This window comes from Gossypium raimondii, chromosome 7 (genome assembly GCF_025698545.1).
Source record: "Gossypium raimondii isolate GPD5lz chromosome 7, ASM2569854v1, whole genome shotgun sequence".
Lineage (NCBI taxonomy): Eukaryota > Viridiplantae > Streptophyta > Magnoliopsida > Malvales > Malvaceae > Gossypium > Gossypium raimondii.
Window position 1 is genome coordinate 2,207,963 of NC_068571.1, and position 72,089 is coordinate 2,280,051.

The 72,089-nt window shown below is 33.3% G+C and overlaps 6 protein-coding genes across 7 annotated transcripts; 3 read left to right on the plus strand and 3 right to left on the minus strand.

The window, feature by feature from the left end:
* Positions 1–318: 318 nt before the first annotated feature.
* LOC105765548 (metalloendoproteinase 2-MMP) lies at positions 319–1,312 on the minus strand. The gene has a single exon (XM_012584722.2). It carries the CDS (start codon positions 1,240–1,242, stop codon positions 319–321), a length of 924 nt encoding a protein of 307 aa, XP_012440176.1. The 5' UTR covers positions 1,243–1,312.
* Positions 1,313–18,586: 17,274 nt separating this feature from the next.
* LOC105768391 (uncharacterized) lies at positions 18,587–21,615 on the plus strand. Its single transcript, XM_012588289.2, has one exon. The coding sequence runs from the start codon at positions 18,659–18,661 to the stop codon at positions 21,194–21,196; it is 2,538 nt and encodes an 845-aa protein (XP_012443743.1). The 5' UTR covers positions 18,587–18,658; the 3' UTR covers positions 21,197–21,615.
* Positions 21,616–23,214: 1,599 nt separating this feature from the next.
* LOC105768396 (uncharacterized) lies at positions 23,215–26,743 on the plus strand. 2 transcript variants are annotated; one of them, XM_052633190.1, is made up of 15 exons: positions 23,215–23,432; positions 23,518–23,615; positions 24,078–24,178; positions 24,276–24,354; positions 24,460–24,520; positions 24,602–24,646; positions 24,729–24,823; positions 24,903–24,993; positions 25,096–25,144; positions 25,217–25,336; positions 25,415–25,562; positions 25,631–25,723; positions 25,835–25,903; positions 26,153–26,195; positions 26,315–26,743. In XM_052633190.1, exons 1-15 carry the CDS (start codon positions 23,387–23,389, stop codon positions 26,413–26,415), a joined length of 1,239 nt encoding a protein of 412 aa, XP_052489150.1. In that variant the 5' UTR covers positions 23,215–23,386; the 3' UTR covers positions 26,416–26,743. The 2 variants fall into 2 exon arrangements, with proteins under 2 accessions (XP_052489150.1, XP_052489151.1); XM_052633191.1 differs by having other exon boundaries at positions 23,216–23,432; positions 25,220–25,336.
* An 879-nt stretch (positions 26,744–27,622) lies between these two features.
* Positions 27,623–33,242, minus strand: LOC105768375 (alpha-mannosidase 2). Its single transcript, XM_012588269.2, has 4 exons — positions 32,436–33,242; positions 31,416–31,565; positions 31,129–31,161; positions 27,623–30,778 (listed from the first exon to the last, which is right to left on the minus strand). Exons 1-4 carry the CDS (start codon positions 33,012–33,014, stop codon positions 28,037–28,039), a joined length of 3,504 nt encoding a protein of 1,167 aa, XP_012443723.1. The 5' UTR covers positions 33,015–33,242; the 3' UTR covers positions 27,623–28,036.
* A 14,019-nt stretch (positions 33,243–47,261) lies between these two features.
* Positions 47,262–51,859, plus strand: LOC105768365 (ABC transporter B family member 15). The gene is made up of 7 exons (XM_012588261.2): positions 47,262–47,664; positions 47,760–47,814; positions 47,898–48,076; positions 48,185–48,642; positions 48,776–49,316; positions 49,419–50,330; positions 50,418–51,859. Exons 1-7 carry the CDS (start codon positions 47,386–47,388, stop codon positions 51,792–51,794), a joined length of 3,801 nt encoding a protein of 1,266 aa, XP_012443715.1. The 5' UTR covers positions 47,262–47,385; the 3' UTR covers positions 51,795–51,859.
* A 2,629-nt stretch (positions 51,860–54,488) lies between these two features.
* LOC105768357 (ABC transporter B family member 15) lies at positions 54,489–60,278 on the minus strand. Its single transcript, XM_012588252.2, has 7 exons — positions 59,904–60,278; positions 59,710–59,764; positions 59,444–59,622; positions 58,909–59,366; positions 58,268–58,808; positions 56,258–57,172; positions 54,489–56,084 (listed from the first exon to the last, which is right to left on the minus strand). The coding sequence occupies exons 1-7, from the start codon at positions 60,144–60,146 to the stop codon at positions 54,693–54,695; spliced, it is 3,783 nt and encodes a 1,260-aa protein (XP_012443706.1). The 5' UTR covers positions 60,147–60,278; the 3' UTR covers positions 54,489–54,692.
* Between the last annotated feature and the right edge of the window lie 11,811 nt (positions 60,279–72,089).

Genomic DNA, 72,089 nt, shown 5'->3' on the forward strand with positions numbered 1-72,089 from the left:
CAAATTAAATTGAGGTGTACTTTAATATAAGAGAAATGCTTATATGAAACTAAGATATCTCTTTTCAATCATTTAATATATCTCAATTTTTCCTCTTAAATTTAAGCAATTTCCTCTTAAAAAAATCAATTCTAACTGAAAATGATGGAATTTAATTCGCAAATGAAGTGAGCAGCAAAGCATTTAACATGTAAAATAGTAATTTATTACCTTTATTTCATTAAATTTATAAATGATCCACAAATCAAATAAAGTTTTTAACAAAAAAATACGTAAAATGAAAATTAATTATAATGGTTTTAAGTGTAATAATGTTTTTCAAACGTTATATAAAGCCTTGATTCCTTGAATATCATCCTCATGCAGACCCTTGCTTTCTCCAAGCGTGAAAGTGGGATACATGATGGCTGCTTCAATGGAGCTGTGATCTAAACCAAGAAGATGTCCAATTTCATGCAATGCCAGAGTCTCCAAATGATACGCACTAGGGTCTGGAGTTACAGACCATGATTCATCTGCATCATAATGGAACCTCCCATCGGTTGGTGCAAAAGCATGAGCCAAGGTTCCATTAGGTCCGTCAAAAGGAGACCCATCTCCGTGATCACCACTTTCAAAGCTAACTTTTATATCAGCATTTACATAGTCTTCAGTCATTGAAAATCTGAAATGTGTGTTTTCGGACCATGTTTGAAAAGCTTTTGAAACTGGGTTAATGGCATCAACTCGAGCCCCCGGAAGAAATGCGTACGTCAAATTGTACTTTGAAGCCGGCCATCTCGGTTCTTGGGGGAAAAACGAATAGTGTGACACCGTATGAACTAATTTCGACCCTGAACGGCGGTGCCATTTTTGACCATACCGCATCCTCGAAGTTCCATTGAAGATATCTGCGACGGCGCATCGTGGTCTCATCATCTTCGATATAGTATTGGCGTCCAACCTTCCGGTTGCTTTCAGATTATAATTCAACTGATAAGTTCTAATGGCGGACTCCAACAGCTCATCGAAATCATCGTCACTGACATGGGTGTTGTTCTTATAACTCAAATACCCGAAGTTTTGGAGGTATTTTTTGAGTTTATGTAGGTCTTTAACGCGGTCTCCCTTATGGAATCCTTGAAGATGCTGAAGGAACTCAAATGGCGATGGATTTTTGTGTTCGAAATGTGAAAAAGCAGCCTGAAACATGAAGAAAAGGAGGAGGGTGAATGAGAAGAATTGAAGAGCTTTGGATCCCATGATGGTTATATATGATCAATCAATAGCTAATGAGAATGGTGGGTGAAATTACCTCATATCAGTTGCCTATTTATACCCATAACTATACCTTAAAAAGTCTCAAAACATCAACTTTGAGCTTAGTTTGTAATTTAGGGCTTTACCAGGTCTTGCACATAAAGACAACCTTAAACGTGTTCAGAAATGGCTAACCGGCCTGGAGTAGACTTGGTTCAGGATTCTAAATTTTGTGTTTATTTGTTTATAAATATAAAATATTTTTTATTTACTTCTTCCATAGCATCACGATTTTTAATTTTTATTTTTTGATATAATGCCTAGTACTACCCATAACCCCTCTCAACTCTTAAATAAGAGGATAATGCACTTTAGCACACTTGAACTCACGTCCTCTTGCACTAACAATAATATCAATATTAACTGAGTTAAAACTAAATCCACGAATATATAATATTTATATAAGTTGCCATACTGACCATTTATATATTATTAACCTTTAATAAAAAAATTATCGGTTGAAGAATTCTTAAAAACTATAAATAATGGCTAATGGTAGTTTAATTATGCACGCATATACATTTTAAATGTGGCAATTTAAAAGGGGAATTTGCCCCCTTTGAAAATTCAACTAAGTTTTATTTATTTCAATCCTTGGTAATCGGTGGAAGAGAGAGAGTATAAAGCTTTAATTTCAATGAGAAATTTTAGCTTAAGATAATGACATTCAAGGGCTTGGAACATAAGAGGGGCATGGTAGAAAAGAGAAAATAAGAGTTATCTAGATGCTGAAAAATCAGTCGGAGCCAAAGGTGTTGTTTCTCCCAGAAACCAAATTGGAGATGGTTGAGGCTCGGATGGTGTAAACTCTCTGGGTATGTCCAATTATTGTTCAACGTCCTTCAGTCGGTGCATTTGGGATCCAAATTTCTGTGAGGTCGAGAGCTGCATCAATAAGCCCAAGTATATCTGTCTCTTTGGTTGTTTCAAGCGACACAATTTTAAATGTGATGTCGTGAATGTGTATACTCCGATCCAGCCTAATGAAAAATTAGAGTTCTTCGACGAACTGAAGTACTTTCATTTATACTTGTATTGTAATTAATCATTTTATTAATAAAATTTATTGGATTAAAGTTCACTAACACATTGTAATTGATTTTTAAATATAAAATAATAATATTTCGATTCATTTGTCAGAATTGTGGTCCTAAAACCACTGTTTCCCACATTACTGAAAAACGAGCTGTTACAACTGTCTCCCCTTACTGTTCATTAGTATTTATGTATATTTTTTAGGAGGGTGGAGTTGTGCATTTATATGATATAATTACTCTTCATTAACAATATCTAAGTAGGCTCAATGCATGTCAATGCGTATTCTACTCTAGATTTAACACGTGTTTTTGCAGTTTCATGTGTGATCTCACATGTGATCTCGCAGGAAGGTGTAAGTGTCCCTCCTACGAACACTCGATATCATGCAAATTCAATATGCGAACCGCATAGAGTTCGACCCGGATCCATTCGGGTTGTGGGTCAATAATATTAAATATTATAACAACTTGTCTCCTGCTTAGTTCGAAGAAGAGTTATAAAGTGACTCTTCTTGAAACCTAGTTCTATAAGTCAAGAAATAATATAAAGAAAAACTTGTTGAGTACGTTTTACATTTTAATTTGCAACGTATACTTCACCACATGTGAAGAAAGAATACAAATGTGTGTAGCTGATTGTGTCCTCATTCTTGGATATATGAATCGTTAAATTGTGAAAAAAAAACCCTTTAGAAAGAGATTACCGAAGCCCTAAAAAATCTCACTATTCGATTCTAAGACTTTGAAGAAAAAAACATTGTTGAGAAGAGCAATTTCAAAGGTAATCTCCCTAAAATTTCCATCGTATTTTCCATTTTTCTTTCTAGTTTTGTTAGTGATCCATGACCAGAACCAGGGGAAGTGGTCGTGTGGTTCAAAATAATCCTTTGCGACACCATGAAGTGAGAAGTCCAGTAGAAGCTAAGGCTTACATTAGTTCTACGAAGGTGGAAGAACTGAATCGAGCCTTGGCTGTGCGAGGAATTCAAGTACCAAACTTTACTTATGATTTTTCAATCCCTGAGAGACCACATCATTTGAGCGACACCAACGACGATAGCTTTTTACTCTCTCTGCACGTGATAAAAGCAGGGTTTCATTTACCACATCACCCATGTTTCTGTCATATTATTGATGAATACGAAATAGCTCCCGAACAGTTATCTGGTTTTTCTTGGTGGATCTCGATGGCATACTTTATTGAATGCAGTCGAAGTGATGAAGTGGAATCTATTATTACGAACTGGTGTTCTTACCTTAGTCTAAACTACTGCAAGTATATACTAGTTAAATACAAGCTCAACAGTGGTTTTGACTTTCCAACCAAGTGGTCAATACTTAGCAAAGATATGTGTTCAAGAAAACGAGATATTATGACAAAAATAGGTTGGGGACAATATTATAGACTTCGCTAGGGTCGCGTGCTAGACTTGGAGGAAATACTGACTATGAGAAATGTTTTTCAGTATTGCCTCTTAAATTTGAGCCCTAATGGATGGAGGTAAGTTAATGCTGATGATGGAGCGGACATTGTTGGGCTACTACTTACACAGTTTGCATGACCACATGAAGCTACTAATGAATTGGGGCTCATACTGTTGGGAAACATTGATGAGCCTAGAAATTATTTTTACTGTTTTTGTAAATTAAAACCTCGTCAGTGGTCTTCCAAATCTTCAAGGAATATATAGAGTGGTGCAAACCTTCTTATGCTAACTGTTGGTGCTGATATTACACTTTTTGGTGGTGCAAGCACAACTCACAATATTGAAGAAAATGCTGAGGAATCCACCAGTTTATCTAGAGAAATCGACAAATACATGAATGTGCGATCTTATATGCAGAGTGTGCGAGGAGGTCTTTTTGGTACTATTGTTGAGGAGGGTAATATGAGCAATAAAACGAAGCAAAAGACTACTGCAGGTGCTACTAACATTGTATTAAGTGGCGAAGATGAAGGTAGCCTAGTGAGGGAGCTTCGTTGAAAGAAAGAAAAAGATCGCATTGAAATATCTAGTAACGTAGGTCTTATCACTACAGTTCTTGTTACAAGTCCATCTTCCCCAATCTCCCCTATCAACTCTCTGTAGACACCAAGATAGGCAACTGACAACGTCTTTGGAGTTGTTGTTGATCATGGTCTCCTTGGTGGTTTCGTGAAGTTCATTGTTTCTGGTGGTGAAAGAGGTACTTTATTTCCATGGCAAGAGCATCTCAATATGTAGAAGTTTCCCTTTAGTCCCAATGAGGTGAGGAAACAATAGAACAACTGTATGTCTGAAGAAGACAAGAAAGACATTTTCCCATCTGAGTCATCCAGCGACACAAGTAAACCTTCACTACAAGAGTTAGCACTCTCTCTACAAGTGCTTTTAACCGAGGTTGGTATAGTCAGCATGGGCCTCACTGAAGGCATTAGTAGAGTGGAGATTAAAAAGAGAGAAACTGAAAATATTCACCAATCTACCCTAGGAGCATTAAAGAGAGATTGTGAGCTTCATGCAAATATGGTTGAAGATAATAGGAAATTACTAGAGCAGAACAAGATGTTACAAGAGCATCTTCCCCTTACTGAAAAAGACGTTGAAAATTTACATTGGGAGATTTCAGGTGAGCAAGCTAACAAGAGTGTGTTGGATGTTGCCTTAAAAAGCATGGACGAACAACACAAAGCTATTATGGCTAACTTAGTTAAATTCCATGAGAAAGCTTTGGAGAAGTATAAAATGAATACTATGCAAAGCTTCCAAGATTATTTGTCTGATTTGAAATTTAAGTTCCTGTTATATGCTCAAGTGGTTGATGGTCCCTTTGATGCTCGTGGAGTCAACTTTGATACTATGAGTGAGCTCACTGGTGCTCAGCTAGATTTTGATGTTCAATTCCCATCTAGAGCAGCATGAGAAGCATTTGTGGAGAAGTGGAAAAGCAATTTGTACTTCGTTGAAGCTTCTAACGAGACTAGCGTGGCTCCCACAGTTGGTGTGAAGGTAATGTGAATGAAAGAGAATATGGATAAGAAGATGAAGCACCTATCAATCCTTAAGAAAGCAGCGTTAATTCATAGTTCATCTACTTTTTTTATATTTGGTATTTTGAAATTGAAATGAAAATATTCATGGTTGTTTTAAATCGTGAATAATGAATTTGAGTTATTAACCTAAATGAACTAAAGAGCAAAGTTTGTGAAATCCATTAACTCCAAGAAAATTGTCCTTAATTTTAAATTAATTAGAGTTAAGTTGTGACCTTAAATTAGCTAACCTTAACAATATCAGTTGCAATCTTAAATCGACGAGTTGTTCATAGTTGCGATATTAAATTAGCTAACTCAAATAAATTTGATCATGATCTTAAATCGAATGAACTTAGGTTGCAATCTTAAATCAGCGAAACTTAACAATATCAGTTATGATCTTAAATCAGCGAGCTGTTTGGAGTTAGGATTTCAGATCAACTAACTCAAATAAAATTTCGAATGAGCTTAGGTTACGATCTTAAATCATCGAACCTTAACAATATTAGCTATGATCTTAAATTAGTGAGTTATTCAGAGTTGCGATCTAAGATCAACAAACTCAAATAAAATTTGTTCACAATCTTAAATTGAATGAACTTAGGTTGCGATATTAAATCAGCTAACCTTAACAACATCAGCTGTGATATTAAATTAGCGAGTTGTTCGGAGTTGCGATCTGAGATCAACTAACTCAAATAAAATTTGTTCATGGTCTTAAATCGAATGAACTTAGGTTGCAATCTTAAATCAGTGAACCTTAACAATATCAGTTGCGATCTTAAATTAGCAAGCTGTTTGAAGTTGCGATCTTGGATCAACTAACTCAAATAAAATTTGTTCTTGATCTTAAACCGAATGAACTTAGGTTGCAATATTAAATTAACGAACCTTAACAATATCAGTTGCAATCTTAAACCAGCGAGCTATTAAGAGTTGCAATATGAGATCAGCTAACTCAAATAAAATTTGTTCATAAATTAAAGTAAATATCATTTATAAAATATCATTTCTTTATTGAAAGAAAAACAAATCATTCATACATAATACTTCTTTAAGTGGCGTGCATTCCATGTTCGCGGCAAAATAGGACCTTCCATCTGATAAGCCTAGATTATATAAGTTTATTTAGCACCTTTTTACTTGGAATTTATGCATATCTCGAGTATTTAGATAGCTAATTGTGTAATTTTAGTTCATATTAAGACATTTGGAATAATTTAAGTAAAATTTGTAATTTTCCATAATTAGGTGTTAATTTTACATAATTTCATTGAATTATGCTACATGGTAATTTCTTGTTTAAAATATTGTAGTATAGACCACTAAATTACTCAATGTTGAGAGCTAGTAAGGTGATAATACTCTAGAATAACGTATTTTTATGTATTAATTATGTATTTATTCTGAGTACGATCCTGCTAATTTGAGACGTTTGCTGGGCTGAGTAATCGGGGTGGGGTGCTTGGCTGTCATCTCTCTTCGCGTCAAAAGCTTCAGTATATTCCTAAAGCACAAAAAAAAAAGAAAAAAATAATTTGGAGACTAAAGGAGGAAACAAATAGGGTGTCTTGGTAGGTTTGGTAATTTACCTAATTTTCATTAAATAATTCAAGTCGATTCTAATTTTTGTGTGTATTAATTGGAAAACTTTTTCTATTTTACTTAAAGCAAGCTTAGGGTTTTCTTTATTTTTCATATGCATTTTTGACTAATTTTCTATAAAACTTTGGAAGTGGTATTTCTTTTATGGCAGAATCTAACTTTCACAGTAGATAAGAACCATATTTGAGGGCAAGCATGGGCTAAATAGGGGGATTTGATAACACTCTAGAATAACGTATTTTTATGTATTAATTATGTATTTATTCTGAGTACGATCCTGCTAATTTGAGTTATTTATGATCTTTTATCTCATAGGGACTAAATTTGAGGGAAAAGTGAAATTAAGGGCCAAAAGTGTGAATTTAGAGATAAAATGGGCCAATGAGCGACACAAGGAAAAGTTGGTGCCAAAAGTGTAAGCATGGAGGACACAACGGTTGAAATGCAAAAAAAAAAGATTTTATTCTATTAAACTCTATTTTAATTATATTAGGATAATTAATATTGAGATAATTATTAAGGATTATTTTTAGGATTTTATTTTATCTTTATTTATCTTCAATTAAATGTATTTATCTTTTAGGAATTTAAGTAGGATTAGAATATCTCCCCTAGCACTATAAATAGGGGGTGAAGTGACTCAAAAGGGGATCCCATATATTTTTCTGAAAACACTCTCTCCCCAAAAGTTTAGGCTTTTGTTCTTCTCATATTTCTTTTTAATAAAATCTTATTTATTTATTTATTTTCTTTTCTACCACAACCATGAGCCACTAAACCCATCTAGCCGAAGGTTGTCAAAAATCCCCAAAAGAGTTCATGAGGCTTAGAATTCGTACTTAGCCTCCTCGTTGAGTATTCATCGTTTCTCCGCACTACGGGGTTGACGCTTCCGTCTATGTCCCTTAAGAAGTAATCTTTTCAACGTATGCAAAGGCGGTCACTTTGTATGTTTTGGGAAGGTTGCACAATCGGTTCGTTAGCTTACTGCATCAGAGGTTGGCGAGCCCAAGAGACAAAATGGCGTGGAATTCGCCATTGAGAAGCGTTGATCTAGCATAAGACGATCCCACAGAAGCGATTGTTAGCTAGAGTCAGGTTCCACCACATCGTAAATCTAAATCCTTGGAGCTGGTGGTCGTAGGCATCCTCTTCCACTATAACTGGCTTATTCGGTTTGGGAAGGATCATCTAGAAGCCGAGGATTGAACCCAAGGCGGAACGAGACAACTGGAGGCTGGAATCTCCCATAAGAATTTCCTTTCTCTCAATTCTATTTTTAATTTCTCTAATTTTCGATTCAATATTCTTAAATTTGTTTTTATTTTATTTTTCGTTTTCAAATCCAAACATTTAATTCCGTTATTTTTTTATTTTATTTTTTTCAGGCACGCAAGTTTTCTTGGGCAAGATTCTGCCTAGGATTTCACGGAACAAGATATTTTGCAAGTCCAGTCCTTGAGGATTTGACCCTACTTCCCTTTTACTATTCTTTTTCATTATTTATTAGGGATATGATATTTTTGGTGCTTTCAACGACCGCATCATAAGGGAACAAATGCAAGTGAGTTAACTATCCAACAATATGGATGGCAAGCTGATGAATTGAGCTCATAAAAATGCTCTAACCTAGCTTGGAAGATGGTTGCTGAAAAGAATCAGTCTACTTTTTAATTGGGTTGTCCAACTGTCCAACAGGAGGAAGAGGAGCCCAAATTTGACAAAGACATGAAAAAGTAGCCCGAACCAACTTTGGAACAATTGGAGGAAAGTCCTTACATGTGTGAAAAAAATTACAAATTATCCCCAACTAAGTTCCTTGATTGCCTTTTCCAACCCCATGCTTTGAATTAAGGAAAAATCAGTCACAAATCAAACAACCAACAAACCCCTTATCCCACAAATCAAGGCCGACCATGCATGAGAGATTCTTAAGGGATGTGTATGTTATTTTTAGCAAACTCCCAAGCTCTCCCTCAAGTATAAATACCACATTCCATCCACCATTCAAATCATCCCTTGAACACTCAACATTGTCTCATCTTTCTCTCCTTTGTTCCACACCTAAAACCCTCCATCTTCCCATTTTATTTTAGCTAGCATTTCCTTAAGAGAAAAACTCTCTTGGCTGGCCACCTTGAGGAGCAGTTTGCGAAGGAGCAACCATGGAAATTGAGGGAAGCCACCACGAATAGTCTTCAGGTAATCACCGAATTTATCAAGAGTTTCTTCTTCCTTTATTTTTAATTTGTTCTTAGTTTTTAAACATGTTTGTATATTGTTTGATTGTTTTTCATTAATGATGATGACTTAAATTGTTTTAACTAGAACAATTGCAATTATTTGATTAAATTGATTCAATTCATGTTTATCTTGTTTTATACCTTAGTTGTTCATTCTTCCAATTAAAATCATTTATGTTATCCATGCATTAAAATATGTTTGAATGCATTAGAATTAGTTGCTTAATTTATATCCAACCCGAGAATAAATTAAAGGTTCGTAATGATTCCAAAAGAATACTATTACCTTGCATAGTTTTAGGTTTATGTGATTAAATTGTTTCAAACCGACCTAGTCCTTGTTATTTCACATAAATTCTAAGGAATCCTTAGTTAAATATTGACATAGAAATATGCATGTTTTCCTAAGTATAAGACTTTGAAAGAACTTATATGATATTCCAAGTTAATGAATGATCGAGTTGCCATGGAATATTTTCTGGAACATTGTTAAACATGATAAAGAATAAATTGAATCAAGTGTTGTAATTGTTTTAGCTTATTCAGTTATTGTTATTAAAACTTGTGAATTGTTTCTAAACCATTTCATTGCATTTTATTTAATTTCATTACATTTAGGTTAATTCATTTGCATATAGTTGATTAATTTAATTTTAACATTCATCACCTTAAAATATTGTGTTTTCTTAACCAACTTGTGAATATTAATTTTACAATTGTTAATTTAAACACAATTCTTGTGGAGACGATACTCCTTTTACTTACTTATTACTTGATAACGACTGTATATACTTGTACATTCTGTCGTGAATCATCATCTTTGCTATTATGTAGGTTCCATAGCTTATTTTTTCTACTACTTTTTAAGGTCCTTCCCAATTTGGAGCCATTTTTCCTTGTTGCGACGCTGAAAAACTAGCCTCAGTATTCCTCAAAACAAGATCACATACCTGAAATTACTTGTGCCTAACTTTAGAATTATAATAACGAGCAACTTGTTGAGCTCGTGTCGCGTTCCTGACTTTTGTTGCCTCTCTAATTTCATCAACGAGATTGAGGTTGAGTTGCATGACCTCTTGATTATAATCCTTATCAAAATGGATTGTTCTATGGGATTGCATACCTATTTTAGTAGGGATCACTGCCTCTACTCCATACCAAGTGAGAATGAAGTTTCTCTAGTTGCTATCTAAGGTGAGGTTCACACGGCCCAAATAATTCCTTGAAATTCCTCTAACCATGCACATTTAGCCTCGTCAACCTTTTTCTTCAAAGTTGTTAAAATCTTTTTGTTCATTGCCTCTGCTTGACCATTCGTTTGGGCTATGTTGATAGAAATTTGGGCCAGAGCAATTTATAGATCTTTGCAAAAATAAAATAAAATTTTCTTAAAATTAGGTTCCATTGTCTGCTATAATTAGGCGTGGGATGTCAAACCTACAAGAAGTGGACTTCCAAAGAAAGGATTCTATTTGCTTCTCCATAATTGTGGCTAAAACTTCAGCTTCTATTCATTTTGTCAAATAATCTACAGTGACCAATATAAACTTCTATGTTGTAGCTATCAGAAATGGACCCAAAATATCTATTCCCAAAGTTGCAAATGGCTAAGGGCTTGACATTATTTGCAAAGGCTTTGCTAGTGATCGTTGCACTTGAACATATCTTTGACAAGCATCGCAAGTACGAACCATATGGTAAGTGTCCTTCCGCACAGTTGGCCAATAGTAACCTTGCTTGAGAAATTTTTGTGCTAGCAGCCTTCCACCTAAGTGATCATTGCAAATTCCCTCATGAATTTCTCTCATCACAAACTCAGCTTCCAAGGGTGCAAGACATCACAACAATGGTTGGGAATACCCCTTTATAGAAAGTACACCCTCTAAAAGGGTATACTTAACAATTTTATAATAAAATAAATGGTTTTAATTGACTGAAGAACGAATAGTTTACAAATGGATTAGTATTTGAAATATAAACAACGATATCACACCTTGCAGCTTTATGTTGCAACTTGGTGAGCTCCTTTTTTACTAAGGTAGAGACGTAAGATACAACTTCAGCTTCTCGAAAGCAACCTAACATTCTTCAGTCCATTTAAAAGAAGTTCTTAAGGCTTTAAAGAAGGGTAAACATTTGTCTGCCATTCTAGAGATGAACCTATTAAGTGCAACCACCCTCCCTATTAGGCATTAGATATCCTTGATAGTCTTCAGGGGAAGCACATCCAAAATAGCCCGAATTTTTTCTAGGTTCGCCTCTATTCCCCTCTCTAAAACTAGAAAGCCTAAAAATTTGCCTGCTCTTACACCAAAAACACACTTCTCCGAATTCAACTTCATAATGTGAGCTCGCAAAACAGCGAAAGCGTCCGACAAATCTTGAACATACCCCCTTAGAGTAGAACTCTTCACCAACATATCATTAACATAAACTTCGACACAATGCCCGATTTGCTTTTAAAAATTTTGTTAACCAAAATCTGGTAAGTTGCACCTGTGTTCTTCAAACCATAGGGCATAACTCGATAACAGAAAAAACCTTCTCTGTGATAAAGGTTGTTTTATCCTGATCTTCTAGGACCATGGATATTTGGTTGTAATTAGAAAATATGTCCATAAAACTCATGAATCTATGCCCCGAGCACACATCCACCAATCTATCAATCGAGGGCAAAGGAAAATTGTCTTTAGGGCAAGCTTTATTAAGGTTGGTAAAATCAATACATATTCTCCACTTTCCATTGGCCTTCTTCACAATTACAACATTGAAAACCCAGTCACGGTACTCCACCTCCTCGATAAATCCTGCTAACAATAGTTTCCCTACTTCTTGCCTTATTGCCTCTACAACCTGCGAAGCAAACTTTCTTTTCTTCTACTTAACTAGTTTAACTTTAAGGAACACATTTAGCCTGTGAACAATTACTTGGGGATCCACCCCAAGCATGTCTGTAGTTGACCACGCAAAAAAATCAGAATTCACCCTTAAACATTGAAGCAAATCCTCTTTTTCCTCCTTTACCAATGCCAATGAAATTTTCACCACTCTATCCACATCATCATAGAACAACTGCAAGGTTTCTGTGACCTCTGTCGCTCCTAGCTTCTTAATTCTATCTTCACCCCTCATGTCCAAACTGTCCAAATCCAAAACTTAACCATCCATTCCTGTCTGTTGTGAGCACTATCGTTGTTGTACCTATTCGTGCGTATGTTTGATTGACAACATGTGACACTGTCTCGATGTTCGCTTATCAGAATGCATAAAGCCTATCCCTGTTCTAGTAGGAAATTTAATCTTCATATAAAAAGTTGTAATCATCATCTTGGCCATTCTGATGATGCCCAAAAATGGCATTGTAAGCCATTGGATGGCCGATCACAAATAACTGAACATACTCCGTCGTGGTGTGCTTAGCATCCCCCAAGGTCACAGGTAAAGTAATACATCCATTTACCTCAATAAGATGGTTCGCAAAACCATACAATGGGCTCCCATTTTTCAAAATTGCTCTTTCAATCTCAGTTTCTAGTAAGCCTTCCAAGTTAACACCTCCATAGCACTAACACTATCAACCAATATCCTCTTCACCTCAAAGCCTGCAATAACCACTAACACAATTGTCGGATCATTTCCTTCCTCATCACAAACTAATTTGTCATCTTCATCATTAAATTCTACTCTCCATTTCTCCTATTGACGCAACCTTTTTGGCAAGCTAACTGACATTACGCTTCTAAGGTGAGCTTTTCTCTTTGCGTTAGAGGTCGCCTAATATTCATCTGTACTAATTATCACATGTATGGTTCCTCTAACTTTCTGCTTACCCTTGGCTTTGACTCGCAAACTTTTCCCTAGTTGATTAGCATCCTGAGTGACAAAATCCTTCAACTTGCTGACCGGCTTCACATGTGTGCATTAAAACAACGAATTTATAAAAAAAAATTTAAAGCTCGATTTTACTGCAAGCGTATAGATCAATTGTAATATTTATAGTTCTAATAGAAGACGAAGTGTTCTAAGGGGTCGAACCCAAAGGATATGGAAATTGAATAATAACTAGCATACACGATAGAGTCTAAAAGACTACAAATACGATTTTATAGTACGACAAATCATAGTAAGAGAATATTGCAAATAAATTAAATATGATACTCTAAAGACTAAATTGCAAAGAGTAAAATTAAAGGACTATCCAATAAATAACTAATAGGGGTTGGTTGACTTTGATGTGGTTCACCGATCCTTAAACAAGGGACTTAAACCATGCAAATTACTAAGTGGCTCCATTTTATCTTCCGATCTCAATTTTACCGACTTAAACGAATTAGCTCCGATTTATCTTTTGATCTCATCAGTTAATCCGTGACATATGAACAGGTGCACGTAAAGATTACCTTCTAGTCTTATTTTCTTAGATATTCCCTTAGGGGCGTCACTTTTTAAGTTCTTAGGTACATTCGATTTAGCCCAATTTATTACAATTTAGTCCTTTGTCAAAAGATTTTAGTTTACCCACATCTCCATCAACCAACCTCTTTTAAGCTTTAGCTACTCATGCTCAAAGTAAAAGAAATAAACATGGAAATGGAAAACAAAGCAACCATGCAAATAAAACTTAATAAAATTATTAAAGTTGGGATTTTATACAAGAAAACTTAAAGAGCATGAAACTAAAGGCATTCAATAAGAAAATTTAAAGTGATAAACATGAAAGGAACAAACTTTAATAGATTTAAAGTAAAAGAAACTAAAATACATTAAACTAAAGTTTAAAGTGTTTTGAAATCAAGGATAGAGACTAAAAGTGTAAATAAAACTTAGCTACAGTAATAACTAACTTAACTAACAATAAGAACATCAAGAAAAATAAGCAAATGTAGAAAAATAAACTCTAAACTAAGGTAGAAGACGAGAAAATAAAAACCCTAGAAAAAGTGCAAAGAAAACTAAAAGAAACCTAGAGAAAACTAAACCTAAAACTAAGCTAATGTGTGTGTCTCTATACTTGTGTATTTTTTTGTTCGAATAAGCAAACCTTGAAAACCTCTGTGTTTTTACTGCATGCGAACCCTAAAGTCTTTATTGTTTGTTGACATGCAAAACCTCCCTTTTTACATAGATTTATGTGCCCGCGTGTTTTATATTTCATGCATGTTATTATGACAGTGATAACTTAGCACATTTTTTTATGCTAAAAATCCATGGTGTGTTGGAGGTTAGGTTGGGAGTTAATAAAGAGTCACTTCAGCGGCTAATGTGGCATGCCGGGTTTGGGTTGAACCAACTTGGCCGAGTATGGGGTGTTATATTTATTCTTATAAATTTTTATATAGAATAAAAAATTACAGAATATATTTGAATTTGACTTGAATTTATTTAGTTCTTGTATCATTATTTAAAAATTATTTTACACTAGTATTTCATATACTTTATAATTAAAGTTAATTAAAAATAATTTTGATATATAAATATTTGAATTAATTAAAAACATAATTGTTCAAATACGATTTAATATGGACTGAACGAATAGCTCAAACTTTGGAAAGACCTTATTAACATTAGATGTGTTCAAGTGTAAGGTAAAGCAGAGGCCCAATTTGAAAAAAAAATTGCAATTTCGAGTTCGTTTCGTCCAAATGGACCATTTAACTTTTTTAAAAATAATAAAAATTATTTTTATTTAAATTTAATTATAAAATAATGTTAATATAAACTTTTATATATTTTTTTATTATTTTAAATAGTAAAATGGACCAAGTCGGGGCAATCTAAGGTTAAAAATATAAGTCAAAGCTGTAAACCTGTAACAAGCCATACCTAACCCAATCATCGGGTCCGATTTACAAAGTGTCACATTTGTTGCCAAAGAAACTACGACCAATTCACAATTCAATTTATAACATAAAACATCTCAATATAAGTTAAACATGTATATAAAATGTTTTGTGTTCATTTTCGGGTCTTATATGAGCTTACGAAAGCTTTATTACTATCTCAAGGTCAAATTAGGACCAAATTGTAAGAATTTCAAAAGATCTAGTTGATGTTGTGACGTCGAGGTTCCTCATTGCTACACAACATACTGAGTAGGTCTCATCGTGACCTCGATTACACGTCGACACGACATGAATCTTGGCTTAATCCTCATCGCAACATTGTACAAGTTTGGAAGACCTATAATAATACTTTACATTTTAGTTATAACCAAAACAATAATATGTCAATTGCATTCAAGCTAAAATATGCCAAAATGATACTTCAGAACAACATTGAGCAACCAAGTTTTAAATTCAACCGTTTTCGATACGAAATCGACTTAAACCCTAGGTACATGCCATATACTAATCAAAAGAGAACTTTACAAACTTTGTTGATTTAGGGATCACTTGCTGAACGCTGGAACAACTCCTCAAACTATTTGGAATCTACTGTACCTGCGCATGGAGAAAAAAACCATACGCTGAGCAATTACGCTTAGTGGTAATTTCCATATTTCAAGTTACAAAATAAGCATGATCAATATAATAATTCAATTATTTACATATACATTTATGTACCAATATGATGTTTAATCTCATTTTTATTCATATTTTATTCAACTTAATCAATTCACGTTATCATTTATAGACACATATGCTCATTCATTTACTATGATTAACATTTCATATCACATTTCTATCATTTCCTAGCTTATAAGCTCTTTTAATACAATCGACCCCCAAAGCATGTTTCTTACCATTTCGTATTGTCTTTCACATGCTATCGAATATCACATTTCATTTCAATCAACCAAATAGCCAAATCATATTTATATAACCCTATTAACCTGACTTAAATTTCAAGACAGATGCACGAAATAGACAACCTACATCTCAATCTGGAATTGCAAAATTTGTCCGATGATGCACTATTTGTGCACGAAATAGACAACCTACTGAAGGAAAGATACTAGCACGAAATAGACAACCTACTGAAGGAAAGATACTAGCACAAATAGTGCATCATCGGACAAACTGAAGCAATTATACTGGCACACGAGGTGCACCATTGGACAAACCGAACCAATTATATTGGCATGCACAGTGCATCATCGGATAAACCAAAGTAATCATGTTGGCACGTAAGTGTATCATCAGATGTGCTGAAGCAATATACTAGCATGTAAGTGCATCATTAGATATACCAAACAATTATACTGACACATAAGTGCATCATCAACTAAACCGAAGTATAAAACTTTCCAGTTAATAGAGTAACCAATTTTTGAATCATTATATAGTTCAATTCACATCCCATCATTCTCAATTCAACATCAATTCATCATATAATATAACATAATTCAACTCAATTTCATACCAATTTCCTATATCAATAAGTCATACAACTTTCTATTCTATTAAATTTAGTTTATGTCTCAATATTCAATTTCAACTCAATAACCATTAACAACTCACCTCAACATTATATAATGCATAATCTCATAAGTATACAATAATTAGATTTATCTTGGGTAATAGAGATACAAACCGAAAGCTCGCGTCACTCGTCATCGGCTCTCGTCTTTCCTTTTCCTCTCGATGGCCCTGCATCATCTTTAACTACGAATAATAATTCAACAATAAGACAATATCGAATTCCACATCAAATCACATTCAAATTCAAAGTCATACATATTTTGCAATTTATTCAATTTAGTCCCTAAACCTAGGACAAGCAAAACTTTCGATCTAGACTTTCGGATTAAAATCTGATTTCACATATACTCATTAGGGACCCTATACTTTGTATTCTTACCTCAATTTCATAATTATTTTCATTTTATTCAATTTGGTCCCTAATTTATGAAACTAACAACTAAGCTTTACAATTTAGTCATTTTCTTAATCTAAGCTTAGTTTCTAACAATTTCATACCAATTTCATTCAATTCTCAATAGTAGCAACTTTAAAAACTTTAACAATTTTACAAATTGGTACATGGGCTAGCTAAATCAAGCTCCCATGACCTCAAATCTATAAAAAATTACAAGAAAATAACTTGATTGTACTTACCAATTTAATAGTCGAAAGCTTGAAAGTACAAATGGTGTTTTTCTTCTTCTTTTCTTTTTGGCCAGTTGGAGAAGATGAATCTTTCATCTCTCCTTCCACCAATTTCTATTTATACTATGATTTTACTTTAATTAAACTAGTTTAATTAAGTTAACCTTAATTATTTAAGCTTAATCACTAATTAAATTAAGTAAATGTCACCATCCATCACTGCCCACTAACATCCTTTTAGAAATGGTTTATTTTGGCCCTTTTGATAATTGCAATTCAAGTCCCCAAGTCTTATCTTAATTAAAAATCTATAGCGATTAAACTTTTACAATTTAGCCCCTGAACCTTAATTACTCACAATTTTGGATAAATCACTAAACAAATTTCCAATTCATTAATATACTACTTCGTAAATATCCTTACTCGATTTACGGAAATAAGCTCTTGAAACCATAATTTTCGACACCATTGAATTTCGAGTTGTTACATAAGCCTACCCAAAATGAGTTAGGCCTATCAAGCTGGCTAGAGTCCATGTCTAATGTGATACCTAAACTATGAATATGTATTTTTTATGGTACCTATATTTACATAAAATGTCAAATAAGGTACTTGTACTTTGAAAATACCCAATTTGGTACTTGAACTATCAATATGTGTTTTTATTATGATACATGGTGTAAACATTATTAGTGAATTGCTAAATCATCCAATGAAAATTCAACATGGAATCGTTTTTTCTTCCAAATTATTAAGTCCACATGGATGATATAAAATTATGTAGAAAAATAAATAAAATAAAAATTAAATTAAATTAAAAAATAACTAAATATATGGTTAATACGTGTCAAATTTTCATTGAATGGTTTAACAATTCACCGATGATGTTAACACTAGGTACCATAATAAAATATATATTAATAATTCATGTATCACATTGAACTTTTTCAAAGTAGATGTACCACAGCAATAATTTATAAAAGTACAGGTACACTCATTATGTACCATATTGAACATTTTCAAAGTAAGAGTACCATAATAAACATTTTGTGAAAGTACAGATACAAAATGTGACTTTATCCCAATATTAAATTATAAAAATTATCTTCCTGGTGCGACCCAGTCCAAGTCATAATTTTCAGCCTCGGCAGATCGGGGCAAATTTACATACAGTTCATTAGATCCTTTTCGTAATCCAATGAAATAATGACACCTGTCCTGTATCACTTTTAACTTATAGTTGGAGTTTGTAGTTTGAGACGTGTCACTATTTCATTGGGTGATTTTAGGAAATGCATGTCGAAGGAAATTAATTAGATTTAAAGTTTGGCCCCGACAAGTATCTCTTTCTCTCAAAATCAGAGTCGGGAAAATTGAACCCAAAATCACCGAAGGAAAAGAAAAATCCAAATGGCGGAGCACCACCACCATCACCACCGTCCCAACCGCCTTTCCGTCCCTCCACGCGCCACTGCTTTCACAACCCCAACCCAAACTACCCCAAGATCTTACCCTTCGTATTCATACCCTCCTTCCATCACAACCCCAACTGCAACTCCATCAAAACACCGCCTTTCCCTCCAATCTTCCTCTTTGTCTGCTTCCTCCCAAAAGAAATCCTCCATTTCTTTCCTTCTCCTCCTCCTCCTTTCCCTTCGCTCTCTTTACTCTCTCCTTCCTTTCATTCGCTCTTCCCCTCCTTCTTTCTCAGTCTTCCCTTTCTCTTTCCTCCTTTCCTTTTTCTCTTTCCTCCTCTCTCTCTCTTTTACCCTCTTCTCCAAAAGGAACGCCAGAAACCATCCAATTTTCCCCATTAATTCTCTCTCCACCCCTCAACTCAAACTCCTACTCTCTAAGTCCTTCCTTTTGTCCATTATATTACTTCTCAGGTTCCAAGCTCTTAGATACTGTGGTACAGCTGCTATGATCTTAGCTGAACTATCGGGAAACCTTGCTGGCAGGCTATTTTCCAAAGAGAATAATAACCCCAAGAAAAGGTCGGTTTTTTCGTCTCAGATTATTGGGTTTTGCTTTTTATTTATTGGGTTAATGCTATTATCTTTAAGTTGGGATAGAGTAGATTGTTTTCCTTTGAATAAGACCGGGTTTTCGATGTATCCTAGGGAAGGTTGTGTTAGAATTTGGCCAATGTTATTGCCCTTTTTATCAGGGTTTTTAGGTTGTTATGAAAAGGTTTCCATGAATTGGGGGAGCATTAGACAGCTTGGTCGAAAAAGGGTTCGATTGATTTCATCGTTTTTCACCACTGTTATGCTTTTTGTTCCTGCTGCTGTTAGTTTCTTTGTTTACGAAAGTCAAGGTGGAGGAAATATTTCTATTGATAATTTAGGTTGGCCTTTGGTGAATATTGTTGTTTTTGGAGTGATTTTGAGTGAGAATTTCGATGATGATGACAAGTTAATGAGTTCTAAAGATTTTCAGAGGGAGTTTATGGTTACTTTTGTTTGTACCATTGTTTTGGAGTTGTTTTATTTCAAGGAGTTATCGCTTTTGGGATTGTTGTTGTGCGGTTTGTTGTTGTACTTTGCTGTTCGAGAGCTTGATCCAGTTTATACAAGTTATATTGAATTGGGGATAGAATCATCGGAGTCTTTTAGCATGTCGATAATGAAACCAATTCAACATATATTGAGTGAGCGAAAGTCTCGGAAGATTGCATTGTTTCTATTAATTAATACTGCATACATGGTTGTGGAATTTGCTGCTGGCTTCATGAGTAATAGTCTTGGGTTGATATCAGATGCGTGTCACATGTTGTTCGATTGTGCGGCTTTGGCTATTGGGCTTTATGCTTCGTATATTTCACGGTTGCCTGCTAATAGTCAATTCAATTATGGTAGAGGCAGATTTGAGATTCTATCGGGGTATACTAATGCAGTTTTCCTAGTTCTAGTCGGGGCATTAATTGTGTTGGAATCCTTTGAGAGGATTTTGGATCCTCAAGAAATATCAACGAACAGTCTCTTAACTGTCTCGATTGGAGGGCTTGTTGTCAATGTGGTCGGTTTGATATTCTTTCATGAGGAGCATCATCATGCACATGGCGGAGCATGTTCGCACTCGCATTCTCATTCTGATTCCCACTCTCACGACCACCATCATCAGCATTCACATGATCACGAGAGTCATGTTGAACACCATGAATTTGTAAATGTTTCCGATGGATGCCAAGATTCTTGCTCTGGCCATGAACATCATCATGGGAGCAGACATCACAGCAACAATTACCATGCCGAAGATCACAAGAAACACGAATTTCGTGTCCACCATGGCCATGATCACAATCATGCCCCACATGATTGTGCCCACCATCATGATCACCACGGCTATGGACATCAACATGACCATGCTCATGACCACCATGATTGTGCCCATCATCATGATCACAATGATCATCATCATGATCTAGGCGTGCACCATGGACCCCTACAGAACCAACTTCTATCAGAAGGGAAGTTGCCCCAGAAGCATCAGCATGGACACATCGACCACAATATGGAAGGGATTTTCTTGCATGTCCTGGCAGACACCATGGGAAGTGTTGGAGTTGTTATGTCGACTCTCTTAATTAAGTACAAGGGATGGCTAGTTGCTGATCCTGCATGTTCAATATTCATTTCGGTTTTAATTATATCATCAGTTATCCCATTGCTTAGAAACTCCTCCGAAATTTTGCTTCAAAGAGTTCCAAGGGCTCAAGAGCTGGTTTTGAAGAAGGCCATAAGTGATATTACGAACATGAAAGGGGTATGTCGTGTTCAGAACTTGCATGTATGGAGCTTTACAAACACGGATATCGTTGGAACAGTCCACCTTCATATATCAGCAGAAACTGACAAGGCTGCTATGAAATCACAAGTGTCGCACATCTTACATGATGCCGGAATCAAGGATTTGACGTTGCAAGTGGAGTGTGTGGAACTATAGTAACTGATCTTAGGTTACACTGTCGAGAATAGAGAGTAGCTCATTCATCTTTAGGACTGAGTCTTATCATGATCAAAAGCAACAGATAGCTCCAATCTATATGCTGTGTTGTAAGGAGTACATCTTTGTCGGTTTATCCTGGAGCATGTATATACTCGTAAGAGTTGAGTTCAGCATCGATGTTTTCTGTGAAGCTGTAGAAAAGGTGAAAAAGGGGAAATGTTTATTTTTGTTACACATGAGATCAGTGTCAATTTCTCGTAGGTTCAGGTGAGTGAAATCCAAACAAGAAGATTTAATCGGCTATGTAATGAAACAAACAGTGGTACATTATTTTCTTGTATGACCTTTCTGCTTATAATGTAAAAAGAACTTGTTTTTATGGTTCATAATTATTTATTGGCATGTTTATTGAAGTATACTTTGAGTAGAAGTTAAAAGAATGTTGAAATACTTGTTTTGGAAAGCTTTTATATGGATATTGCTGCATGCTGGATGTGGCAATCGAGCAGGTTTAGATGGGTTTGAGTTGTATCGGTTTTCGATTACCATAAATTCAGGTAAAAGTATCGTGAAGATCCTTATATTAAAAGTTGGATTACATTTGGCTTCCTTTACTCAAAATTTCATATAAGTTAGATCAAAGAATAAATTGATCCATTTATTTTTATTGTTAACAATTAGTTATTGTATATTAGTATGATAACGTGTAATTTTTTGACTATTTCATTACCCACACTAGTTTTTGAATAGGAGAAATATATGGAAATTTTAACAGAAATGCAATTTATTCTTTGATCTAATGTATAAGAATTAGTTTACTCGTTTCTTTAATAAAGGAATAAAATACAATCTAACTTCTAATACGAAGACATTCATAATACTTTTACATGCAAATCTATGATAGAGAAATAATCATCGGATCTTTGTGTAACATATGCATTTTCAAGATGCAAATGGTTATAAAAAATCAATTTGTTTAGAAAACAAATTAATTGAATTTTTATTTAATTATAATTAATTCTAATTTTTATTATAAAAATAAATATTTATATTTAAAATAGCGAAAGTGTCTTAAATTTTTATATAAAATATTTTTTTAAAATACTACATAAGATAAAAGTCTAGAAATTAAAAGAAATTGCATATTGTACTTAATGCAGCATTTTAAAATTAATTATACTATGACATTGCAACAACCTTTATTACAAAAATAATAAAAATGGTTTACTTAATGACATTTTAGTCCTCTATTGTGGCAGGCTTCAACAACATTCATAACAGAGAAATTAATTTCTAGACTTTTATTCGGTTTCGGTATTTGGCCAAACTTATGCCATAATAATTTTTTTGGCCCTCTTTATTTTAGGTTTTATTTGATTTTCATGTTTTTAGTCTTAAACTTGTATTTTTTTATCAAATCACTTTAAAATTTAACTTTATTGATGTGACATGCATGTGAATAACATATCAACATTTACTAAATTTTTTAATTTTAAAAATATTTAAAATATTTTTTATGATTTAAAATAATTTTATATATTTAAAAAATTAATTAAATCCTGACTTGTTATCCATGCATATGTCACATCAAGAAAGTTAAAAAAGTTAACTTTTAATCCATTTTGAGATAATTTGACAAAAAATACAAATTTAAGGACTAAAAAAACAAAAGAGCTAAAATAATTTATTTTATAAAATTAATGAATCAAATAAATCATTATAATGTGAATGTGAACCAAATACAAATTCAATCTTTTAAATTTTTATAAAAATATTATATGCACTTAATTAAATACATATTTTTTTATATCTAATTATATTAACAGTTTTAATGCAATTAACTAGTTGAACTGATTTTATCAATTGGTAGTATAATCAAATTAAACTAGTTGATTAGATCGATTGCACCAAATAAAAAATTGATTGAAATAATTTTTTTATTTGAATTAATTGAAGGGTAGTATTTACCCTCAAATCTTTGATTTAAACATGGATGTGGACTCGAGTTTACGAAACAGTAGTGAATTGAAACGGTGACAGACAACATCGTATTTGGTCTGAGCAAAGTGTGAGTCAAATCTAACTCAACAACCAAATAAAAAAACCAATAACTCCTTTCACTGTCCAAACTAAAACCCCAGAATTCAACTGAAATCCGATCTCTCACTTCCCTAAGGGTTTTCAGACATGGAGAAAGTGGTTGCTGTGATCATGGTTGGTGGACCCACCAAAGGTAACAACAACACCCTTAGCCTTTGTCTTTTTGGTTGAGTTTGGATTTTGGTTTTTCATGTTTGATGACTGGATTCATTTTCCAGGGACTAGATTTAGACCTCTTTCATTCAATACTCCCAAACCCTTATTCCCTTTAGCAGGTCAGCCGATGGTTCATCACCCAATTTCTGCTTGTAAACGGGTACTTTTTTTAATTAATTTCTTTCAAAATTTTCATACTAATTTCTCACATTATTGTATTTTCATTGTCGTTTTGATCTTATGTTCCATGATTCAAACACTTCGTTCTATGATTGCATTTCGTCCCTTCACTCAAAATATGGACACCTCGAGTAAATTTGGTTCTTTGTGCTGTTGAAGACCAACAAAATAATAATATATGGCGTGTCATGTGTCGCTCGTATAGGGACAAGTTTTTAACAGCAAAAATTGATGGAAATTTTAACCAAAGGATCAGTTTACTCTTTGATTTAATGTATATGGATTAGTTTGTCTATTTTTTTGAGTAGAAGGGGCAAAATGCAATCCGACTCTTAATGCAGTGGCCTCTACGATACTTTTACCTTCTATTGAGACATACCCTTAGAAATCATTATGTTAATGTTCATTGATTTCCTATACCTTTCTCTTGTTTGTTGTATAGATACCGAATTTGGCTCAAATTTTTCTAATTGGATTTTACGAGGAAAAAGAGTTCACATTATATGTCTCTTCGATCTCGAACGAGCTGAAAATACCAGTGAGGTGATAAGTGCACTGATTTATTATATTGTTCTCATTTTGAGTTTTCTATCCTACGGTGGATCTTACTTTTGTTTTTCTGGTTTTTAAATCGAGTTAGATACTTGAAAGAGGATAAACCCCATGGTTCAGCTGGTGGCCTCTATTACTTCAGAAATATTATAATGGAAGACAATCCGGTTCGAATTCTGCATTCCTTCTTTTCATATTCATTCGTGTTCATTTTTATAAGTTGATGTGCGGAAGCTTTGATTTACTTCTCATATCGTTTTCTTTTCGTACAGTCACATATCTTCCTGCTAAACTGTGATGTTTGTTGCAGTTTTCCGTTGACAGACATGCTCGGTAACTTCCCTGTTCCTTGTAAAATTTTATATACTTATGAATATGATTCCCCGAATATTAATCAGATGCTCGTTTCTGTAGAGGCTCACAAAAGATACAGTGGGATGGGAACTGTGTTAGTAATCAAGGAAAGTTCTTTTCTTTTTCATTTTTTCGGTCTTTGTTGCGGACCTGCGGTTGTCTTTTGACATTTTCTTGTTTCCCATTCAGGTATCTGCTGAGTCCGCTAATCAGTTTGGTGAGTTGGTTGCTGACCCGATCACAAAAGAGCTATTGCACTACACCGAGAAGCCCGAGACTTTTGTATGTTCATGGTGCTATTTTAATCTTTCCCTTATAGCTTGATTAATAGTCCTAAGCCGGCTTTTCCAATGGATTGCAGGTAAGCGATTTAATTAACTGTGGAGTTTACGTCTTTACTCCTGATATCTTTACTGCCATTCAAGAAGTCTCCACACACCGAGAAGACCAAGGTTGTATTGTCTTCGTGCTTTTACAATACTTTTTTTTGCTAATATACGAGGAAAATTTTTCTCTTGTTATCGGTAAATGACCTTTTTTTTGTCGTATTGCAGCTAATTTACGCCATTTGTCAAGCTTTGAAACGCTGCAGTCTCCAACAAGGTTGTCCTCTCTCACTAGTGTTACTGTGTTTAAACAGTTCTGATCTTAATGCCGATATCTATTTCCTCTCAGTAGGGCTCTTCCCCAAGATTTTGTTAGATTGGATCAAGATATCTTGTCCCCTTTTGCTGGAAAGAAGCAATTATATACGTACGAAACTATGGATTTCTGGGAACAGATCAAGACTCCAGGGTAAAAATGTTTCGGGTTGATGTTGCGTTTTCTGCTGATGAATTATCATTGTATTTAAACCTGTTATTATCCACACAGGATGTCTTTAAAATGTTCTGGTCTTTATCTTGCTCAATTCCGGTATACCTCCCCTGATCTATTAGCTGGTGGAGATGGAACTAAAAGTGCTTCGATTCTTGGTGATGTCTATGTGCATCCCTCGGCCAAAGTACACCCGACCGCAAAGGTACTCCCAGTTCTCGGTATTTGTTGCCCAAATGTGGAAACTATGTTCTAAGTCATTCTCATGAACAGATCGGTCCCAATGTCTCTATTTCGGCAAATGTTCGTATAGGAGCTGGGGTGAGACTTATAGGTTGCATCATCTTGGATGATGTTGAAGTTCAGGTAAGGAAGTGAAAACTTGAAAATAAAATACTTCCATGATTTTCGTTGTATTAAACCGGTGCTGGTTTCTACTCGGTCGAGAAAAATATAATTTGATGTTTCTTCCGGCAGGAAAACGCGGTTGTTATTAATTCTATTGTTGGATGGAAGTCGTCTATAGGAAAGTGGTCTCGTGTCCAGGCAAGTTCCCATGTATCGATGCAATATTATATACGTAAATTGACACACGCGCACACATAAATAGAATCGAACAAATTTGTGTTCAGTCAGTCTTGTTTATGAATGTAGCATGCATGATCAGATAACAGCTCGACAAATTTTAGGAAGAAACTAGTAAAATTTGCCATAACAAAAGATCATACTCGAACATTGGTACATTAGGCAGATTTATTTTGCTTGGCTGGCTGATCCTCAACCTTAATTTTCCAGGCTGATGGAGACTACAACGCAAAGCTCGGAATTACTATCCTTGGTACGTTTTTCTTACTAATAAATTTCTAGACAGTTTGGTAAAATATAACATTAGCGGATTAAATCTCCGATGCAGTTGAAGAAATGTTGAGCTTTAGTTTACTTTGTGTTGTGTTGCAGGAGAGGCTGTAATAGTAGAAGATGAAGTTGTTGTGATCAGTAGTATTGTTCTTCCGAATAAGACCCTTAATGTGAGCGTGCAAGACGAGATCATTTTATGACAATTGAAATGCCACTCCACAAGTCCTGATTTTCGGCCTTGGAAAAAGAAAAAAGACCGGCAAGAATATTGGAAATGGTAAGAGCATAATCAAGATCAAAGTACAGCGGGGGAATAGTTTTACCACGAAAGCCTTGTGATGTAAGATATTAGTTTCGAAGTTTTCAAATCCAGAATGCAAAAACTAGAATTCTTTTATTGCTTTTCGTTTGGTCCCCTTTTTCTTTTTTGTTTTTTTGCAATATGTAGTTTTGTTCTTGATTGAAATACGAATGAGAATTACAAAAATTTTACTTCTTTGAATGCCATTTTATGATTTATTAGTTGAATCGATTGGTCTGTTGCTATTTGCCGTAGGAGTGAGTGCGTAGTCTAAATCGTAAAGCTATTAGATAAATTAAACTTCAGAAGCAGTTCTTTAAGGTTTTTCAATGCTTCGACCGCCTTAATCAACCTAAATATTTACAAGCTATTCAATTTAGTTTGCATTCCATGTACGCTTTGATACGCTCGCCGTGTGTTTTTATTTATTTATTTATTTCAAAGTAGCCTTAAATATCTTTTTTTAATATTTTATTATACTTTTATACGACATTTGTTAACTCTTTAACCCTTCTTTTGAAGTCTAAAATGTCACCGATAATATATCAAATATTTTTCATACTTTATTTTATTCACCACTCAACACGGTTCTATAAAATTTAATTAAATTAGTGAATTCGACAACCATCAATAGAATTAAACTACCGCATGTAAAGTAAAAGTATAATGGAAGCTTTTATACTAAGAGTCGGATTGTAATTTATCCTTCTACTAAAAACATGGGCAAATTAATTCCTATACGTTATATCAAAGAATAAATTGATCTTTCTATTACAAATTTCATTTATTTCTACTCTTAAAATTAATCATTGTATATCAACATGAGACATACGTGGCACACCACATGTCACTATTTGGTTATTCCATCAACCATATTAGTTTTTATTAGTACAAACGGATAAAATTTTTAACAGAAAGGACCAAGTTATTCTTTAATCTAATGTGCAAAGACTAATTTACCCATTTTTTAAGTAGAGAAAGCAAAATGCAATCTTAACTAGAGACTTCCATGATACTTTTACCTCCGCATAAAAATATGATCTTCTCAAACACAAGCTAGAATCTGCAACTTTATATATATAAAATATATATATTGGAACCATGACTAATGCTAGCATATGCTTCTTAAAATTCACTTCTGAGAACACAAACTTCATATATCATCTATATATATAAGCCTAAACTACAAATTAACTAAGCAACATCTGAAGTTGGTTATGGTCTGACAGTTGATTTGAAATAACCTCCGTTCTCGAAACAAATACAGAAAAATGAATTTCTTAGTGTTACAAAACTATCCTGTAATCATAGTTCGATGAAGCGAAACCTTACCGTTCCATGAAACCGCTCACTCCTATGCCATACACTTCCGGATATTTCTTGAAATAGCAGCACAAAGTAAATAGCCTGTGATCGTAACTGTGTCGACAGTGGAACACGAGAGATCTGCTCTCTTTTGCTATGAACTTGATTCAATCCGGATCATTAGGGTATGCAGTAGTTAAATCGATTCACTGCATTTACTGGCGTGGCCTTAATTCAAACTTGTATGCTTGTATTTCCATGGGAGGGATGATTACACGTCCATCTCGAGCAACATCACCAAATTGCTCAGTGTACCCTAGCATTTCCGTGTCGTCATGCAGAAGATTTAAAGAAGTTGCTCTTGCATTCAGCACTGTAAGATCTTTGAACATGTTGAATAGATTTACAGACTCATCAGCCACGGCTGTACATTGAGATCGGGCCTTCTTGCAGTAAGAAGAATCCCAGTTTCGCCTGTGCAACATTAAAACAAGCCGAGGATCTACAAGTTGCTGCTGCTGCTGAGAATATTTTGATGGTCGAGGGACTTTGAAACTCACGATATGCAGATCACACGGTAAGGGAGCAGCTAAAGGAGAAAAGGATCTCGAGTGTGTCGGCGCAGAAATTTCTTGTGGTTTCTTAGCAATGAATGCATGCAACGGATAGTTCAATTGAGCATTAACACGATGAGAAAGAAGAGATGGACTCAGTGGAAGAGGGTTCGAAACAGGATCCGAAGTCGAAGAAATGTTGGATTCCATCAGGATATGGAAAACAACATTCATTACATGATTGTCCATCACTCCCTGCCCAAGACCACGTCCATCATCTCTCACCAAACGACGGTCAAGCATAATCTCCAGCCACCCTTCTTTAAGGCTTGCAGCACCCAGTGCTTGCCGAGAATGAACTGAAAACCTCTGGCCATTTGACCCTTGCATGAAAGCAAGAGAGGGCATGGGATAGTAGTTTCCCTGCAACGGAATCTTATCATATGTTTCTCTCCGGCTCATTTGAAAGCCATTCAAGTCGGAGTAGAAAATTCTTTTATTATTGGTGTCTGTCTTATATCGAACAATTAACTCTCTGTCATTAAAATCCTTGCCAAGAAGCTCAACATGATATTCCTTCTCAATCAAAAAGTCCTGTACTGTATTGCCTCCATTGTAAATGCGAGTGCTATGAGAAACAGGTGTTTTCTCCCATGAAGTTTTCGGGTAAGAGTACACCTCTTGCATCAAGGGACCCTCGGAGATAACCAAATTCCCACCCGACTTAATTATAGGCTGAGCATCCCCATCCGGTAAGAAAAGGTATGCGCCTCCTGAACTTGAGTAAAGGGCTATCTCTTCAACCACGACATTTTGCAGACCATTTTTGTGGATTACTTTTTGCAACAATCCATGCTTAACATCAAAGGTGAGAACTTGATGCCGGTTCACGATTTCAACCGTATCTCCTTCTACTTTTGAGCATGCATAAGGTGCAAGGCATGGACCCGAACTCAACTTTGAAGAGAATTTGAGTTTTGCCGGCTTAGCTTTTTCGCATCCGGCAAAGCCATTAGCAATATAATATGTCTGCAAACCCATGGCAGGAATTGAAGCTTTCCAGTGGATGCGATGCCTGCCTGTAAAAATCTTGCTTTCGTCATGCTGCAATTCAGGAGAAACCTGGCTCTGCACACAAGTCCAATTTGAGTCCAAAACACTAACATCCGGTCTGCTAACAACTACCATCACAACCTCTTCTCGTGTTTGCTCAAGAGGATTAAAGAGTACAACTGACTGCACAGTTCCTTTGCGAGCACTGATTGCTCTATGCATAGGTAGAGCATCATATTTAGATCTCACCTGTTCAGGATCAAATAGCGCAGGGGTCTGATCATATTTCTCTTGGCGAATTCCGAGCAACACTTCAATTGCTTTGGACATGAAAATCTGCAGGTCCTGCAAAGAAGTGTGCATCCGAGTTCCATAATCGAGAACAACATGATCCTTAGCAGTTCCCGTCACCCCGTCATGATGCTGAAAAAGAGCTAAATTCCTTCTTGCAGCCGTCAACTTATAAGCATACCTCATTGGCAACTTTTCGCATTGTGGTCTCTGGCAATGACCAAGTAAGAATGCCATCAACATTTCTGATGCACGAAGCGTTTGTTCCAGTACCCGATCGACAGCTTTAAAGAAAGGTCTTGACACATAATAGCCGCTCCAATAATCTTTCTGCCTATCAGCATAAGTAAAGAAGTCACCTGATAAAGAAGGAAAACCACTGATCTGACCAGAGCCGATTTCTCTGGGAACGGAATAGTTTATTCTGTCAGCCTCCTCCCGAAGGGTCTGGAAATAGTCATCCAAAGTACCAAATTTCGCTTCCGCGTTTAAGCTGGGAGTGGAGTTGATGTAGTCAAATATCATTTGATAATTTCTAAACTGAGCTTCTGCTTCCTCAGCAGTAACATAGCGGAAATCATCTCCAAGAGGTACAAGAAGCGTATTGGTCCGGTACAGGGTCGATTTCTTCCGATATTGATCTAATAGTTTTAGTGCCCTCTCCTGCACATTTTCTGGGTTAGTCTCTACAGGATATTGTCCCCATGGACAGAGTTCATAAGAGAAACCATGTGAACGAGCAAAATCAAACTGACAACAAATTGCAGGCTCCGGTCCACAAGTATGTGGAATATCATATGAATAGAATGGCATCATATGAACAAAAATGTCAGTTGTTTCATTAGCATCCCAGCTCTGACGCCACACATATTCCAAGTTTTTATTCCAAGCAAGTTCCTTTTTCAGCTCGTAATGAGTCCTTTGAATAAGCATATTCTCGAACCCCATACGACGGAAGAGATAAGCCATGGTAGGTGAGTAACCAAATGGATCAATTGCCCAAGAATTTTTCGGAACAAACCCAATGGTGTCATTCAACCACATATTTCCCTCAGTTATCTGCATTTGCAAATATATAGGAAATTCAACATAAAGAACAAGGTTTCAAAGAATTTTTATGGATAAAAAACTACGAGAAACAGACAATCCCTGGATTTCACAAAGAATTTGAGGACGCGAAGGAAGAAAGAGACAAAGCAATTTAATGGATTTCACAAATGCAGAAGTAACCCTGGATTTTATAGGAGCTTTTCAAGTGAGAACCCAAAAATATATGAAAAGTTGATATTTTCACACATGATATCAAGGATCATAATCATTGACATGAACATAAAATCACAAGACAACCTTCTGAAAAGATGATCATAAAGCCAAATAAAATCATCAAGAAACCGGGATTCAAGGTTTACCTGCTCGATTATGGCAAAATAATGTGAATTTGCCTGTATCAGGACAAGAAAATAAAGTTGTTAAAGTCCAAATGAATGTTGGCCTGACTCAATATTTTCTTAAAGTACTCATGTTTGACACCCTTTTCTAATGCATATCAGACAAGAGGTATTGGATATATATTGAACATATTCATGAGGGACACATCCATATCCAATACAGACACCGTAGTCTGAGTAATGTAAGAAATAGCTACACTGAAGTATAATGCATGAATTTCTAGAATTACATCAGCTTGTAGGCATACCTCATCATTCATAACCCAGCCACCTCCTACTATTTCTAACTGGCCATTCTTCACCAAATTTGTAAAAGTCTCCCTTTTATCCTCCGAGGCATCTCTCCACCACCTTTCCAAATAAGACATCTCTTCCCATATGAACTTCCGCCGACGATCCTGCAAAACATTGGATTTGGGGTTTCATTTGCCATATAAATTGTCAGAACTAAATGCATACTTCATACATAAATTGGTCGAGATTCAATATGATTAATATTTGAAAGTCACAAGGAACATGAATCTCAAAATCACAAATACCTATAGGTTTTTCAATTTCAAGACTAAATAGGCATCCAACAAATCCATGATAGAGAACTAAACATCAATGTTGCACAAAAATCATCTTGGTGTAACATACGCATATTCAAGATGTAAATCAGCTTCGAACTAAAAGGGTAAAGCGACATTGACAACCATTGAATTCGCCGAAATTAACTTCCAACAATGAACCCCATATCTACTTCACTGATACTCATGTTATGTTATTTAGACAATTCACTTTTCTAAGAGTGTCCTTGTCTATCTAAGGTCAACACATGGTCAAACATGATTATGAGCATATGATCTTTGAAATATTTATATATATACATATCCTACACTTACCATGAGCTAAGGTAGCATAGCTCCAACAAACATCAAACTTTACTTTCCCAAAGGAATCGGAAGGATAAGTGGAATTCTATATTTACACAAAGGCAAAGAAAGATAACAAAAAATTCCCACAATTTCATTGAGATTCACTTTACTTCAGTACCATCCATCAACAAAAAAACTAAAACGCTCAAAAATCCCAAACAAATCTCTAAATTCATTCAACTCCAAATATATATACACAACAAAACAAGCTAACTCCAGACCTGTTAGATACCATCTATTACAAATAAATACATGAACCAATCTAGCTAAGCTTTGATCAAATTCGAATTGTTTTCAAACATTTCACCATCTTAACAAGAACCCATCGAAATTTAACAAAAAAAGAGTTACCTTTGATAAAGTGTGAACAACGGTATCAAGTATAAGCCTTGACTGCCTCTGATAATACTCTTCCACAGTAAACTTCCAGCCTGGATCATTATGAGAATGAGGTACCACAAAGATCTTCAATTTTTCACTGTCCCATTCATCTCCTTTATAGCTAACTTTCCACCCTTGAGTCCAGGCCCCTCCAGGTTTATCCAAGAACTCAATTTTATCATACAAATCTTTAGTGGTTATATCAACTGCGGCACCGGTTTGGTTTGGATTCAACCAGGGTTGTTTCCGGGTCACTGGTTTCCGGGTTGTGAGCCTTCGGGTCGAGGATGGGGGCTGGAGATGGGATGAAATGGGCTTTGGGATTCCAAAGAAAAAGAGAGTCAAGATGAAGAAGATGAAGGAAAGGGAAAGAGCTATGGTGAAGAAGTTGGTGAGGAGGAAGTTGATCAGAACCGTACGCTTCCGTGACTTTCGAGTGGGGTGGACTTTGAGGGTTGATTTGACGGTGGGTGATGAAGAAGGGAGTAATGACTGAGCCCATCCTCCTCCACGGCGGGTGTTGCTGCCAAGGTAGGAAGACAAAGACATGTTTTGGACTTGTCAACACAGCTTCTTCCTATGCCTTTCTATCTATGCTTAAGTCTTCATTTAGTGGGATCTAACTTCAAAGCAAGAAATTTATGATTATAACTTGTGCTTTGGTGAAGACTTTTAAGATGTAAGAAAATTTTGGATTTTTTTGAGTGCTTTTTCTTTCAAGTGTAGATCTATAGCGTTAGAAGACATTGATTTTTTTCGGTGCATGATTTGTGCCATTACAACCTACCAGTAACCTGCAATTTTATCGGAATTTCATAATCTAAATTATAGTTTTTTTAAGCCTTAAAACCATATATTTTTGACATTGTAGAAATTTTTAAATTAAAGGTAAAAAGATAAAAATAAGAGATTATAGTGGTTTTATATTGGTTTTTTAGAAATTAGTTTTTTTTAATATTGGAACCGGTTGAATTGATTAAAAGATAAACTAATTTTTCAATGTAAAACTTTTGTGGCATGACCAATAATAAATTGGTGTTGTTTTTCTCCTTTTATTTTAAGTGTTAATTTAAAAGATCTCCAAACTATTTTTTTAATGATTTTACTAGTTAATTTAACATTGATTTTTTTTCTTTTTCGGACGGACAATCCAAAAGGAGGTGATGGTATAATAAGCATATGTGTATGTATTACTACTGATAACAACTTTTGTTGGTCTTACTTCGGGTGTTAGACATGACGAAGATGTGCTTCTCTTGCTAGGGTTCATTGATCTTGTTGAGGAATTGAAACAGTTGAAAAGGATGATTATAAGCAAGAGGTCAAGCACCTTAGAATTATGGTAAGAGTGGTTAGGGAGAGGGAGCATAATCTTAAGGCCTAGCTTAGAAAAACGAGTTATTCATCATGCAAAAGTCTTAGGGCCAGTTCTTCATTACTTAAAAAAAGCACTTTGACTCTAGAAGTACTTTTGGAAGAAAAACTGTACAGAACAAGCTGCTTTTGGCTGAAACTTTTAGTTTTTTAGAGGTGCTTTTCAAAAATACTTCTGAAGAGGAAAAGCTAAAAATTTTAGCTTTTCCTCTCCCAAAAGCATTTTTGGTGCTTAATTACTTTTTTACCCCTCCAATAACATTTAACTTCCCTTTTTTTTCTTGGTGCTCAATTACAAATGTGTTAAAATAATTAATTAAAAATAAAAAAATATTTTTTAAAATACTAATTATAAATATTTAATAGTTATATTTAAATATTTAAAATATAGTTTGTAATAGCCAATTTACCCGGGCATGTGTAAATAAATAAAACCAATATAAAAAAAAATTAAAAGTCCATTTACATAAATAAATCCATTAAACAGTTAACAGAAACCCAAAATTACAACAAAACCCAATTAACCCAAGCCCAAAACCTAAATTTAACCTAACCCACTAGCCTAAAAACCTCTAGCCCAATGAGCCCAAAACGCAAAACAGAAGCAAGAAACCCTAGCAACATTCGGCTCCCAGCGCCACAGTAGCCAAACCTTCCTCCGCGCGTGCCAAGCCTTTGCGCCGCAGCCGAGCTATTCTTCACGCGCACCTCCGTACACGCCACGTCCACAGCTGTTCTTCATAAGAACCTTATCATAGCGTAGCGCTTTGAGGTGTTTGGAATATTCCCTTTTTGGTCCCTCATATTATTCGCGCGCTGCACTTTAGTCCTTTTTTATTTATTTTAATTCTGTTTGTTGCTTTTTAATTTTATTTTAATTCCATTTTGACCCATCATTCTTTTTTTCTTTTTCTTTTTCTCTTTTTACTTCTGTTTTAACAAATTCAATTCTTATTAGTGTATTTTTTAAATTTAATTGGTTCTTGTTTTTAATATGTTTGTTTTTAAATCTAGTATTACTTAATATTTAAAGTTAACATCGTTTTTATCACTAGTATTATTTTAAGATATAACATGTTATTATTTTAAATTATTATTAACATTATTTAAATTAATCATACATTAACTTTTCAAATTATGGTTTTAAACTTAACATATTATTATTTAATTCATCCTTAATTATTTTATATTTTTTATGAAAATTTGATATATTTTGTATACAGTTTTGATATTTTATAATATGTATTATTACTATTATGTTTCACTTTATATGTATTACCTATGTAAAATTAATATATGTATATTATTTGCTTCAAACTTATTTCAAATACTATTATGCAACATTTTTATTCTACTTTGAATCTATTTTATACTCATGTATATAATTTATTTTAAAACTTTGGTACATAGGATCTATAAATTAGAATTTCCCTTTTGTTATTTTTAGTGTATCTTTAAAAATTTTGATTAATAATTCATTTGATGTTTGACCGTTGATATTGGTATTTACATAATATATGATTGAAATTATTGTTGCTATGCTTGTTTGTATTTGTTTGTTAATTGTTTGTTATTCATTGGTGTACATTTTATTTTCGAATTATCCTTTTTGCGTTGTACATAAACATTCAGTCACATTACATTATTTAAAAGATTACATTTTATTAAAATATCGAAATAGTTTTATTTATAAGTTTCTAAAATACCCGGTATCCAAAGATTCTAAGAAAATCGTGCCCTAACTTACTGGGCTTCAATTTTCTTCGTTGAATTTAGGTGGCCGAGTATCTTTTTTCAATAAAATCATACAAATTTCAAATAAAGCTTATTCTCGAGAACTCAAATTGTTGAATCCTAACTCAAATAGTTTTATTTATTTAAATACATTTACAAGCCAATACAAGTCCTTCAAATCAAGCCAAAATCAAGTCTTATGCATGACATATCAATTCATATGACCAAGTGTCAAAACTTACCAAAATAACCTAATTCATATATATACATCCTTGTACTAAATTTGCCAATTCAAACCAATTATTAATATACCTATATGATTTTCATCTTTCATCCATTTCAAACACACATCAAACATATATAAACTCTATATACATATCAAAATATGTCTAACACAAGCCATTCCAATGGCTAGTCACAACCAAACACATACACACTATCATTGGTCAAATTTAGCCTATACATGCCATTATACCCAAAAGAAATTTTGCTATTTATATCGAATCGAGCTTAAGGATAATATGATGTTGCTCCGATAGGCTTCCAACCAAATCGAGGTTCCAAATTACTATAAAATAGAGGAAATAAAACAGAGGAAGCATTTAATGCTTAGTAAGTTCGTATAACAAAAATTAACTTACCATTCATTTTCATTAAAATAAACATACAAAATGCATCCAAGCAAATTGGCTAATAGCCTAAACACACAACTTCATCATACATGTTAGTCACTTACTTCACATGAATATTAAGAATCATGTATGAGCTCATCAATATCAAATTTCCACATATTTCGTGTATATACAGGTAATGATTCACTTTGAATTCATTTATTTTCTCATATTAGGATTTTACCTGTTAAATCATTTAAAATATCGATGGATACCTGGGTAGTACATACGAAGTGTACAAATTTGTAATTCATCAATTCATATTTGGGAATGCTCATATGAGCACATAAACGAGAAGCTCTCTTTCGTGTCATATAACAGGAAGCTCATGTAAGCTGTTGGCACCATTTTTTTGATAAAACGGGTCAACTTGGGTTTTGAAAATGAAAACAGAAACGGGAGTCGCCACCAATCTTTTTTGATAAGGTGTGATCGGGCCACCTTGAAAAGTGGTTGTTTTTAATAAACAATTTAATTTTATTAAAACAACGATTTTGGTCTACAAAATTCAGAAAAATGGGTTCGGGAATCGGTTACGTACGAAGAAGGGTTAGCACCCTCGTAACGCCCAAAATTGGTACCTAGTTGATTAGTTGATGTCTTAATGTCGAAAATTAAAAACTTTGAAGAATTTTAAAAATACGATCCTTGTATTAAAATGTTGAAAATTTTTGGGAAACGAAGCATATTAAATAGGCATATATAAATTATAAAATAAAAAATGTATATAAACATACATATATATATGTATATAAAAATTATAAAATATAAGATCAAAGATATGCACGTATACATATATAATTAAACCTAAAATTAAAAAGGTGTAAAAGAGTAAAAACAATAATAATAAGATTAAAATATATTTAAACTTAGATAAACAAATAAAATAGCAATATGATAACAATAATAATGTAAAAATCATAACATAATATAATAATATAATAGTGAGAAATAAATAAATAAATTTAAAAAAAACTGAGTTAATCAATAAAATAACAAAATAACAGAAAAAAGGACTAATTTGAATTCTAAGACAAAGATTCGGGGCAAAATCGAAAGTAAAATAAAAGGGGAGGACCAAATGGGCAAAATGAACAAATTCGGACACGTGTCCGCCTTCCAGTACGTCAGCGGGTCAAAGACCCAATCGAAAACCAAACAAAATTATGGGGGCCAAATTTATAAAAATGAATAAATAAGCAACAGGACCAAATCAAAATAAATTGAAAATGCGGAAGGACCTGGGTCGCAAATAACCCATTCCGTGAAAACGAGCGGATCCTCCCTGGAGCGGGTCGGGTCGCGCGCCAGTCTAAGGCAAAACGGCGCCGTTTTGGCTATTGGTGCTCAAGCCCAAAATGACGCCGTTTCATGCGTCCTATTTAAGTTAAATTTTTTAAAAAAAATTCATTCTTCATCCACTCCTAAAAAAAAGTTCTCTAAACTCTCTCAAGTCCTCTCCCCCTTTTGAAAATTCGGCCAGGAGTCCGGTCATTAGCCGCCGGCCGCCGTCCGCGGTGGCCGAGAAAACAAAAATAATCCCTTTTGAAGCCCTTTACACATGGAGCGAGGATCTGAGGCCAAAACCCCCGTAAACCCGGCCAAACCCGGCGGAGCAACGAAAAAACATGTCGTTTCTTCTCCTTTCCCGACGAGGCCATCGACGGCGAGTAGATCGGCCGACGTAGATGAGTTTCTTTTCCTCTTCTCTTTTTTTCCTTGGTTTCGTTTACAAAATAAAAAATAAAAAAATAGAAAGACTGAAATAAAAAAACAAAGAAATCACCTTTAAGTTTTTGTTTTCTTTTTGTTATTTTCCAATATGTCTGTAAAGAGGAAGAAGAAGTTACAATCCATTTGAATGGCCTCTATATAGCCATTTTACACCATTTTTATTTTATTATTGTTTCTACTGTCTTGTCCTTCTTTGCTTGCATGTTCTCCTTTGTTTTGCAGGTGGAGCAGGTGGTACAAGTGGCGGTGGCAAAGGGCAGGTGGCTGCGGCGGCAAAGGGCCAAAGGTCAAAAGATGCGGCGCTAAGGTTTTAGAAAGTCTGAAACCCTAGTTTGACTAAACTTTCTGGGTCTGATTTGATTTTTGGGCCATACGAGTTTTGGGCCATTGTAAGGGTTATTTGGGTTAGTTTTAGGTGGGTTTGGCATTTGGGCTTGTAATGGGCTGAACTTTAGCTTATTTTGGTTTTATTTATTTTTGGTTTAATTGGGCCCGGGCAAATTTGGGCTTCTACATAAGCCATGTAACGGGAAGCTTATCCGGGCTGTATAACGAGAAGCACATAAGAGCCAATAATGGGTAGCTCCGAAAAGCAATTAATCAGGAAGCTCTGGATATCCATCTATCGAGAAGTTCAAGCGAGCCAATATTGGGAAGCTCCGAAGAGCCATTAATCAAGAAGCTCACAAAGAGCCTTTAATCGGGAAGCTCACGAAGAGCCATATATCGGGATGCTCATAAGAACTGTAGTGTGTCTACAACACATGCAGAATCACAACCAATCGGGATACTCCGAAGAGTTATTAACGGAAAGCTCTCAAGAACCATATAATGGGAAGCTTGAGAGGGCCATATATCGGGATGCTCATGAGAGTTAATAACGGGATGCTCTTTCGAGCTGTAGTGTGTCCGCAACATATACAGGACCACAACCAATTCGGGAACCCTGTATCCATCGAATTTTATTTATTCAAACGGGACTTAATACTTGATGATCATTTTCAGGTATGTAATAAATTTCTTATACACAGAAATTATACAAACACATACATAGAATTCAATTAACACACATAAATTCTCAATTTAGTTACACGAAATTACCTCGACAAGTGTTCATGTACGCAAAATCTACTAATCCAATACTTTTTCTTTTCCTCTAACTCCATATTTGGTCTATCTAAATCTATATTAATGAATTTATCATTAATTTAATACAATCAATCCAATTCACATCTTAGGAAAAAGTACCATTTTGCCCCTATACTTTTATTTAACTCTAATTTCATCCCTAGGCTTGGAAAATGAAATTCATGCAATTTAATCTTTATTCCAAGCCTAGACGATTTTTACATATAACATTAGCAGCCAATGTATTTCACAAAATTTAGAATTTTTCCATAAATTTTCATCTTTACAATTTAGTCCATAAATCATAATTTCATCAAAATTCCATTTACAAAAGTTGTTTATTTATCAATAACCTTTCATTTTCTACCATAAAACTTCATAATTCATGCATACTCATACATGGCAAAACCCTAGCACTTTGATAACTTTACAAATTAATCCCCAAGATAGCTAGATTAAGCTATTATGATCTCGAAAATATAAAAATCATTAAAAACGAGACTTGAATACTCACCTAATTGAGCCAAAGTAAGCTTGTCTATCTTCAAGCTTCAAACTAGGGTTTCTATGTCTTTTGATTTTAGAAAAGATGATAAATGATGATATTTTGTTTTATTTTATTATTTTTCATCTTTATTTTTCATCTTTCCAATTTTATACTTTTCTTTTCTTAATTTTCCATTGATGACTAATCATCCTTATTTACTAACTTTTCTAAATGATCTATTTGCCATATAAGGACCTCAAATTTTGAATTTCATAGCTATTTGATACTTATAGCTATTAGAACTCAACTTTTGCATTTCATGCAATTTGGTTATTTCCATCTAATTAGACATGTAACGTATAAAATTTCTTTACAAAATTTTCATACGATATTTCAATCATAATGCAGACCATGAAATAATTTTAAAATAATTCTTCTTCCGGACTCAGATTTGTGGTCCCAAAACCACTGTTCCAATTTTATTGAAAACGGGTTGTTAAACCTTGGCCAAAATACTCAAAATCTCCAACAAGCTTCCAACCGATCGAGCTTCCAATAATCTAAAAAACAAAGGAAAATAACTACGTAAGCAACAAGTGCTTAGTTAGCTCATATAAACTTAAACATAACTTACCACCTCAATAACACAATTCATAGATTAAGCATAAACCATTACCAATACCAAGAGCTTAGTATAAGCCTATTCAAGCATCATCAAGCTCAAATGTTAGTAGGTTCATCAACATCACATATAAGCTCATTTATATCATAAGTAGATTTCATAAGTTACATTACATATGCATCACCCTTTTCATAAAATCATGAACATTTCTATTAACTTATTTACCTTTCCATTCCTTTTCTTACCCGTTGAACTATCTAGGATTGCATCAGATATTCGAGAATACTCACACACATAGTGTACCTTTCCATATAACTGTAACATTTCCTTTACATCATTGCTCAGACGAGCTGTGAAATGGGTCTGCTCACACGAGCTGTGGGTCAGAATGTAAGCTACACGATGCTGCTCACACGAGTTGTAGAGAATCCGCAACAAATGCAGGACCTCAACCATTTATAGGACATTCAAGACCAGCACCGGAAACATGAAATCCCTAATGACATGTCATTTGTATCCTAAGAATTCTTAAGGTTCAACCGGGACTCATTATCTGTCAATTCATCATAACATGGATACATATATATATATATATATATATATTCATTTATATTAAAACAACATAATAAACATTCAATTTAGCTAACGTTAAAATGATCACAGCTCATATAAACTTACCTCGATAACCAAGGCGTAGAAGTAGAATCGAACACTAATCTGAAGCTTTAGTTTTTCCTCGATTTAAGTTCGATTGTGGTTTATCTTGATCTAAATAAATAATTTCATTCAATTAAATACTTCCAGTATTCAATTCAATCCATAATTCATATTTATGAAAAATTACAAAATTATCCCTAATACTTTGAATTTTCACAATTTAGTCTTTAAGCTCAAAACTTAAATATAACGTATTTTAGCCTAAATCCAACTTAATCAATATTAAAAGAGACCTTGAAACAACCCATTAATACCAAAATTTCACAATAAAACCCATATATTTACACTTTTAACAATTTAATCCCTAATTAAAATTTCACCAAAAATCACTTACAAAACATGTTTAATTTACAACCAAAACTAATAATCTATCAACTAACATCAAAACCTATTCAAAAAAATCCATGGAAAGCCCCTCAACCTTTAAAATTTTTGCAAATTAACCCCCGGGATAGCTAGATTAAGCTAAATCGAACTCAAAAATATAAAAATTATTAAAAACGGGACTGAAATCACATACCGTGCAAGAATTTGTACTAGTCGAACCTTCAAAGCACAAAAATGGCTATTTCTTACCTTAATTTCAATGGAGAAAACAATTAGGGAAGATGATACCAATTTTGTCTTATTTTAGTTTAAGTTAATTTATTAAAATACCATTTTAACCTTAGTTATTAATTTTAAAATAAACTAAATCATGTTCATATTTGTCCACTAACATTAAGGTGGTGTAATTACTATCTAGATCCTTTAGATTTCCTTTCCATAGCCATTTGACCCTTTAACAAATAGAACTCAATTTTACACCTTTTACAATTTAGTACTTTTCACTTAATTAACCATTTAAACATTAAAATTTGTTAACGAAATTTTAATACAACCTTAATATAATCTTATAAACATTAGATAAATCATAAAATAATAATTCACTAATCAAAATTGTGGTCCCGAAACTACTATTTTTGACAACACCGAAAACGAGATATTACAATTGAACTCTCCCTTATTATATACAATTATGAAAATAACTTTATAGATGTTTGCACAATGACCTTGTCATAAGTGTGTTGTCCTCATAGGATATCATTTATCTGTTTGGGTTAAATTTGTTCACCGAATATGTTCCTATTTTATCTCATGGTAACTATTACATCTTCCTTTATAAAAAATCAATTACTAAAAGATAGTAATTAAATTATTTGTCCTAGATAAATGACCCATGGCCATGCTACTTTTCTACCTATCATGTAATTCCATTGAGAGGATTTCATTAACCTTTTATTGGGCTATGAATTCCACTATTGTAAATGATGCTAAGTCATGCAAAAGTCATATACCCATCATACTAGCTTTTGGTTCTTTGATTGTTTAAACTCAAGTTTTCAATACATTAAAGTATACAAGTCAAGCACACATAGTTAGTCACCTACTTAGGATTGAGATAAGTTACACTATGAACATCACAAATGAATTAATCCATAAATGGATCTAGCATTAATTCAAATTAGGTCATGTATGATGTATTGTCAATCCAGACAATCACATCTATGTCTCTATGTTTTGAGGGTCAACCGCACTGATACCTAAGACAAGGTATCTCCCCAATTGAACTTGACAAACGACATAACAATCCTTTAATCGACTTGTTCAATTTCAATTCATCAAACTACGGACGTTTTATATTGCATACTAATATAATTTTTCTTCTCGCATTATGATTCGATCACATAATGCAATTTAACATTAGTTAAATGTTAGGTAATTAGTGAGCTAATATTTGCCTACATTTTTCATTACTTGCAAAAACCATCGAGGACCGATACAAACATTACTAATATGAATAATGAAATTTTATTAAACCAATCTGTTAAAAAATTACAAATAGAAATGACGAGTAAACTATTCTTAGGATAATAGATCCTTACAGATGATTTGGGAAACCTATATTAGGAGCAAAGATATGTGGGAAATTTAAAAATCCACATACATATTTTGTGATAAGTGTATTGTAAGATCATTTGAAGTTGGATCACAATTTAATCTACGATTCTATTGTTGCATTGGTCAAAGTAGATTCTTCCATACTCATTTAAGTCTTGATTGCAAAATTTTGGAATATATATCATTATTTTGTCTTGTACAAGAAAGCATGGCAAGCAAAGCAAAAGGCCATAAAGTGATTATATGAAGGCTAGGAGTAATCATACAAACAACTACATAGTTAGGGAGTTATGCCTCAAGAGCATGTTCTTGGTACAATATTCAATATGGAAACAGTCCTTGCATACAATAACAATAATTTAGCTTGGGGCACTTGTTCCTTTCTCTATTATGGACATTTAAGCCACTTATTGAATGGTTCAAGCATTGCAAACCTATTTCTAGATAGATGGCACATTCTTGTGCGGGAGATGCAAGAGAAGTTGTCGGTGACTGTTTCTCAATATAAGCCTGGAAAACTATTTTTCTTACTTTCGCGCTGAAAAATAAATTAAGCACGGGCATTCTTTCTACAATTGGCTCGAGACATTAACATATTGTTTTTTATATCTAATCAAGCCTCAAAATTGTAGTTGTGGCACAAAACTTTGAGAATGGTTGGAACGAATCAGGAGCATATCATGTCTTATATATTCGTCATATCGTCCAAAATTTCTACAAGGAAATAAATGATAAGAAATTATGATGACAACTTGTAAATGCAAGTACATATTGTTAGTTTCATAAATTACAATATGTTGTTCCACTTTATGCTTTTTTTTATAGGATTGTAAATGCCTTATATTGAGTAGTGTATGAGTTGATTCACCTCAAATTCCACCAAAGGGTGAACATTATGAAGAAAGCGAACACCAAAGAATGAAACTTCATTGAAAGTCTCCTATAACATCCCAAAATTTTCGATTAGACATGTGGTGCTATTCTGGTATTGGATATAGTGAATTTTCAAAGAAATTGGAAAATAAGCTAGTTAAAGGAATTCTTATGAAAATAATTTATTTTGGATATGAGAATGAATGACAATAATTTTAGACATGAAAGTGTGATGAAAAGACCAAATCATGAATTTTGAAAAGTTCGAGGATTAAAGTGCAATTTGACCAAAATGTGAAAAGTGAGTTACTATTGATTAATAGACATAAAGATAAGTTGGAATATGTATTGGTATGATGAGAATTTCATTTGGGACCAAATTGTAAAGATTTGATAGTATATGAACTAAATCGTAAATTTACCATTTTTTTAGAAAAGTGTAAAAGTAAATTTTTCAGTACCCAAGGATGTGAATTAAGTATGAAAATATAAGTATTGAATTTTGGTTGTTTAATAACTATTTGTTGTTAAGATATTGTATTTAAAAGCATAAAGAGATTGTGTTTAATTACTAAAAGCATATGTCAAGTGTCACGGGCCGCGAATCAAAGCCCATGACTAATGCACAAAGAGCGTACCATGGAGGTAAATTGATTAAATGGGGCTTATTTGACCCACTTGAATTGGTCCGATTTGTGGAATATGTGGAGAAACCCATATACTTGAAGCTTTGATGACCTAGTGAAGCACTCAAGAAAAAATTAGGGCTACCTTGGTAAATATGAAAAGTAATCTTAGAAGATTTGTAATATGATAAGATTTGATTTTGTAATCTTAAAGGATTTTTAAGAATCTCAATTGTATATAAGTTTTAATCTCGACTGTCGATGTAAAGCAAACTATACTGTTGGATCTGGGGGAGCTCAACTATAAATAAAGGCTTCCACCCTCATTTGTAATCACTCAGTTATAATCCTTCATAGTAATTGAGTACTATTGAAAGCATTTACTCAAGCACTTGGAGTGGTTTTTTTTTCTTGTAGCTTTTCTTTTTTTTCGTTGTTTTTTTGTCTTTAAGTTGCTTCCACTTTATTTTCAGTACCTTAAAGAATTTCTATCGAGAATTCTCACTTTGAAAGAGTTAGGCTGACTTAGGCGGATTTGAAACAGAGGAATCGCCTAAGGCCGCATGGATTGCGAGACTAAAATTTTAGCCCCATGACACTTGAATGAACTTGGACAAATGGTTATCCAAGTTCCCATTTGTCTAGATTAATTTAAAACATAAATTTTGAAGCTTGTAAAATATTGTAAAAAAAATATTTAAAATGGTAAAATTACAAATAATTATTAGAACAATCTATAATGCACTTATATTTTGAAAAAAAAAAGAGATTTAATATTTATACTTCAAAATTTAATGATAATTTGCTTCTATAATGTAGGCTTATTAAGTTTACAACAATTTAATTTTAAATATTATAATAGAAGAAAATTAGGAATAAATCTTAAATTTTATTCGACATATATGTTTAGATTTTTAAATACTAATAACTAATAATTTATATTTATTTACTTTTTAAATATTTTTATAATATTTGGAATCCATGTCTAGAATAAATTTGGACAAGTGGTTATAATAGGTTCAAAATGAACTTAAACAACGATAAATATATGTTCATTCGAATGTGTATTTTTGTAATTTTTATATTATTTTAGAATTTTTGAATGATTATTTATAATTTTTCTATTTTAATAATTTTTATACAATATTCGATTTTACATATAGAGTAAATTAGGATAAGTAGTTGTATTCAAATGAACTTTTGTCCGAGTTCATTCTAGATGTAAATGTTTTAATAATATTTTAAATATTTTTTAAGATTTTATTATTTTTAAATATATGCTAATGTGGCATGCCATCTGTCAATTTTTGTCAACTATATTAACTATAAAATCAGTCAACAAGAAAAATCATTAATGAAAGGGTTTAATTGATTTTTTAATTTGTAATTTTTTCATTATAACTCAAATTTAAGGAATTTTAGACCTATTGCCATAATTTAGTAATAATTTATAATTACTATTAAAGTATTAATTACTTTTGACCTTAAAACTAACCTAGGTGACCGCTAATTAGAAAAAGTTGAAACTTTAGGAATTATATCTTGAATTGAACGGAATTAGGCTGGGGATTTTCACTTTGATTTTGGACCGGGTGGGCTTCGGCTGACCTTTAAATGTCGGGCTTGAATTTATAAATCGGACCCAAGCTTATATTCTTATTTTCTTATACAACTTCTCTAGAATTTTTAAATAGGAAGATCAACATTAACAACAATCTTGATCGAATTTCTTTTCTGATTTTTTAAAATTGAAGACACAACATTCCCTTCAGGTCTGATTTATTTAAAATTAACTAAATCTAAATTAGTTTCATTCGATTCTAAACTCAATTAATGAGAATACATAATTTAATTAAATCAAATCTTGATATTAAAATTCTAGTTTAATCCCCAAAATCAAATTAAAATTCATTTTAATTGCTTATTAAATCAAAATTTTAATTTAATTTTAAAATTAAATCCAAATTCATATGTATGCCCAACATTGCATAACTCAAATAAAATAACCCCAAAAAATTTATCTACACGGGAAATTATGGATGATTTGAATGTTGTCTGGACATAAACCAGCCTCAATGAAATGATTAAGCTCGTAGATAAAGCCAAAAGCTAACCCACTAAAGCATAAAAATGATGTTTTAACAGTAATGATTTTCATAATATCAGAAATTCTTGTCTCGAACTTTCTTCTAAAAATACACAACTTATTTGAAGATTAATCTGAGCTTTAATTAACGATTTTTCGGTTAAATTATTTAATCGATAATTAATATATTTTTCTATTAATTCTGTATATCTTCCTATTTTATTCTTACGAATTCAATTTATGGAAACGGGGTTTCCGGAATCACATTTTCTGACACTAATAAATCCATAATTGAACATGTATACATTAGACATATTTTAAATTTTAAATGCGACAATTTTAGAAAAAAAATAAGTCCAGGTAATAGGTTAAGTACCTTACCAGACTGAACAAATTGTTATGGTGGGGACAAGGAAATCATTAAACATTTATGGTAAAGGGACCAACTGTAGCTTATATTTCATTAGTTTGCTTCCCATAGGAACCCCATCACATAATTTACTTGTTAATTGTTACAAGCCAACTACTTCTTTGTCTTTTCCTATACATTTGTTCATTTCTGTTAGGAATCTGAAATGATAGATGCCATTTCAGGTAGATTGACTAACCATTACGGAGTTTGTTGTTTAAACCATTATCCGAATCATTGGTGTGATTATGTTCACTTTCACGTGATAAGAATTTAAAAAAAAAAATTGCTACAAGTTGTTGATTACCTGTCAACATTCATATAAAATTAGCCAAGTCATGTAATTAATTTATATCTGTTATGAATGATGGGTGAATCAAAATAATATAATGGAAGTCCACGATCTTAGCTTAAAACCCGCCTTATATTTATTTCTTTCCTGGTCTTTAAGCTATCATTTTTCAGGCTGCAAATCTGCATCTCTATAGCTGCCCTTATAACATCAACTGGTATAGATAATGGAGGAAGGAAAACGAAAGGCTAATATGGCAGATAAGAAAATGAGTAGTAAAGATATTGGAAGCATTGTTAAGAAGAATAAAAATGGATCTATAAGCTCCATTTTCATGCATGCCGATGGTGTAGATATGTGTTTGATGGCTGTAGGCTTCATTGGAGCTGTTGCAGATGGCACTGTTGCACCCTTGATTATATATTTGACTGGTCGCATGTTTAACAGTGTTGGTGGTGCTAATGAAGCTTCATCTGTTGGTATTCTCGTCCACAACGTTCGCCAAGTATGTTATTACTTACAAACTTACAAGATAATAATATAGTATGTTTGCTTATAATCTGATAAGATACAATTTGGTTTGTCTTCTTTGGTTGACAGGTTGCTCTGTATGTTGTTCTGAGTGCATGTGGGGGATGGGCTGGGTCCTTCCTAGGTGAGCTTGAAGTTAATACAAAGTTCTATGGCCACATATAATTCTTATTTTGCTATCTAAATTTTTTTTTTTTTAAATTTCAGAAGGATTTTGTTGGACAAGAACAGGTGAAAGACAAGCTACGAGAATGAGAACAAGGTATTTGAAAGCTGTTCTAAGGCAAGATGTAGGCTACTTTGATTTGAATGTAACAAGCACAGCTGAAGTAGTCACAAGTGTTTCCAATGACAGTCTCATAATTCAAGAAGTTATTAGTGAGAAGGTTAGTTCAACTAAAATCTTCAACAATCAAAATAAAAGAGAAAAAAGAAAAGAAAGAATTACTTTCCTTCAGGTTGTAAGTTGATTAACTGGTTTGAATATGCATCAGGTCCCAAACTTAATAGCAAGAGGTTCTACATTTATTGGAACTTACATAGCAGCTTTTCTGATCCTATGGAGACTAGCCCTTGTGATTTTCCCTTCTGTTTTGTTGTTGGTGGTTCCTAGTTTAATATATGGGAAGATTTTACTAGGTCTTGCAAGGAAGATTAGGGTGGAGTACAATAAGGCCAGCACAATAGTAGAACAGGCAATATCTTCCATAAGGACAGTTTATGCCTTTGTTGGTGAAAACAAAACCACAACTGAATTCTCTGAAGCTCTACAAGGATCCTTGAAGTTAGGGTTGAGGCAAGGGCTGGCTAAAGGCTTGGCCATTGGAAGCAATGGCATCACTTTTGCTATTTGGGCTTTCATTACCTACTATGGTAGCAGAATGGTCATGTACCATGGAGCTCAGGGAGGAACTATTTTCATAGTAGGCACCTGCATTGCTACTGGTGGACAGTAAGAGTTTTGAACTTCAAGTTCTATTAGGAATAGGACTGTAAATTCTTATCTAAGATGGTATTTTATATACTTATATAAAACTTCTTTTTTCATTGATATTTTTGGTGTTTTTTTCCCTTTTATTGAACAGACAACTTGGTACTAGTTTATCCAACCTGAAGCCTTTATCTGAAGCACGTTCAGCTGCCGAACGAATAAATGAAGTGATAAGAAGAACCCCAAAAATAGATGCGGATAACATGGAAGGGGAAATTTTGGATAATATTTTAGGAGAAATTGAATTCAAGCAAGTAGAGTTTGCATACCCTTCAAGGCCTGAGAGCATAATTTTCAAGAACTTTTGTCTCAAAATTCCTGCAGGAAAGACTGTGGCCTTGGTGGGTAGTAGTGGATCAGGAAAATCAACTGTGATATCATTGTTGGAAAGGTTTTATGACCCACTTGAAGGGGAAATACTTGTTGATGGGGTTTCTATTAATAAATTGCAGCTCAAGTGGTTAAGGTCACAAATGGGGTTGGTGAGTCAAGAGCCTACATTGTTTGCAACAACCATTAAAGAGAACATACTTTTTGGAAAGGAGGATGCTGGAATGGAAGAGGTTATTGAAGCTGCTAAAGCTTCCAATGCCCATAACTTCATTTCTCAGTTGCCTCAAGGATATGACACCCAGGTTTGTCTGCTTACCTTTTGTGTTTATTAGATTATATCAACTATAATGCACAAACTTGATTATACAAGCATCATATATGGTTTAAAGATTAATATTAAACAGGTTGGTGAAAGAGGGGTTCAAATGTCTGGTGGACAGAAACAACAAATTGCTATAGCAAGAGCCATGATTAAAGCACCCAAAATCCTCCTACTAGATGAGGCAACAAGTGCATTAGACTCTGAATCTGAACGTATTGTGCAACAAGCTCTTAACGAGGCCTCCGTTGGACGCACAACTATCATCGTTGCACATCGTCTTTCTACCATTAGACATGCAGATTTAATTGTTGTCGTCAAAGATGGTCAGGTCATGGAAATGGGGTCACATGATGAATTAATGGTCAACGAAAATGGCTTCTATCCCATGCTAGTGCAACTTCAACAAACAGAACAAGTAAAAGTCCAAAACAAAGGAAATAAAGATTTATCTACGAATAATTCCGCTTACATAACAAACACGGAAATCAATATTACAAGCAGTCGTAGACTTTCTTTACCCAGTCGGACAAGTTCAGCCAACTCTGTAGCACCAGATCATGCTTCACTAGTTGGAGAAATGAATGTTGAGGATAAAAAAACATCTGCACCATCTTTCAGGAGATTGTTGGCCTTGACTTTACCAGAGTGGAAACAAGCTACTCTGGGATGCTTAAGCGCAATTTTATTTGGTGCAGTGCAACCACTTTCAGCCTTCACAATGGCGTCAATGATATCAATATTTTTTCTCACAGATCATGGTGAAATTAAAGAAAAGATAAAGGTTTATGCTCTGAGTTTCCTTGGGCTTTCGTTGTTTTCTTTGATAATAAATATTATCCAGCATTACAATTTTTCTTACATGGGAGAGCACTTGACAAAGAGGATAAGAGAGAAGATGCTTTCAAAGGTGTTGACTTTTGAAGTTGGGTGGTTTGACCAAGATGAGAATTCCAGTGGCACTGTTTGTGCTAGGTTAGAGAAAGATGCTACTGTGGTATGTTCTGCATTTTCTAACCTTCTTTATGACTATATATAATTGATTATGGACATCACCTAACTATATGCTCTTGTATGTTTCCAGGTGAGATCTTTATTTGGTGATGGAGTGTCTCTTCTTGTGCAAACCATCTCGGGTGTAACTATAGCTTGTGCGATGGGCCTATTCATTGCGTGGAGACTTGCCATTGTCATGATTGTTGTCCAACCGCTCATCATCCTTAGCATGTACACTCGGATGGTTATTCTTAAAAAAATGTCTGTGAAAGCCAGAAAAGCACAAGAAGAAAGTAGCAAGCTTGCTGCAGAGGCAGTTTCCAACCACAGAACTATTACTGCCTTCTCATCTCAAGATCAAATCATGAAAATGTTGCAAGCAGCCCAAGAAGTTCCAAGAAAAGAGAATGTTAGACAATCTTGGTTTGCAGGTCTAGGACTTGGTTCAGCTCAATTTCTTACTGCTTGTATTATGGCCTTTGATTTTTGGTATGGTGGAAAACTCATATCTCAAGGATATATCACTGCTAAAGCCCTTATTGAAACATTCCTCATTTTGGTTAGCACCGGCCTTGTAATTGCTCAAGCTGCAAGCATGACATCGGACATGGCCAAGAGCGCTGAGGTTGTTAGATCTTTGTTTGCGATATTAGACCGCTGCACAAGGATTGAACCTGATGAATCTAGTGGTTACCTTGCACAAGAAATTACAGGATGTGTAGAAATCTGTGATGTTGAGTTTGCATATCCGGCTCGACCTAATGTGAGCATTTTGAAAGATTTCTCAATTAGCATAGAAGCCGGGAAATCAACAGCACTGGTGGGACAAAGTGGGTCTGGTAAATCAACCGTCATTAGTTTAATTGAGAGATTTTATGATCCTGTAAAAGGAGTTGTGAAGATTGATGGTCGAGATATAAAGTCTTACAACCTAAGGTCATTGAGGAAACACATAGCACTTGTTAGTCAAGAACCAACACTATTTTCTGGCACAATAAGGGAAAACATTCTATACGGAGCACCTGATAAAATCGATGAGTCCGAAATCATTGAGGCAGCCAAAGCAGCAAATGCACATGATTTCATAGCAGGTCTAGTAGATGGTTATGATACCCGGTGTGGAGACAGAGGTGTGCAACTATCTGGGGGCCAGAAGCAACGGATCGCCATAGCCAGAGCCATATTGAGGAACCCAGCAATGTTATTGTTAGATGAAGCAACCAGTGCACTTGACAGTAAATCTGAGAAAGTGGTGCAAGAGGCATTAGAGCGAGTGATGGTGGGAAGAACTAGTGTTGTTGTTGCACATAGGCTAAGCACCATTAAAAACTGTGATCTTATTGTTGTGTTAGACAAAGGGAAGGTGGTGGAGAAAGGCAACCATTCATCTTTGTTAGCCAAGGGTCCAACAGGAGCTTACTACTCTTTGATTAATCTTCAAAGTAGAGCACATAATTCTACTTAGTCATTCAAATATGTTGGTGTATTTTAGATGAAAGTTCGAATCAAGAATTTCTGATATTATGAAAATCATCAGTGTTAATAGTTTATTTTTGTGCTTTAGTGGGTGATAAAACGCCCCTTAGCTTTTAGCTTTCACTATGAGCTTAATCATTTCTTGGAGTTGGAGGCCAGTCCATGTCCTGCTAACATTCGGCAAAAGTATCATATAGGACCTTATACTAAGAGTCGGATTATATTTTGCCCCCTCCAATAAAAAAATGACCAAATTAATCATTGTACATTGGATCAAAAGAGCAAAGGTCCTTCTATTAAAGATTTCATCCATTTCTATGATTAAAAGCTCATCCACATATGTCAAAATGAGGCACACATGACACGCCATATGCAACTGTTTGGTTATTCTATCGATAAAATCAATTTTAACAATAAAAATAGATGAAATTTTTAATAAAAATGATTAATTTGCTCTTTGTTCTAATGTACAAAGATTAATTTGCACAATTCTTAAGTTTAAGAAGCAAAATTAAATTTGACTATTAGTATAAAGGTCTTCGTAATACTTTTACCAATAATAATCTAATCACTCGTTATTTCCTATGTAGATTTTTTTTTGGAAAGCGGTGTAATTTGATATGAGTTCAATAATATTTGGCACACAAATGGATCAAAATTGGCTTTTATACCAATTTTGGACTAAATTTAATTGGAGATAAAATTGAATTTTGATTTAGCTTTAAAATTAAATTAAATTTTTATTTAATAAGGAATTAACTTGAATTTTAATTTGATTTTATTTAATTAATTTATTGATTGGGCTGAATTTAATTTAGACTAATTTGGGTTATGGGTCAATTTTAAATAAATCAAATGTAAAGAGGAATGTTAGAGTATTTTATAAAATTATTGTATTTTAAAATTTATTTAGAAAAATATGGTATTGTTTTAGATTTTTTTTAAAAAAAGTATATGTTAAATAATGGGTTCATTAAGCATGTGACACATGTCATACTTTAAAATTTTAAAATAAGAATAATGGTCCGAGTTGACTTGTCATGTATTAACTTTACGTGAAATTGTCACTTGACATGAGGGCTTTATATGATATTGACACATGATAATCTAATCCAATTCTTTTCTACAAAAAATAAAAAGTGTGACATATGTTACAAATACAGTGAACTCGCCATTTGACATGATAAAATTGTTTTTTGGAAGAAGAAAAAATACCATGTTTTTCTAAATAATCTAAAAATCACCCTATTCTTCTAGATAATTTTTAAAATATGGTATTTTTATAATAATTTTTATTATCTTAGAAAGTGATTTTTATGTAATTATTTGAAAACTTAATTCCCCGGGCGGCGCGTTTATTTGTGATTAATGTAAAAATATCAGTGATAGTGAGATTAGATATTAGAGTGAAACTATAACGTGAGACAAAAAAAAAAACTAAACATACCGCACTAAAATTAAACGTCCATCCAAAAGGACCCTTAAATCGATTGAGCTTAGCTAAAGGTGTGTTATTTGCTTCGGTTTATACTATCCATCCGAACTTCATGACATTTTAATTCATGATGCTTCACATGGTTAATGGAATAGCTTTGTAGGTAAAACTACTATGAAAGTTTCGTACTAAAAGTCAGATTGCATTTTGTCTCATTTATTTAAAAATTAAGTAAATTAGTCATTGTATGTTAGATCAAAGAACAAACTGATCTTATTAAAAATTCTATTTATTTTTACCGTTAAAAACTTATCTATATATGTTAGTATGAGGTACACGTGGTGTGCCACATGTCACTATATGATTGTTCCATCAGCCATGCCAATATTAAATAATATAAAGAGATGAATTTTTTAATAAAAAAAAGCCAATTTGCTCTTTGATATATGCTACACTGACTAATTTGCTCATTCTTTAAGTAGAGGCATAAAATACAATCTGACTTATTGTGGAAGGGCTTCTATAATACTTTAACTCACTTTGTGACTTTTTAATAAAAAATATATATGAAAAGTATCAAAATTCAACATAATTTTAAATGGGTTATTATTTGGAAAACTAGCAGTATACTTTTTTTATCGGACAAATAATCTTAAAAATTATCATTTGTCACTTTTTTAAATATTTATTTTAAAAAATATTTTACTATATCTCTCTATAGGACACTTGTCCACTATTAACCCTCCTTGTGAAGTCTAAAACTCCACCGGCAATCTACATAATATTTTTTCATTTTAAAATAGTTAAAATATGTTTCAAGACTTTGTACTCTTAGTATATTTGAAATTTAATTTCTTTACTTTTATTTATACAAATTTAGTCCCTTAACCTTTTAATTTTTAAAATGTACGTCTAATTGTTAACATCATTAAAATTTGTCTATTAAATTCACTGGCGTGACATTTTGAAATTAAAAAATTCACTCAGTAATTATGTAACAAAAATGATGTTGTAATGAACTTGGATTTAACAAAAGATTTTAAATAAAAATAAGGAGATTAAATTTCAAATGTATGAAAGATACAAGGACTTAAGCATATTTTAACCTTTTAAAATATAGAAATTAAATTATTCACCGTTTTATTCCTTAAACTATTTGATTAAAATTAGATTAAATTACTCATTTTATAGTAGAACTGCTTATTTACTCCTAAAAAAGGTTGATATTAAAAATAAATTTCTTTACCATTTAAAAGAGAGAGAAATAGGCATTTATTGAAAAATCAAAGTTGATATTACAGTGATTGCAGATCTCCCTTTCAGCATAGGGAATTGAAAGGGAAAAGTTGGGGAGAGAATATTGTAAATAAGTTAGGCCTTTCACCATCAAAGTTTGGATGGTTCGCTTTAAATAAAAAGCCTAATCTAACAATATCTTTTTCCCAAGTAATTTTAGTTGATTGAGTGAGCAGTGTTGTTGTGGGGTCTCCTTTGGAGATTAACCAATGAGAAGTATGCTCCAGTGGGTCCTTTAGCCAACAAAGATTGATGGGTCCCTTTCTCTATAACCTTGCCTTTATCCAACACTGCAATTTGGTCACAGTTTTGAATGGTGCTTAACCTATGTGCCACAATCACACTGGTTCTCCCCACCATTACTCTTTCAAGTGCATCTTGTACTGCTTTCTCTGATTGACTGTCAAGGGCACTGGTTGCCTCATCTAAGAGTAAAATTGCCGGGTTTCTCAATATGGCTCTTGCTATTGCAATGCGTTGCTTTTGGCCACCAGATAGCTGAACTCCCCTTTCACCACACCATGTATGATACCCATCTTTTAACCCTGAAATGAAATCATGGGCATTGGCTGCTCTAGCTGCCTCAATGATCTCTGCTTCATCTGTCTCATCAGATGCACCATATGCAATGTTTTCTCGGATTGTACCAGCAAATAATGTGGGCTCTTGGCTAACAAGTGCAATGTGTTTCCTTAGCGACCTAAGGTGGTATGACCTTATATCTCTACCATCAATCCTTACTGCTCCCTCAAGAGGATCATAAAATCTCTCAATTAATCCGATGATGGTTGACTTACCCGACCCGCTTTGTCCTACCAATGCTGTTGATTTACCTGCTTCAATTTTGAGTGAGAAGCCTTTAAAGATAATAATATCTGGTCGGGCGGGGTACGCGAAGTCTATGTCGCGAAGTTCTACATGGCCTGTCATCTTTTCGGGTTTGTAACCGTCAGGGTCTTCGGGTTCAATTCTAGTGTATCGATCCAATATAGCAAAGACTGATCCAACTGCATCTGAGCCCTTCGCGAGGTCAGAAGTCATGCTTCCTGCGTCGGCTATTACTCGACCTGTGCTTACTAAGATCATGAAGGTTTCAAACAAAGCCTTTGCAGTGATGTAGCCATGTGACATAAGTTTTCCACCATACCAAAAGTCTAAGGCCCAAGTACAAGTTGTTAGGCTTGTTGATGTGCCAAGGCCAATACCAGCGAACCATGATTGGCGAATGCTCTCTCTTCGTGGGCCTTCTTGGGCTTTGTCGAGCATTTTCAGGATTCGGTCTTGGGAGGAGAAGGCAGTGATGGTTCGGAGGTTGGAAACTGCCTCTGCAGCTAGCTTGCTGCTTTCCTCTTGGGCTTTGATAGCCTTCTGAGACATGCTTTTAAGCAAGACACGTCTCGCGTAGAAACAAACGATGATGATTGGTTGGACCGCTATCATCACAAGTGCAAGCCTCCAAGCTATGACCAGCCCCATGGTGAAAGCTATGGTTACTGCTGAAATGGTTTGAACAACTAGTGCCATTCTGTCACCAACCAAAGATCTTACCTTCAAAAACAAAAAGAACAGTTAAAACCACGATGCAGGATAGTCATCAAAACCATCTTACTTCCCGACCATCGATAAAGTGGTCTAGATTATTGGCCCTACAAATCCTGCAAATCATTGTCACAAGTTGGAAAACTCAACCTAATCAAAGATCAGCATAAGAAAATACATACCACATTGGCATCCTTGGCAAGTCTAGAGCAAATAGCCCCACTTGAATTCTCATCTTGATCAAGCCAGCCTACTTCGAAAGTGAGTATCTTTGAAAGCATGCGCTCTCTAATCCTCTTTGTCAAGTATTCTCCCATGTATGCAAAATTATAATGTTGGCCAACATTAATCAGAAATGAAAACACCGACAACCCGAGAAAGCATAAGGCATAGATCTTAGTCTTTTCCTTGATCTCATCATGATTAGTCAGAAAATATACTGATATCATAGATCCTAGTGAGAATGCATAAACAGGTTGAACTGCACCAAATAGGATTGCACATGAACATCCCATCATTGCTTGCTTCCATTCTGGTAAGTTCAATGCCAACAATCTTCTAAAAGAGGGGACTGGCAATTTTTCTTGATCTTCCACCACGGAAACGCCAGCCAGTGGAGCACGGTTTTGGGAAAAAGAATTGGCAGAACTTGATCCACTAACCAATGAAAGTCTTCTACTACTTGTGTTGTTGATATCCATATTTGTGATTGAAGATGAAGCACAAGTAGGTAAAGTTGAGTTAGCTTCTTCAGGGTTCTTTTCTTTCTCTGTTTGTTGAAGGTGGACTAATGAAGTGTAGTGACCATTTTGATTTTCTATCAGCTCATTATGTGATCCAATTTCTATAACCTGGCCATTTTGGAAAACTGCTATAAGATCAGCGTTGCGGATGGTAGACAGGCGGTGGGCGATTACTATGGTGGTTCGGCCAATGGAGGCTTGGTCTATTGCTTCTTGCACCACTCGTTCAGATTCCGAGTCTAGTGCACTTGTTGCCTCATCTAAAAGAAGGATTCGGGGTGCTTTTATAATTGCTCTTGCTATAGCAATTCTTTGCTTTTGTCCTCCTGACATTTGAACTCCTCTTTCGCCAACCTATTCAAAGAACAGAACTTCATTATTTAGCATGTACAAGCTCATTGAAATATATGGTTTGAATAATCGATCATAACACTTGAAAAGAGGGGTGAATATTCGATCGAATCGAGTATTTTATCATTCTAACTCAATTTAATTTTTTTTAACCGGTTAAATTTTATCATCCTAAATCTTTGAATTTTAAAAATTATTTCGAATTATTTTTAACTTTTTTTTTTTAATTTTTTATTTGCCAATTACGTGTGAGAAGTGTTCAATGAACAATACTTTGGTCCAGCTGAGGGAGAATGGTGATCTAAGGCCCCATATAATATTATTCTTGGCATAGCCTTTGAGCCCAAGAGTTGTGATTTTCCTAATTTAAGTTGGTAACATGATTATGACTTTTGCTACTATAATATGGTTAAAATTTGTTATTAGACCCTGCACTTGTATAAAATTTGAGATTTGATCCTTGTACTTTAAAAGTTAAAAATTCAATCCTTCTACTTTTTCAATTTAAAAATTCTAGTCCAATCATTATTTTCATTAGTAGTTTCTGTCCAAATTTGCCAATTTAACCTGTTTATTTTCTATTAATTATATATGACGTCAAATGTGAACAGCCTAATCATATTTTAATGGCTTGATTGATATTTTAAATAAAAAAAGTGGGATAAATTAGTTTTAACTTTTTTAATTACAAAGATTAAATCTCAAATTTTGTCAAAATATAAAGACTAACAACATATTTTAACCTTGGTTTGACAATCTAAATTAAAAAGCCTAAGAAAGTTACATTTTTACTGTTTAGACTAGCAAAATGAGTCATATCTTCAAATTACTAACTTTTAAATGTAACGTTTTTAATATTTAAATTTACCACACATTTTCATGACAATATCAAATATTTATATATTGTTTCTTAAACCATAATTTTCCATGCATTTCTTACCGAAGCTTGATGTTGAATTAACCCTAAGAAGAACATGCTTCAATACAATTTAGAATTTCAGTGGTGAAGAATTTTTTATTATTTTTCCTTTTTTTAAGAATGGAAGTAATGGCTAATTTTTCATTGCTTAGTGAGCAGTTAAAGGGGCAAGGACTAACCTGAGTGTCATAACCCTGTGGCAATTGGCAGATGAAATTGTGGGCATTTGAGGCTTTGGCAGCTTCGATAATCTCTTCCATGGTAGCATCTTCCTTGCCAAAAAGTATGTTCTCCTTTATGGTTGTTGCAAAAAGTGCTGGCTCCTGACTCACCAAACCCATTTGTGACCTTAGCCACTTGACCTGCAACTTATCAATGGCGACCCCACCAAGGAGTATCTCTCCCCCTAGTGGGTCATAAAACCTTTGCAGTAGTGCTATGACTGTGGATTTCCCCGAGCCACTCCCACCCACTAATGCCACAGTCTTTCCAGCTGGAATGGTTAGGGAAAAATCTTTGAGAATCATGGTTTCAGGCCTTGATGGATATGCAAATTCAACATGCTTGAATTCCACGGATCCTGAAAATTTTTCCATGATTTCACCTTCTAAATTGTCTGAATCAATCTTAGGGACCCTTCTTATCACTTCCATTATCCTCTCCCCAGCTGAACATGCTTCAGAGAAATACTTCAGGTTTGACAAACTAGCCCCCAATGCCCTGATGATTCCATCAAAACCAGTAAAAAAGATCGTCATATTTGAATGTATTTCTTTTATAAAGCATAAAATAATCCAAAAAAAGGTTCAAAGAAATTTACAAGCCTCCCATGGCAATGGCTGCGCCAACAATGAAAACAGTTCCTCCTTTAGCACCCTGGTACATGACCATCCTACTACCATAATAAGCCATGAACGACCAAGTTGCAAAAACCACCCCATTGCTTCCAATTGCTAGACCTTTAGCCAAACCTTGCTTTAACCCCAACTTGACTGACCCTTGTAAAGCTGCTGAGAATTCTGCAATGGTTTTGGTCTCACCAACAAAGGCATAAACTGTTCTTATAGAAGATATTGCCTGTTCTGCTATTGTACCAGCTTTGTTATATTCCTCCCTTATCTTTCTAGCTATTCCTATCAATCCCCTTCCATACATTAAACCAGGAATCACCAGAAGCACAGCAAAAGGAAAGCCTACTATTGCTAGTCTCCACAGCATTATAAATGCTACCATGTAGCACCCCACAAATATTGCAACATTCATCAGAAAATTTGGTACCTACATAACATCAATTTCCCATCGTTAGCGTCTTTTTGTTTATGAATATCTAAATTTGGAAATAAAAGTAAAAAGACCTTTTCACTGAGGACATCTTGGATTACGAGGCTGTCATTTGAAACACTAGTGATAACTTCAGCTGTGCTGCTAACATGCAAATCAAAGTACCCCACATCTTGTCTTAAAACTGCTTTCAGATATCTGGCTCTCATTCTTGTTGCTTGTCTTTCACCTGTTCTTGACCAACAAAACCCCTCTGAAAACCCAAAAATCAATGAAAATGAATCATATCTTCAATTTATAATTCCTTGGGAAAAACAAACATTGAAAAAAAAAACCCTACCTAGAAAACAAGCAAACCATGACCCACAAGCCAAATACAAAAGAGCCACCGAGTTCTGCCACCCATAAAATAAAACCTGTTAGCTTTCTGCTTGAGTCAACGTGCCCTGTCAGGCGTGTTTGCATGTGTGTTTTAAAAGAAAAGAAGGAAAAACAAAATTACAAAGTGAAAAAAAAAAAAAAAAAAAAAGAGACCTTGTTGATATTTTGAATGAACGTGTCTGAAGTGACAGCTGAAGCATCACCAAAATTGTTCATTAACTTGCCAGTAACAAGCAAAACAAGAGGTGTACTGAAACCATCACCGACGGCGCCGATGAAGCCGAGAGTCATCAACCACAAATCCACAGCGTCGGCATGCATGAATATGGACCTTATAGGCCCATTTACTTTCTTGACTGCACCAGTTTTCAGCTGCTCTCTCTGATCATCATCCATGTATTATACATAGAAACGAAACAAACCCCAAGATTCTCAGACCACCTAAGATCAGTGCAACCTGTTTTGTTTTGCTTGAAATAGCTTTGGTTTTTTTTTTTTTTTTTTGCTTTGCTTGCCTCAAAACAGTGTCGTCTCGTAAGGCAAGTGAGAAAGGAAACAAGAGAATGGGAGATGTTTTTGGCTAAGCAGCAAACATGGGAAACGTCTTATATATATAGGTGTTATCTGGTGGGGTAGTTCGAACCCGAGATGACCTGTGCTACCCACATGGGTACCATCAAATCGACAAATATGATGCATAATTTCTTTTTATATTTCGCCATTTTCTTTTTCATTTTTTGTTCTAGCCATTAAAAAATTGTATTAAATCCTAGCATCCTATTATACAATATGTATTATGTATATATGTATAATACAGAACATTTGTTTTCAAGTTTTAATTTTAATGGAACTGTGTAGTTAAAACTTTAATCAAACATCTATTTGGTACAGGTTTGAACCATATTCTTCACTAATTCTCTCCTCACAAGTGCTTTCTAAATAGGTAATTAATTAATCATGAAATGTGCCTCATGGTTAAGGAATGAAGTAAGCAACTACCGCACCACACCATACCTCATTATTTCTATATATTAATTAAGACACATAGTCATAAACACAATGACACCATGATTTGCGTACCCTAAATCTAGAAAAGGAAAAGATGTTAACAAAACCGATTTCACAATTTTTACGTCTCGTTTGTTACTAGTGTACTAACATAAGAAAAAAGCTTATTTAATATATATGTTTTAACATTAGGAAAAACTAGTGTATTAACATGATTAATAAATAGCCCATTATTTGGTAGGGAGATTGCTAATCATGTATTAAACATATATTATTTTATTTGGTTAAAGTGTTAAACAAGTAAAACATAAGTGTTATTCTATAAAATATCAATTTTGTCCATAAACTCATTACCTATTTAAAGAATTATGAAGCAATAAATGAATCGGTACACCATAAATCTCAATTCAAGAATTCAATTATGCATAAAATGTTTGCTCCAAGGCATAAAAATGAATGCGTACATCATAAATTTGGTTATTGTACTTATTCATCTATTTTCATTTTGGCTATCAATTAATCTCTCGATTGCTCTAAATTTATTTAGTTCAAACATAATTTTTAAAAACCAATATATGAGTCAACTAATATTTAAATTTAATAATAATTTATTAGAAACAAGTTGATGAATAACAAAAGAAAGAGAAGAAAGAACCCAAAATCATGTAACTTACCAACAAGTGATTGTGTGCAATGGTAAAGCATATTGCACTCCCAAGGAGAGGACCCAAATTTGAGCCTTAATTAGGAAAAATAATCACAAACTCTAGACATGTAACTTAAAAATTTATTAAAGGAAAGTTGAACTCAAAAAGGAAATAAAAACCAAAAAGGAAGGCCTACACATTAATATTTTTTTCCCACAGGGATTATTCATTTTCTTTATGGTAAGATAATTATGATGTTTATTTTTTTTGTCAATAATTATGATCATTAATTGAGGATAAAAAATAAAGAAATTGAATCTGTATTATATATATTAAAATTTTATCACATCCGCATGCATTTAGAAATCATAAATTTAGAATATAAATGTATGTTTAAATTTGTCATGTAATAAATAATGAAAAGTATGGTTTGAAATTAATTAATCATAATAACACATGAAATATTTACGATATTAAAATAAAAATAGATTAAATTATGAGTAAAACGAAATTTAAAAACATAAATATATCAGATAAATAATATTAAATGCACTAAATGTCTTGTGACACTAACTCGTTAACATCATTATTAATATAGAAGTCTTATCACAAGCATATGTGTGTAGAAACCATGTATGTAGAACACATATGTGTCTATAAAATAACATACAATAAATATGAAAAGTATGATTTGAAATTAATTAATAATAATACATGAAATATGTACTATATTAAAATAAAATTAGATTAAACTGTGAGTAAAATGAAATTTAAACACGAAACACGTCGATAATACTAAATGAATACAATTGTTTATCATTATTTTCTCATCAATATTGAGTTGGTATCGTGTTCATTTATGACACTAACTCAATCAATAATATTATTCATGTATACAAATATATAAAATTTAAAATATAAATATACTTATTAAAATTTCAAATAAAAACTAAAATTGCTTAAAAAAGCTATACAAACATGATTAAGAATTAATTATATGTCTTAATTTTTTAATTTTGTTTGTAAAGTTAAAAAATTCTTTAATTAGTATATCGAATAATTATCTTTAACTTTATTCTACGTATATAATTATATATAATATTTTTAAAATTTGTTTTAATTGTGAAACTTAATCAAAATTAAGAGAATATCCCTTAAATATTTTAGGATAAACTATCTAGGTAGTCACCGAGTTTACTCGCATTCTTATTTTGGTCACCCATTTCAAAATTTTGTTATTTTAATCATTCCTATTAGATAAATTATAAAATTTAGTCATTTTACCATTAAATACCTTTGGTCATTAGACGAAATGTTGACATGGTTGTCTTTTGATTGGTGAAATAATGAATTTAGTCCTTAATATTTTACACATTCTATCAATTTAATCTTAATTCTAAAATAAATTTTACCCACAATATTTACAAATTTTATTCATTTGATCTTATCCTAAAATTTAAAATATACATAATCTTAAACTTCAAAAATAAAAATACATAAAATTTAGAAAACATATAAAATTTATTCCACCATGCTCTAGACTTAATCTCTCCGGAAATTAAATTAAAAATATAAGTCTCTCCAGGATTTAAAGTCTAGAGGACGGTGGAACAAATTTTATATGTTTTTTAAATAAAATTTTATTCTTTCTATAATAATTTTAAACTTTTGGAGTTTTAAAATTATAAATTTTTTAATTTTTAGGATGATATTAAATTAACAAAATTTACAAATATCGTAAGTAAAATTTATTAATTTTGTAGAATTAAGACTAAATTAGAAAATGTATAATATCAAAGATTAAATTTATTATTTCACCAATCAAAAGGCAACCACCTTAGAATTTTATCTGGTGATCAAAGGTATTTAACGAAAGAGTGATTAAACTTTACAACTTAACTAATGAGAATAATTAAAATAACAAATTTTTAAATGAATGACTAAAATAAAACATGAATAAACTCGGTTGACTTAACCAAAATTCAAAATTAAAATATTAATAAACGCACGTATTTATAATAGAAAATAAATAGAATTAATAAAATGAGTGATTATATTATAAATATCAAATAAAAAAAAACATGCAAAGGTAATGACAGAAGGTATCGTGGTTGACTTTTATTTCTTCTAACGTAGCGTCATTAGTGACGTTAACTCGTGTATTTGAATGGGATACCAAAGCAACAAATTTAATTGTCTATAAATAAATAAATAAGGAAAGGATCCTAAATTCTTGTCCATAAATAAGTTTCATTTTTTAATTAAAAATAAAGAAAGGAGTCATCTAACTTTAAATACGAGGCCTAATATCATAAATTTAAACAACTCAAATTTTTACCACCACATTACTAACTATTTGATGAAAAATTTTATTTTTAAGTCATTGTAAATGTAAAATATTTATAATTGTTTACATTATATAATTTATTTTAAAGAAATTTACAAGTATATTACAAATCACAAATAATGTATATCTGTTAAAATTGAAATTAACTTAAAGCACAACGGATGAAAATATGAATATATCTGGATCTAGCTTAAAATAAATTTAGATATGAGCTACACATGATGGGAACACATACATAACATCTATGAATGGTAAGACTCAAACCTTTGTCAACACTATTAAAGTCGATTGTCATATTATATAGGCTTAATGTATTATTTGGTACCTGAGTTTGATATTTTTTTTCTAATGTGGTACTTGTGTTAGTTTTTTTTACCCAATCTAGTACTTATATTTGAGAAAAGTTATATATTTTGGTACCTAAAGGTTCGACGGACGTATTTTTAATTCAGTTTTAGGGTTGATTTGATGAAATTTTATTGCTAATATTATTAGCTAATTATGAATTTTCATAAAATCAACTCTAAAACTTGAATTTAACACTAAAAGATTAACATTGTTTTCTTTAGATACCAAAATGTATAACTTTGTCAAATACAAGTATCATATTAGACTAAAATTAACATAATTACCTGTTAAAAAATGTCAAACTCAAAAATAAATTATGCATAAAACCTATTATATATATTAACTTTAAATTTGAAGTCATACTTAAATAATAAATTTGAAATATAAGAGATGACAGTTATCATCATAATTAGATTAATTTTATAATATATTATGACAATTAAAATGCTTTAATTTATAGAATGGATTTTCAAAAGACTTGCTTAAACTTGATAGTATGTCTTAATGAAGTATTGGTTTAATGGTAAGGTTAAAATCTCGAGAATTTTGAGATCTATATCGTGTGTAGACTTTTAGTTAAGATTGTTATAAGGATTAAGTTATACAAGGTGCTAAGGTTGAATAATGTTGTGGTTCACGCTACCTGTGATACGAAGAACCACATAAGGATGCAGGTTTAGGGTGGTGTTTTAGCAGAGTGATGGCTAATGGTTCAATCGCGTTCTCTATGATCTTGGAATAGGGTACTTATAAGATAATGAGGCTTGGAGTGGGTTGCTCATATCATGATTACCTCAGTAGACTCCAACTTATACCTAAGTTAGGGTATGATGTAGATGTATCCCAATGCAGGTTGGTGTGTAACGCACTCAACCCGACCCGATTCGCCAGGTTCGAATCTCGAGTGTTACTATACAAAATACTTAACTGAATTTTGAAACAGTTGTCAATTACTCTTTACGGAAAAACATTTTTCTTATTAATTTAACTGAGAGACTAAATATCTAAAACCAAAGGAAAGTATTCAAAATAAAATATAATATAATATTACAATAGGCTTGTTACAACTCATTACAGTATAAAAGTTTGTTAAAAACAAACTCTTTGGGAATAACCCTAACCTACACCATTATCCCTCTGTATCTATAGTATCCCCATTTGCAGCATCTCTTACGCATTCCTGGTGTTGTCTCTCCTAGCCCTCTTACATTAACAACAATACCTGAAACATAAACATATCACTAGTGAGTTCGTAGGAACTTAGTGAGTGTTGATCACAATATACCTTTTAATCTTTCTTGATAATTTCTTCATCTTGAATGTTTGAATCTCCTTATGTATATATATATCTTTGGCTGATAACTTCACACTGTCAATTATATAATTCCGTACTTATACGCTACTTATCATTATTGCCATAACCTAATTCACCAAACTACTTGGCTAACTTCAGGTCTTGACATTCAATACTATCTTTTTCTTTTCTCTTCAGACAACTTTCAATAGTTATTCTCGAGATAATCACAGGCATTATTCTTGGTGGATACCACTTACTGTTCATACTTTCGGTGGATACTCATACTAATCTTGCTAAATCACATCATATTTTAGACCATACCCTGATTCAACCCAACCCATACTCATATTGATGGAGAACCTTTCAGATCATTTAGAAGAATTATGCACATATTTATTACAGGGCACAAGACATCCAGTATAACGAACAAATCCGATTCCGTAAGAGCTCAGAACAGAACATAATACTATGCATATAAAATGAATACCAGTTAACTCAGAATTCCACATTAATAGCATGATAATTCAAATTGACAAACTCTTATATCGAATATGCCCATTTACGATTCTGACATATAATCATGGTGGATACCCTATTTGATCATATTAAATCATACTTCTTTTCAAAAAACTTTAAGACTTATTTGATTTATCACAAAAAATTTCACACTAAAGCTTCAAACATATCATATCCTTAACAGAGACTTATTAGAGCATGCCATAGGACCAGACAGAATACGCCACAAAGGTGACATACAAAATACGCCACAATGGCAATATACAAAGTATTTCATAAAAGGCAATAAAATGCCACAACAACTAACAAAATACCACCCATGCACTTCATGAACTACTGCGTTTGCGATATGGATTTGCCTAAACTCATATCGTGTGAGGTTTGCCCATCATCACATTGGGACACGTAAAGAATCCCAATCGATAAATGCGGTTCATCTGCCCTTTCCGGAATGTGCCATGGCCATGAATTTTCTTCAAATTTTTCATATCAAAATTCATTTTTTATTATCCTAACGGACTTTATTGAATACCATCGCGGTGTCCAAACTCACATCACAATCCCTCCACACTCAGATACACTCTATTCCCAAGCATTTTCAATCTCACATCACATATCCAATATAAGCATATATTCAAGTAGGTTTAACTCATTTTCTTAAACCAAATCATACCTCAATACATGCTTCATATGAATCAACACAATTACAACACATATTATACATTTTAGGCACACACACACACAAAATTAGATAACTTGATACACTTTCTAGCAATTGCTTCTCTTATTTTTAGAAACATACCTAGTCTTACATGCCTTAACAAGAAAACTTTTACCCTCTTTAGGTGTCTTACATTCCCTATCTTAGGGATGACTTGGTTGTTAAGGTGTATTATATAATCCATGTTCAAATTTTAAATTATTTGTAAGGTTCTTCCTAATTTTCGATAATTTTTGTAACACCCTATTACCCGACCTGATCGTTGGGTCTGAGCAACATGATGTTACATTTGTTGTCAGGGCAATGTCTGTCAAACATATCGTAGATGAATTAAACATACAATACCACTAAATTTAACACCCTATTACCCAATCGCTGGGTCGGAGCAATAGGATGTCACATTCGTTACCGGGGCAACGCCCGTCAAACATATCATGATGAATCAAACATACAATTATAAACATACAAACATTTTGAATTGTCCTGAGCCGAGTTTACGAAGACCAAATTTAATATCTGAGCATGAAATAGGACTAAAATGGCAAAATTACAAAATTTAAGGAACAAGTATCGATACTTGGCTGATGGTATCGATACCTTCTTAAAAGTATTAATACCAACTTCTTGTATCGATACCAAAACTTGAATCTGTTTCTTTTTGCAAAATTTTATTATCATACAAAGGTATCGGTACTCTTGTATAATATCGGTACTCTGGTTTGACAAATTAAAACATGGGTTAGCTAGATTAAGCTCCCAAGATTTCAAAAAACATAAGAATTAAAAGAAAAATACTAAATTGAACTAACCAATTGAATCTTTAAAATTCAAAACCTTAGGGTCAAAGCTTCTTATTCCTCTTCTTGCCAAAATTTCGTTTGAATGAATGAAGAGAAAAATGCTCTATCTTTCCATCCACTTTGAAGTTTATTATTTTTATTATGTTTCAAACATATTTATTAATTTATGGTTTTGGCCTTATAATAAGTATAACATCATATGCCACCGTCCACTACAATAAATAAGGTGGTATAATTACCACTTTAGTTCCTAGTTCAAGTTATAATTAAAATTTCCCTAGCAATTGAACTTCAATCACCTTTTCAATATAGTCCTTATTCCCTAATAAATCACTAATTCAACAAATTTTCCTACCCAAAATTTAATTCACCAATAATATAACTTCACATATTTATGAGCTCAGTTTACGAAAATAGGGTCTCGAAACCATAATTTGACACCAATGACTTTTGGGACATTACAATTTTTCCTATTTGTCCTTTTAGGATGATAGCATCCACACTTCGCATGACCATATGTCACTATCATGAAATTGTTGATGGCGTACCTTAGTGTTGTAATATCTAGCTATCTTTTAAGAACAAATGGCTAGCTTAATTTTGAATGCTTTCTTAACCTTCTACAAGACATCTAAACTGACATGAAAGGCTTCTTCATTTAGTTTTTCTTGGAAATACGCGTTCTTGAATGTATTAACACAAATTTTTGTTCGTATGATAACCTCAGACTCATACAACATGTTGAATGGCATTTCCCTATTCTTGTGTGCAACATTATTTTGAGTGCCCATAATATTCTCGAGTGTTCTTTTAACCAAAACCCTTTTGAATCCTCCATTTTCTTCTTCAATCATTTAAGGATTTTCTTGTTAGCTACCTAAGCCTGTCTGTTGGTCTGGGTGCCCTAACAGATATGTGGTCAATTGTTATATAGTGGTTGGAGCAAAAATATTTGAATTTATTTTCAAATTGTGTGTTGTTATTAGTGATGATAATAAGCTTCGAGATCCCAAACCCACAAACTATATGCTTCAATTAGAATTTATCCATTTGTTTCTTAGTGATGGTAGTAATGTCTTTAGCTTTGAGCCACTTGGTGAAGTATTCTCTAGCTACAAGTATAAATTTCTTTTAAGTTATGGTAATGAGGAATGGTCCTAGTATGACGATTCCTTATGTTACAAAACGCAGAGGCTAGAAATTACCTAAAAGAGCTTAGAACATACTTCGCCCTATGTGATGCCCACAATTACCTTTGTGTATTTCTTATAGCATATACCTCACCTCTTTAGGTTCTAAGCAGCATAACAACAATTGAGAAAACGTTTTCTTGTACAAAACACCTTGGAGTAGGATTTGTTGTCTAGTTTTTAGTTTCTTGTTGTAGGTTTGTAGGAAGGTGTTTATCTTTTAGATAATTCTTTATGGAAATAGTCCGTGTAGGTTAACTTGATATATCTAAAATGTAGATTTGAGCTTTGTAACTTGGGAATTCTTAGTACTCTAATAGAATTTTCTCTCATTGTTTAATCTTGATTATGAATGTGATCCTAGCTAGCACATCCAGCTTCATGTTATTTTTCTTGGATAATCAGTAGCTGGGCGCAAGGATCACCAATGTAGTGTAGGAAGAAGAGAGTAAGTTGTGGCCCAGAAGGAGCGGGATGGCCCCAACTAGATCTCATTGAGTAACAAATGGAGACCTTGAAAAAGGAAATAAACCCTTTGAATGTATATTTAAAGCTAGAATATGCTTCATCAAACCAATAGGCAAATGATCCAATGACTTCCTAAGTCACCTTTGAGAACTACTCCTTCTTGGATATAATTTCTTTTACTACATTCACCATTTTTGGATGGCCTCCCTTTGCTCTTAACCTCCTAATGATTATGTTTCTGAATGACCTCGCTCTACTCTTAACTTCTTAATGATTTTGACATTTTGTTATATTGTCTATTATTATTGGTTGTACTCCTCTAACAAGAGCTTAAGTTGCTTTAGTAGTTTAGTGTATTATTGTGTTGTAAGAGTTCTATTTTGCATTGTGAGGTTCTTGACCCTTTGAAGTTGTGGTTGATGGTTGCCTCCTACTAGATCAAGTTGATTCGTATAGTTTTGATCCATGGTGGCTACTCTGCCTAAGGTTGCTAATAGTAGTTTCCTTAACCAAATGGTTGACCATATTGGTCATTACCCTGATATTTCACCCTTAGTTGTTGAAATAATATTGATCCTAATCGTAGCCATACTAGTAATACTCCTTTTAACCATGGTAGCTATCTTTATAACCATACTAGTTGTAATTTTGGTTTTGGTATTGTTGATAAACTTGCAAATAGTTAACTTCATTTTATTTCACTTTTGGGGTGTTTTGGGTCAGTTGAGCCATAGCTTTTCATCCAATTTCCCATAGATGACGCCAATTGTTGTAACAATTAAATTATAAAAGATTTTAGGGTTAATTGAGGTACTAGTGGCTCACACTGTGTGTGGCGTAGAAAACCACTAAAGTATGGAGGTTCAAAGTGGTAGTTTAGTATAACGATGGCTAATAATTCCATTGTGCGTTCCATAATTTTGGAAGATGGGGAAGGTTTGGACAAAGTCTCTCATATTATGATTGCCTTCTTAGTAAAGTTCAACTTAGACCTTATTTAGGGCATGACCTAGATGTATCTTAATGTGAGTTGGTAAGCTTGGGGAGTAGGGAGCATTAATGAGATTGGATCTAATGGGGTGACTATCTTTAATGGCGTCATGGCAATGCTATTTGTGATGTTCTAGTGATGCTCCTTTCGAAGCACAAGGGTGCCAGACGTAAGAGGTATAACACAAATTTTATTTTGGTTTAAATTTGACTGTGCCTTGTCCAAATATATTTTTGCTTATCAGTTTGTTCATTTGTGTATCCTAATAATTTATTCAGATAACAATTATACGGATGCGATAATTGTAATTTTGTTTGTTCATTTACTAATTAATTATGATTATAGTTATACAAATATATTAATTGTTTTGTATTTGTAAAACTCAGTAATCTTTTCTTCACATGTTGTGTTTAAAGAAACATGAGAATTGTAATATTAGACACATAAATATAATATGAAAAACTGTATATAAAACATGATACTATGTAAATAAATAATTTGCACACATACCAATATTATTATTCTAGAAAATTTTAATTTTTAACTTTCTTTTATACTTTTTAGATTATTTTTGAAATTTTTATAATTTTTAAAAAAATTAAAAATTAAAATTATTTTGAATTTTTGAAAATTATTTTTAATTATTTTGTAATTTTTATTGAGAAAGAGACCAGTTTTCTCATTTTCAAACTTGACAGGGACCCAAAGGATATTTATACCAATTTATTATTCAAGTTATTCGAATTGTAAAATTTAACTCGATTTGAACTCGAAACTCGAATTACTTTTTTGAGTTGACTTGAATAATTCGAATAACTCGATTCGATTAACTTGAAATTCAATATTTTTTAATCGAATTGAATTTTGCTCACCCATCAATAATGGTGAACACCCACAACAAACTTCATCACCCAATATCATAAAAAAGAAAATATAAAAATAAATGTAAGATTTTGATTGATTTGTATCTAGCATGGAGCATGGTTACTGAATCACATACTAATACTTATTAATAAGAAAAGTTTCATTTATTTAAAAACTTTTAAAGTTACGATAGGCTGAACATGATTTCATGACATGAATTTGGATTTCAAAGTAATGTAAATCAAATCTATCAGAAAAAGCAATATAAATAAAACACAATTAAATGTTACAATTACTATTATTTTTCAAAATTATAGATTTGTTGATAATTTATTACTTTCAAATATATATTTTAATTAATTTATATGTAATGCATAATTTCGGTTTTGATAATTTATATAATACTAAAGCTTTATATTTTTATTAGTAAATGATATAATATGATTTATTGTAATTAAAATTATATACGATTTCACATCAAATATGAACCTATATATATATATATATATATATATATACTTTATGTCGATGATGTCTTCTCTTACCTCATTTAACTTGAAACGTGCTCTTCTTTTCCACCAATCACAAGACTTTCTCCCTCAAGTTTTTATCATTGCCTAGCTTTTAAGTTATTCCTAAAGGATGGCTTTTCTAAGTTTGATTTCATTTATTAAGGAAATTTATTTATTGTTGGGGATATACAATTGTAGAAAATGAACATTGAAAATTGGTATTCTCATATTTTAAAACTAAAAAATTTCAAGCTTGGGAATTGTGCAATATGAATGGATAGACGACCTTTGACCATATTGTTTTCATCAATGTTCATCCAAATATAAAACTAGTTGATTTTGATATTATTATTTTTAGTTAATATGAATATTGATACGAGGTACAACAAGGGAGAAGAGTAGGAGGAGTAAATGGTGGTTTTATGAAGATCGATTCATGTAAGGAGGTGAAGAGACAGAAAGGAATAAGAGGATAGGTTGATTACTGAAAGAGAGGATAATTGTTCAGAGTAACTTTAAGGGCTAAAAAATCAATCCATTCTTCATTATTGGAAAGATATTTATAAGAGCGGTTCTCTTATCCACTACCGTGACATTGCAGGATAAGTGTTCAACGCTAACCTATTCATG

Bases quoted from the DNA above. Each gene is read 5' to 3' on its own strand.
- LOC105765548 (XM_012584722.2), bottom strand. From the start codon at position 1,242: ATGGGATCCAAAGCTCTTCAATTCTTCTCATTCACCCTCCTCCTTTTC.
- LOC105768391 (XM_012588289.2), top strand. From the start codon at position 18,659: ATGGCGGAGCACCACCACCATCACCACCGTCCCAACCGCCTTTCCGTC.
- LOC105768396 (XM_052633190.1), top strand. From the start codon at position 23,387: ATGGAGAAAGTGGTTGCTGTGATCATGGTTGGTGGACCCACCAAAG. The intron at 24,647-24,728 runs AGGAAAGTTCTT...TGTTTCCCATTC, and splicing joins GGGAACTGTGTTAGTAATCA to AGGTATCTGCTGAGTCCGCT. The intron at 25,145-25,216 runs GTTGTCCTCTCT...ATTTCCTCTCAG, and splicing joins ACGCTGCAGTCTCCAACAAG to TAGGGCTCTTCCCCAAGATT.
- LOC105768375 (XM_012588269.2), bottom strand. From the start codon at position 33,014: ATGTCTTTGTCTTCCTACCTTGGCAGCAACACCCGCCGTGGAGGAGGA. The intron at 31,162-31,415 runs GTATGCCTACAA...GTCCTGATACAG, and splicing joins GCTGGGTTATGAATGATGAG to GCAAATTCACATTATTTTGC. The intron at 30,779-31,128 runs GTAAACCTTGAA...TTGCAAATGCAG, and splicing joins ATTTTGCCATAATCGAGCAG to ATAACTGAGGGAAATATGTG.
- LOC105768365 (XM_012588261.2), top strand. From the start codon at position 47,386: ATGGAGGAAGGAAAACGAAAGGCTAATATGGCAGATAAGAAAATGAGT. The intron at 49,317-49,418 runs GTTTGTCTGCTT...AATATTAAACAG, and splicing joins CTCAAGGATATGACACCCAG to GTTGGTGAAAGAGGGGTTCA. The intron at 50,331-50,417 runs GTATGTTCTGCA...GTATGTTTCCAG, and splicing joins TAGAGAAAGATGCTACTGTG to GTGAGATCTTTATTTGGTGA.
- LOC105768357 (XM_012588252.2), bottom strand. From the start codon at position 60,146: ATGGATGATGATCAGAGAGAGCAGCTGAAAACTGGTGCAGTCAAGAAA. The intron at 59,367-59,443 runs GTCTTTTTACTT...GATGTTATGTAG, and splicing joins AAGATGTCCTCAGTGAAAAG to GTACCAAATTTTCTGATGAA. The intron at 58,809-58,908 runs GTAAATTTCTTT...TGGAATCATCAG, and splicing joins GCCATTGCCATGGGAGGCTT to GGCATTGGGGGCTAGTTTGT.